Below are 57,329 nucleotides of genomic sequence, written 5' to 3'. Positions count from 1 at the left end.
AACATAACATGATATTTTCTATCAGTAATGAATTTTATTTTCTTGTCTTCCTAGCTTGCAGTGCTATGTCTGCAAGTGTGTGTGCCAAGCTAGGAAAGGGTGCATGACGACGAGACGAGAATGTGCCTGAGAGTGCGAGTGTGCAGGCCAGTGTGCTTGTGTGTGGCATGGGAGGCACCAGGAGAGTGCTAGGTCTCAGACACACATTGGGAATGAATGCCTTGGGGCCCACTGAGGTCCACCAAAAAGTCCCCAAAATGGCTTCCAGCTCTGGCCCTGGTAGAGAGAAGTGAAATGCTTTAGTGGGAAGAAAAGTCCTGGGGGTAGAGGTGAAGTGCTTCTTCTGGGCACTGTGAGCAGCTGACCTAGCAGCACCAGGTATCCCTGGGCACTGGAGGCTCCCAGTACCCTGCTGTGAGAGAAGAAGCTCCAGATAGGTGGGCCTGTGATAGCTAGCTAGCAGAGGCACCTAGGAATCTCCAGGAACAAACATGACCAGCAGTGTCTGAGTGCTAAACTCCATTTTAGACAATAAAAAGAAAGCAAACAAAGCCTTCAGTGTAAAACCCTAATACCCTTCCTGTTTCCTGCTGGTGCCCTTTGCCCTTTGGGGGCCTTGCCCCTTTCTAGAGACATCCTGCTGATCCAGCCATTAGTCATTCACTGACATAAAGATGGTGCCCAGAAGGAGGGAACATCTTTGCGGGCAGAGAGAGGTGTAGATCTCCCTTTAGCCATTTTTGGGCGCAAACGCAATTCACTTTATCCTCATTACCCCCTGAGTTAAGATTTAGGGTTCAAAGGCTATCTGAAACAGTGTGCTTTCTCTCTGACCTGCCAAACCAAACACTGTCTCCTTTTCATAGTACCCCTGTACAAAATGATTTAGTGCCTGGGCCCAGAGATCGTGCCTCAAGACACTCCTAAATGCAGGTGATTGCCAGGTTCTCCTTCCAACCCCAGGGAAATCTGACTTCCACTAGCAGAACAGCTTGTTTCTGACTCTTCCAGGGAAGATAAATGGCATTCAAAAGGGGCCACAGGCCCCTTCATTATTATCCCAGGAAGGATAATAAACCCCATATCCTGGCTCTGAGACTTCATTGGACTTACTTTTTTTGAAGTCAGAAATCTACATGACTTGAAATTATGTCAAAGTGATGTTTAAATCTAATTGAGAAATACATTAAAGGGCAAACTCGGACTTCTTGTGCCACTCTGAAGAAAAGTGAGATTGATGCAGACAGGTTTTCATTTGCATGAATCTCATGTCATGTTTATATTGAAGTCTGTGCACCTAATCTATTTTGTACTAACAGGGATGGCCTATAAGAATAAGCATCTCTGATTTCACTTTATTCCTTTTTATATAGTAATTTCTTATGGTTTCTCTCCTCTTGTGAGTGACATCAAACAGCTACAAAGGTAAATCTTTGACACAGATCTGGTTGCTAACTCACGTGGGCTTAGAGGGTCACTCCTGAGACATTCTGATCATTCCAGAATGGACACTATTAGTAAGTCCTGACAGCTGAACCAGCTAGCATGTCTACAGCTCCCCAAAAGTTTGGTTTCAGATGTTTGCTTTGGGGAGGTTGTAGCTTAATCAGATGTCCTCTATTTTTATGTTTACAGTCTGAAAATCTTAATGTTAGTAACGAGGAGGATTGCCCTATTGGAAGAGTTTGATTTTGTGTTCACTCTTCACTCTATCTCAGGAATAAGTACCTGTGCTCAGAGGAGGACCAGTATTTTCCTCAGCAAGAAACAATGTGCCACTGGAAGGTCACAAGTTTGTTTTTTGTTTTTTTTTTTTCCTTTTGCCAGTCCTGGGGATTGGACTCAGAGCCTGAGCACTGTCCCTGGCTTCTTTTTGCTCAAGGTTAACACTCTGGCACTTGAGCCACAGCGCCACTTCTGGCCTTTTCTACATATATGGTGCTGAGGAGTCGAACCCAGGCTTTATGTGCACAAGGCAAGCGCTCTTGCCACTAGGCCATATTCCCAGCCCCAAGTCACAACTTTTGCAGGTTTATACCTGTAATCCCAGTTACTCAGGGAGGCTATGACCTGAGGATCACAGTTCTAGTCAGCCTTTGCAGGCTACCCGAAGACTGGAAGTGGAACTGTGGCTCAAGTGGTAAAACAGAATATTTTGCTGATGTTGTTAAGCCAAAGAGCAAGGAAAAATTTTAAGAAGATCCGCAGAAATGTACAATATGTGTTAAAATCACACCCTGAGACCATTTGAGGAAGGTGATGCTTAATATGGCTTTTCTAAAGTTTGCAACCAGATTGTAGAGGTGCCTGCATTTTCTGCTAAATTCTGAGGCGCACAAACTCTCTCTTGAGGCAAGGCCAGTTTTTGACTCAGCATCTTGAGCCCAATTTATGCAGGAATCCAGAGGCCAAGAGGGTTGGGAATCTGCCTTGGCCCTACCACATCTCTGGGATTAGGTAAGCCAAGCCAAGGAACCAGTTTGAAAGATGCACTTTTGGAGAGCATGTAGATCTGACCTGGAGCCCTGTCACTACTAGACAAGATTAGAAATGGAAAGTGACAGAAAGGAGGACCCTGACCTTTCCTGTTCTTTTACCCTTAGTGACTGCTGGAGGAAGGGGAGAGGCCAATTGTAAGTATTAATAATCTTTGTTGCTGCCCTTGGCCACAAATCAAGCCCAGAATCTGGGCTTCAGAAGCAGCATCCTTCTTCCCCAGGGCAGCCCTTTTTTGCTGACTCCCTGTGGACACCTGACTGGAACTAGAGATGAAGGGTGGGAGGCTAGGCAGCAGTGATCTCTTGCCAGCAGATATAAACAACTGCACACTGCATTCTGGGCCTCTGCCAGGGTGAATTTAGGCAGGGTTGTATCTACCATGTAGGTTTTATAGATAGTCCTTCTCACAACATTTCCTTAGGGATAAGCCTGGGTAAGCACATGGCTGGAGAATCAGTGCTAGGCTCAAGCCTGGAGTGTTCTGGAACTCAAGGGTGTCCCAACTGGTTCTCCTTTCAGCTCCCTCCCTCCAGCAGACCCATAGCTCCAAGGACAGTGAGCAGTTGCCCCTCCAGCTTCCAGTCTTCCCCCCTTTAGTCTTTCATCCCCTTGTCTTCTCTTGCATTTATAAACCTGATAGCAACAGCTGACACTTGAATACTCCACCAGGAATCCAACTACAGAATTTAACAAGATCTGTGTTCAATTATCACTTCTATACAGTATCAGCATTAGCCTAATTAATAACTATGTTGTCCGATATAGTGATTAAATCATTAGCTCTGCTGTAGGGAAGCAATATCTGGTTTCCCCTCCAATTAGAAGCTAATTGAGCTTTGCAAAACAGGTGAGCTGGGCTGGGAATGTGGCCTCGTGGCAAGAGTGCTTGCCTCCTATACATGAAGCCCTGAGTTTGATTCCCCAGCACCACATATATAGAAAACGGCCAGAAGTGGTGCTGTGGCTCAAGTGGCAGAGTGCTAGCCTTGAGCAAAAAGAAGCCAGGGGACAGTGCTCAGGCCCTGAGTCCAGTGCTCAGGCCCTGAGTCCAAGCCCAGGACTGGCAAAAGAAAAACAAAAACAAACAAACAAACAAACAAAAAACCAAGTGAGCTGTGAAATTTGAATTATATGTGTGAGTACTGCTCACTGGATGAGCCCCTAATAGAACATTTCCACCCAGAGACTCAGGAGGCATGAGTGTACATGATGTGCTATCTTCTCCATGGTTCAAACAAATCCCAGAATAGATCTCAGGAAAGAATGCCTACTAAGAGGACATCACCTTTCTCACAGATGCTGGGGAGCAATCCCCAACTGTTGTCCAAGGAGAGAACATTGCACTTTGGAGTTGACAGCAGCTGGTAACTGATTGAACTGAGCTCTGGGCCTGCTCCAGGAGTCCCTGGAAGCTCTGATTTTCAAATGTTCTCTTGTCTTCCTTTTCCTACACTTTCTATTTCAGAAACAAACCCGCAATAACAAAAAGTTTTATTACCCGCTTCCCTTAAGCTTTGTTTGGGGACAAACAATTCAGAGACAATTAGCCCCAGATGAGACACTGAAGAGAAGCCAAGAGAACCAGGGATCTGGGGAAACACCAGGACTTAGAGAAACTCCCCTGGGCAAAGGCACATACATGAGTGCTGAAATGCAAACTCCAATCAGGGTGGGCATTGGAGTTGGGGAATGAATGCAATGAACCAATGAATGCAGGTGGCAGCCAGCAGACAGAAATCACCACCCTGCTGTGACTGTTCTAGTTCCATCACAGGCCCAGTGGCCCAGGGTTTATACATGTTGTGCCCCCTCAACCTTCACCACCCCTGACTCCTCCCCCCCCTCCTCCAACCTGCAGCAGCTCTGCTGTCACTGGGGAAGAAAGGGAAGTCTAAATGTCCCATTCTGCTTCCTCTGGGCCCCTCTCTGAGCCCTCCTCCCACCTCTGCCTAGATCTGTGCCTCTTGTTGCCAAGGCTTCCAACCACTTGACTGTTCTCTCTGTAAAGAGCTTTCTTTTCCTCCTCCTCCTCATCCTCCTTGTCCTCCTAGTCCTCCTCATCCTCCTCGTCCTGCTTGTCCTCGTCCTCCTGGTCCTCCTCTTCCTCCTTCTCTACTTCTTCCTCCCTCTTTTCTCTCTAAACTCCAATCTAGAAACAAAGTTGGTTTCTGCTCTGCCTCCTTTGAATTGTGGTCTCAGCCCCTGGGGGGTGATAGTAGAGCCAGACAGGCTGAATCCTTGGGAGATCAATAGAAGTACCTTCAACAAACTTCAGTACACCAAAGACCTGAGGGATTTAACTCTAGGGCTGAATCATCAGGAGTCATGGAACCTAGGTCAGGGTTCACTGGAAAACTCACCAGAGCAAGCCAGACAGACCCAGGAGTGGAAAACAGATAATTTGGAGTTCTGGCTTGGAATTTGAGACTGATGATACAGAAAACCCACCTCCTGAAACCTAAAAGCTAACTTTTGGTGACAGACTGCTAGAGAGCAAAGGGTTTTGTCCTCAGGGACTATCCTTCACTCCTAGACTCTTCTTTTATTTATTTTTTTAATTTAAATTTTATTGTAAAGGTGAGGGGTTACTGTTACATAAGTAAGATAATGAGTACATTCCTTTTTGAACAGTGTCACCACTCCCTCATTTTCTCCCAATTCCCCCACATACAAACTCCCTTCCATTCAAGTTGTAGAGTTTGTTTCCAACATAGTGTCCAGTGAGTATTGCCGAAGCCTTTGTTCCAACATTTCTGCAATTCCTTTCCCTTCCCCAAATCAGATAAACTTACATGCACCACAGGACAAAGGGCACATAAATTAAAACAACAACAACAACAAACCAACCATACTGAAAACAGGAAATAAACCAAAAGAGGACAAAGAAATTTAAGAAAAACCCTGCAATTAGTTTAATTAAAAAACCCTCTTGGCGGGGCTGGGGATATAGCCTAGTGGCAAGAGTGCCTGCCTCGGATACACGAGGCCCTAGGTTCGATTCCCCAGCACCACATATACAGAAAACGGCCAGAAGCGGCGCAGTGGCTCAAGTGGCAGAGTGCTAGCCTTGAGCGGGAAGAAGCCAGGGACAGTGCTCAGGCCCTGAGTCCAAGGCCCAGGACTGGCCAAAAAAAAAAAAAAAACCCTCTTGGCTGGCATAAAAACAGACCCAAAGATCAATGGAATAGGATAGAAGACCAGAAACAAAGCTGCATACTTTCAGTCAGCTGATATTTGACAAAAGAGCTAAAGACATACAATAGCCTCTTCGACTACTGGTGCTGGGAAAACTAGGCAGCCACATGTAGAAAACTCAACGTGGACCCTAGCCTATCACCATGCACCAAGATCAACTCAGAATGGATTAAGGACCTCAATATCATACCTGGAACCCCAAAACTACTGATGTACAGGATAGTAGGCAGGCACTTCCTTAACAGAGTCCCAAGGGCACAGCAGATAGGTGAGAGACTCGACAAATGGGACTACTACAAAATAAAAAGTCTGTGCACAGCTAAAGACATAGCCACTAAACTAGAAAGACAACCAACCATATGGGAAAGGATCATTACCAGCACAGCAACAGACAAAGGCCTATTAGTCGTCATCTACAGAGAACTCAAAAAACTAACCCCCTTTAAGTCCAGTAAACCAATTAGGAAATGGGCAAAGGAGCTAAGGACAGACTTCACAGGAGAAGAAATAAAAATGGCAAAGAAACATATGAGGAAATGTTCAACATCCCTGGCAGTAAAGGAAACGTAAATAAAAACAACCCTGAGATCCCACCTCACTCCAGTTAGAATAGCCTATACACTGAACTGAGGCAACAACAAATGTTGGAGGGGATGCAGGGACAGAGGTACCCTTCTCCACTGCTGGTGGGAGAGCAAACTAGTACAACCACTTTGGAAAACAGTATGGAGGTTCCTCAGAAAGCTCAGCACAGACATACCCTATGACCCAGCAATATAACTCCTAGGCATCTATCATGAACAACAGGTCCCTGTTTACCATAAAGACATCTGCACATCCGTGTTTATTGCTGCACAAATCACAATAGCCAAAATATGGAAACAACCCAGATGACCCACTACAGATGAATGGATCCAAAAATGCAGTACCTGTACACAATGGGATACTACATAGCAATTAGAAATGATAAAATATTGGTATTTGCAGGAAAATTGTCAGAGCTTGAACAAATAATGTTGAGCGAGACAAGCCAGGAACACGGAGAAAAACGGCGCATGATCTCCTTGATATATGATTGTTTGTGCAGGGGGGGTGGGGAGGTTGGGGAGGAAGGGGGAGAGCAGCAGAGACCAGGTCTGCAAAATAACAAACTTCTTTTCAAATCGTATTTCCACATGTTTGGGTCAGCCACTTTACATTATGTATCTAAATCTAAACAACTACTAAACAAACATAAAACAGTCTAGGATAGACCTATCAGAGGATCACAATAGCTCAACAGCAATGTACATAGGATTATATAAAGATGAGGGTAAGCAAAATGAGCTCCAAGAGAAGGAAACAGGAGGATTTCATCACCACATAAATCGAAAAAGCCAAAAGTGGTACTGTGGCTCAAGAGGTAGAGTGTTTGCCTTGAGCAGAAAGAAGCCAGGGACAGTGCTCCAGCCCTGAGTCCAAGCCCAAGGAATGACAAAAACAAACAAACAAACAAAAAACTCTTAAACATACCAAATTCTTGCATACCCCAATATACTCTATGTTGTGTGTGTGTGTGTGTGTGTAATTTTCTGTACTGAACCTAGATCTGAACTTTCTTTGAGGATTATGATCAGGGGTAAAACAACAACAAAACCATTTCTGTGTTGAGCTCCTGGATTTTGAGCATAAACTGTAAAATTTCTGAGTTGTCAAGAGAGAAAATTTGGTCCATCAACAGTGAAACTAATCCTCTGCCTTGGATTCTGGACTGTCTTTGACATTACCTAGAAATACTATAATCAGTCTCCAGAGCCTCCATAATCTGGTTTTTAGGAAGATATTGAATGGAAAAAAGGTCCCAGACAAAGGTAGAAGTAGAGTACAACTATTTGTCATACTGGTTTTGGGTCCTCCTCCCATTTCTCCCCATGTCTCTTTCAAAGGGAAGCAGACAGAGAAGGCACAAGGAATGGGAACTTGAAGACAACAATGGCAGAAATTAATGTAATGCTTCTCAAACTTCATGCTAGGATAGAAGGCATTAGGGATCTGGCATGCCAGTATACTGACACTGCATAGTTGGCACAGGCCACCAACACCAAAATTTGGCAACAAGTTACACCTACTTGTCTCCCCCACCCCTTTATTGTCAAAGTGAAGTCAGAGGGGTTGCAATTTCATATGTAAGGCAGTGAGTATAGTTCTTGTTCAACTTGTTACCTCCTCCCTCATTTTGCCCCCTCCTCCACCCTCGCCCTTTCTCTCTACCTACTTGTCTTAATATTTATGCAGGTGGGCATTCACAGGGCTGCACCAGTTTTATTCTGAGAAGCATTTCATCACTAAACAGGGGTTTTGTAGAACATCCTGAATAATCAACATCAGCATAATCTCAGGCAGTGGCAGAACCATTAACTCCTACTTAGATGCTCTGGAAAACAAGAATATGGCCATATTTGGAAATAAATGTCAAGGCTATGGTAGAAGGAACTAAGACCATTTCATAATCAGCTATGGAAGTCCCCCAAAGCATATAGCATTCCTGCAAAAGAGTGCAGTGTGTCAGTTATTTATAAAATAAACTACTCCGTTGATATGGAAAATAATGTGCCAGGCCTGATTTATAGAAAGTATATCTTAGTGCTATTTAGTTTGAATCTAAATGAAGCTGTGTACTGGTACCAGACACCGTCTGTAATCCTAGCCACTCAAGAGACTGAGATCCTAGGACTGCTGCTCAAAGCCAGTCCAGGCAGGAAAGTCCATGAGACTCATAGCTCCAGTTAACCACCAAACAACCAGAAGTAAAGCTGTGGCTCAAGTAGTAGAGCAAAAACACTCAAGGGCAGCACCCAGTCCCTGAGCACAAGCCCCATGACCCGCACAATTACCAAACAAACAAACAAACAAATAAATCTAAATTGAAAAGCCTACAAAAGAAATCATTCACTGTCTAAGTGGACAATACCATTTTTAATTTGTAAGCCATTTCCTTTATTTCAGTCTTGCTAACTTCCCTTACTCAATGGCTTTCACTGCATATCCATAGATTCCTAAATGGGAAAAATGGGTCCAGAACATCATTAAACAATGTTCTTGTTCCCTTCCCCCGCCCCACTCACAATGTAACTGATATTTATAGATAGCTCAAGAAACAAATTGAGGGATTTAACAATCTTGATTGCTGGATTCAGGCAGTTGAGAATGGAATTTGTAATGCATATTTAGCAAAAAAGTACGTGAGAAATGATGTTGGCTTTCTTATAAACCTATTATTTTTTTGATAGCCATCAATTATTTTAAAGATTTTTATTTTATCACATTCAAAGGAGATTCTATGCCCAGTAAGCAGTTACTGTCCATTTCTCTTTGCCTGAGCCCCCAGGAAACCATTAATCTGATTTCTATCTCTATTAATTTACATATCTTGGATATTTCTTTTAGCTGAAATTGTACAATATGTGACTTCAAATTCACTCAGCCTAACAGTTACAAGGTTCATCCATGGTACAGCAGGTAACAGGATTTTATTTGCTTTCTACATCTTAATAATCATTATATATGTACCATAATTTATTTATTCATTCGTCAATTGTAAAACATGCATTTGAGCATTGTGAGCAGGGCTGCTATGAATGTTTATGGCCAGTATTTGTTTAAATACCTATTTCTAGTTCTTGGGGTCTATACCTATGCCTGGAATTACTGAACCATATGGTAATTTTTTGTTTAAATTTTTTCAGGAATTGTTAAACTACTAAGTGACCTACAATGCACAGAGCTTCCAGTTTCCTAATATTCTTGTCAACACTTATTTTCCATTACATTTATACAAATTTCCTAGTGTGTAAGAAGTAATTTTTCAGATATGGTTTCATTCTCCTAAACAAATTATGATAGTAGACCTTTAACAGATATGTTTCTGTCATTCTGGACATTGCCTTTAATTTCTTTTTTTTTTTTCCAAATTTTTGTTATCAAACTGATGTACAGAGAGGTTACAGTTTCATACATAAGGCATTGGATACATTTCTTGTACTGTTTGTTACCTTACCCTTTCCTCCCCTGAGGTGTTCAGTTCATTTACACCAAACAGTTTTGCAAATATTGATTTTTTTTAGTTGTTTGTCTTTTTTTACCCAGTGTCTCTCAATTTTGGTATTCCCTTTCAATTTCATAGTTCCAATACCAGTATACACGGTTTCCAATATATTCAGATGAGATTACAGAGATAGTGTAGGTACAACCACAGGAAGGTGATACAAGAATATCATCAATAATAGAAGCTACAGATACACATAGAACGTTGAAAGTAGTTACAACTGTGATATAACAATTTTCTCTATAACATGGAGTTCATTTCACTTAGCATCATCTTAGGTGTTCATAAGGGTATAGCTATTGGGCCTTGTGATGCTCTGCTATGACTTGCCTAAACCTGTACTAATTATTCCCTATAGACCATAGAGTCCATGTTTCTTTGGGTCTGGCTCCCTTCACTTAGTATAAACATTTCCAAGTCCTTCCATTTCCTTAAAAATGGGACAAAGGAGCTAAAACAATAGTATGGAAGAAAGATAGCCTCTTTAACAAATGCTGCTGGCAAAACTGGCTCAACACATGCAACAAACTAAAACTAGATCCTTATATATCACCCTGCACCAAAATCATTTCCAAATGGATTAAAGACCTCAAAATCAAAACAGAAACACTGAAAACACTAAAGGAAGAAGTAGGAGAAACACTTGGGCTCTTTGGCACAAACAGAACTTCCTTAACAAAGACCCAGAAAGGCTACAAATCAAAGAAAGGTTAGACAAATGGGACTGCATCAAACTGCAGAGCTTGTGCATGGCAAAGGACTTAGCTCCCAAGATAAAGAGAAAGCCCACACACTGGGAGAAGATCTTTATGGGCCATTCAATGGACCAAGGCCTCATATCTAAAATATATGCAGAACTAAAAAAATTACATTCTTCCAAAACAAAACCACAAAGAACCAATAGCCCCCTCATCAAGTGGGCTAAAGACTTACAAAGAGACTTCTCTGATGAGGAAATGAGAATGGCCAGGAGACATACGAAAAAATGCTCTACATCACTGGCCATAAAAGAAATGCAAATCAAAACAAACCTGAGATTCCATCTCACCCCAGTAAGAATGTCATATATCAAGAAAACTAACAATAACAATTGTTGGAGGGGATGTGGCCAAAAAGGAACCCTACTTCATTGTTGGTGGGAATGTAAACTGGTTCAGCCACTCTGGCAAGCAGTATGGAGATTCCTCAGAAGGCTAACTATAGAACTCCCCTATGACCCAGCAGCCCCACTTTTGGGTAACTATCCGAAAGACCACAAAAAAAAATTACAGTAATGCCACCAGCACAACAATGTTCATCGCAGCACAATTTGTCATAGCGAGAATCTGGAACCAGCCCAGATGGCCCTCAGTAGACAAATGGATCAGGAAAATGTGGTACATATACACAATGGAATTTTATGCCTCTATCAGAAAGAATGACATTGTCCCTCTTCTAGTTTTCAGCAGGCTGTTTTTGAACTGTGATCCTCACATCTCAGCCTCCAGAGTAGCTAGGATTACAGTCATAAGCCACAGGTGCCCAACAATTCTGTACTTTTCAAGGCAACTTACTTTTATTTAAGTGTCCCAAACTACTCTACTTTTCATAGGGAAATATCAGTGTTTTACACTTCCACTTCTGTGGTTTTTTGGCGTTTAGTTACATCACAATGTACAATTGCAATTGAAGGAAGAAGGTGTTAGAGGAATAGAAACACATTTAGTAGGGCCAAGTGGATCTGTGTTCTTCACAGGAGGAGGATGCTGGCAGGCTGTTTGGGAAGCTCCTGTTGGTTGTGTAGCCTGGCTGTTCCTTCTGTGTACATTCTGTCCCATGCTCCTGCCTCCTCTCCACAATCCTACTCAGGGAGAGGCAGCAGGTTAGTCTGCCTTCTCCTCAGAGGCAGTAAAAAATGAAGATGTCAGGCTAGGAATGTGGCCCAGTGGAAGAGACCTTGCCTAGCCTGATGAAGGCCTGGGCTCGATTCCTTGGCACCACATGTAACATAAAATGCTGGAAGTGGTTCTGTGGCTCAAGAGGTAAAGTGCTAGCCGTGACCCAAAAGAAGCCAGGAGCAGTGCTCAGGCCCTGAGCCCAAGCCCCAGGACTGGCCAAAAAGAAATACACAATGAAAGTGTCATCAAAATATGTGAAGTGTTTGTTGATTTGTTGTTGTTGTTGTTTTGGGCTTCCTCACTCCTCCCTCATCCATCCCTTCACTGAACAATTTCAATGTGAGATGCAAATGATGCCACCAAGGAAGCCTGACAAAGGTATAGCAGGACCACAGTCATGGGTCACTAAGAGTAAAATGAGTTGTTCTCCCTTGAGTTGTTGCTCTATATGATTGGGTGGCAAGTACTCTGCCCGCAACCCACCCCCTTTACATTTTTTGGTGGTAAAAATATACATAAATCACAAAATTTGCCACTTGAACCATCTTAAAGTATACAGTTTGGTGCATTATGCACAGTCAAAATGTGCAAATATCACCACTACTCATTGTCAGAACTTTGCACTGCCCCAGAGGATAACCCACCAAGCCATTAGTCCAGGGTCTGGCTCTTCTAGCAAACCAGGGCCCAGAGGACCTAGCTGAACTGTCACCTAGGTGGCACAGCCACTCACTGAGGGCCCAGCAACTTCCTGGGCTAGCCACCTTCCTGCTTTGGGGACTGCCCTTGGGAGACTCAGCCTGCTCTGCCAGTGTAGCACAATCCAGAGCTCATATCTTGATAGCTCAATGTGGAGCAGCTGATTGACAAATCATGAACGTGCCAGACAGACCATTCACTTGGAAGAGTCAATGCTCATGACTGCTCATGAGATACTTTCTCTGTTTTTCTTCTTCCTTCTTTATTATTCCCACAATCCCACACATGTTCCTCATCTTTGCCACCTGGCCTCCCAAACAGGAACACAGCCACACATTCCCAAATCATTAGCTCCCATCCAGTTTCCCCTTGCTGTAGAGACACTTTGGTCCTGGCAGGGGACAAACACAGGTGTTGAGCACTGCCCTCTCTGTACAGATGTTCACAGGTATCAGGTTATTTGCAAACTAGGACACACACCCAATCTGGGCAAACAGGACAACTCAAGGTATTGAAGCTGTGGGTGGACTTGATGGAAGTTCATGATGCCACAGGCTTTGACACGGCATGCTAGCAATACTGATGTATGGACATGTGCTAATTACCATACACACACAAAGCCACACATATCCAGAATGCACATGTGTATACACATGCAAGAGTTACACCCCATATACATGCGAATGCCCCATGTACTTGGACACACAGCATACACACATGTGCACATACCTGTCACACTTACAGTATGCATAACCACATTCTCTACAACCTGGATGCACCCTTGCACTCACACTTCACAGCAATGGTTCTCTTCAAACCAGTCTTGGTCAATTTACCTTTGCTTGTGGTGCCTTCTGACACAGGCAAGAAATGCCTCTGTTGGAACACAGAGCCCCTCTCTGGCCTTGGCTGTCTGCAATTTATTGGAGGCCATCTTGGCTGCTGGTGGAGTCTTCAAAGCCACAGTAACTGGTACTCACTGCAGCATTGCTTTTACAAGTAACTCACAGACCTAGGGTCCCTGAGAAGACACTCATCACAATCCCAATTGTTTTGTTCAGAGTGGATGGCAGAGAGGGGCAAGGCCATGGTAGGTTCCTGTGTGGGCCTGGGAATATCAATATTTTTAAATCAAATTCTTAAATAAAAGCAAGGTCGTTGTTTGAGGAATCCCTTCATCTCACTAATTTATTAGCAACTACAAGGTGAGACTTGTAGCAAATAACTCAAGAACAATTCCTATTGCTGCTGCTGCTCCTTCTTCTTCTTCTTCTTCTTCTTCTTCTTCTTCTTCTTCTTCTTCTTCTTCTTCTTCTTCTTCTTCTTCTTCTCCTTCTTCTTTCCTTCTTTTCCTTCTCCTCCTACCTCCTCTTTTTCCTTCTTCCCCTTCTTCATCATAATCAGTAACTACATTTAAAAAATGCCATCGTTGTTGAACACAAACTTCTTTTGCCTCCTCAACAATTAAAAATGTTTTAAGGTTAGATACCAGGAGCATTTATGAAGTCTAATACCTCTGAGGGACTGAAAACAAGGTCATATGCAAAGTTCTGTCTGCCTTTCCATCCACCCTCTTGCATCCCCTACTACCTAGACTTTCAAAAGTATGTTAGGTTGCACAAAAACATTTCAAAAACTACAAGCCAACTTAAGCATTCTGTGTGTGGAAGAAGCAGAGGAGAAGAGTGGTGATAGAGTGAGAAAAATAACATCCTGCTCCTGAGGCCAACCTCTCTTTGGAAACAAAAACATGTTAACATCAGATACAAGAGAGACTTGAAAAGTGGAACTACATCAAAATTAAAAGTTTCTGCACAGCTAAGGTAGACAACATACGGGGAGAAGATCTTCACCAGCAGTATGTCAAACAAAGGCCTATATCCAATATATACAAGGAGTTGAAGAAACGAACCTGTCCCAAAACCTAATAAACCAACCACTAAGTGAGCAACAGAGCCAAAGAAAGACTTCAGAAGAAGAGGTAGGAATGACAAGAAAACACATGCGAAAATGCTCATCATCCCTGGCCAGAAAGACAACGTAATCAAAACAACTCAGATCCCATCTCGCACCAGTTAGATTGGCAAATATTGTGAATTCAAACAACAAATGTTGGAAAAGGGAACCATACTACAGTATTGGTAGAAAAGGATGGTGGCCGGGAGGTTCTTCAGAAAACAAAACCAAAAAAATACAACAACCATGACTTCCCTAGGACCCTACTGTACCACTCTGGGGCATCTACCCCGGCATACCACAAGCCAGGATATGATAAAGACACCGGAATATCCATGTTCATTGCTCTACCATTCACAACAGCTAAGACATAGAAACAGCCCACGTGCCCTACCACAGACGAGTGGATCAAAACATGTTGGTACTTATACACAATAGACTTTTATGCAGCCACTAGAAAGAATAAAATAATGTCATTTGCAGCGAAATGAAACCAGAAGAAGCCATGTAAAGTGAGGCAAGCCTAGCTCAGAGCTACAAATAGTGCATGTTCTCTCTGACATGTGAAAATTGTATCTAAAACACATTAGGATATGGTAAACTATACAGGATCCTAGATACTCGCACAGTGAGACTACTGTGTTTCTCTCTTGGAAACACAAAGGTGCAATGTCTGTGTGCCTCTTCATATTAACATAAACTTTTGTATCTATCTATCTACCTCAAAACATATTCCAGGATATAGAAGCAAGAGACCTTCCTCCTCTTTCTTTCTTTTAATTTTTATATCTTTATTTTGATGATTCTGTCTTCTTTTCCTTATGCATGGTATTCAAGTGAATGTCTTAGGGAGGGGATGGGTGAGGGCACAGAACCTGAGGGTAAAAGTGTGAAAAAGTACATCTGTGAAACTCACTGGACACTGATGATATGTGAGCTATGCAACTTGTGGGTGAAGACGGGAGGGAGGGAGGGAGTGTGGAAGAAGGAGGGAATAGAAGACACTGTATGAAAGTAAATGTACTAATGACCTGACTCACATGAATGTAATCCCTCTGCATATCACCTCTATAGTACCAGTAAAGTAAATTAATTTTAAAATGTAAAGTAAGAAATGTGCTTTCTAAAGCAACCAACTAAGTGTAAGAGGCCTAAGACTCTAAAAATCTAAAAGAAAAGAAGTGAGCCTCTTTGAAAGGTGGAGAAAGTCAAGGTGAGTACAAGGAGAAAGGCTTTGGACTTTCCTGCCCAGCCTGCCACTCTGCTTTGGGACATGGGCATCTACCACCTGTCCTGGCTGAGCCGATGGTCTTCTGCTCCAGAGGCTCCTGTGACTCACCCATTTAGATTTCCAGAACCACTCAGCAGGAAGGAACTTTCAACACTTCTGGGAGCTGCAGCTCACAGGTATGTGGTCAGGTCAGTACCTGGTGCCAAGGCCAGCTTCTTAGGGATGCTGTCCACAGATGGAATCAAGTTCTAGCCACTATTCTCAAACCCCCATTAGCTGAAATGGCTAGCAGAAGCCACCTCAATATGTTGCTGTGGAGCACAATTGTACCTCCCCTAGTCCTTCTGCAATGGTGTGGTTTTATTTAACTTGCCAGAATAATGGGAGAGACTGAATGAGAGACAGATAGTACAGAGTGGTATAAAAAATAAACCGACTTAAATGTACCACTAGTTCGATTCCCTTTTTTAAGTTACCTCCAGAGTGTTGTTATCTATCATGAAGAATACTGCTGAATAAAGCACAAGGCCTTGGCAATATTCACAGAGAGACCACAGTCAGGCACAGCCAATGTCACTGTACATCCAAAAGTAGAATGCACTTATAAATGGTGTATTGGAAGTTCCCATTATGCTCTCAGTGTAAACCAAAAGGCAGTCCACACTGATTGGCCTATGGAGTGAGGCCACACTGAATCCAACCATCTCCCATTCACAGCGAGAACTTGGAAATCCACACAACTCACAGGACAGACTGGCCATGGTTAGGCATGAGCCCCAACACCTTCCTCTCAACTGACCAACTCCATGTGACCACAGGCAGAGGCATGTTTCTGACACCTTCCAGAATTTTCCAGGATGCTCCTCTTGGAGGACAACTCCTTTGGCAACAGTTTCCACATCAGCAAACATAATGGCAGTTATGGTATACCCTGTGTAGCAGCCAGCCTCTCTCCACTGAAAGCCATCCATGGTTGTCCAGCCCTCTTCTATGGGCCTACCCTTCCCTGGGTGGATGCTCCTCTTTGGGGAGAATCCAAGAGCAGGTACAGGGGCAGCCTGACCTCATCACTCCCCCCAGAGGACTTCATTGTCTAACATTCTAGCAGCTAGACCCCATAACAGCTGTGAAAAAGAGGCCAGTTTCCTGTGTCACCTGAAGACTTTTGCTTCCCTTGTGGATTTAAGGGAAAGCTCATTGGAATATTGTCTTCTTCTAGTAGAAGGTTTTGGGACACTTAGGACAACAAGAAAATCATTTGGTCATTTTCCTGTGATCTATATCCAGTGATAAAATCTGAGTGTGACAAGCCATGCAAAAATTCTGGTCACAAATGCTTCAGATGCTTCCCCAACCCCATCTGCCTGATATGAGACTGTGCCTGCTGAGTGAGCATTGCGCTACATAGTGGTCATGTCAAAGGAGCACTACATTGTAAGGTGTATTGTTGTTTCCTGAACAGTGTGTTTCATGCCACAGAACACAAACACAGTGCTCAAGGGCCTGCCTTGTAGGACAAGGACAAGCCCTGCCCCCTAGAGGGACCAGCAGCACTGAAGAGGCTGAAGATGCACCTCTGAGCACAACCACACTCCTGAGCACTGGTGACACAGAAGTCTGCAAGACCCCTTCTGCCACACTAGGACAGGAACCAAGCTTTCCACACCTTTAGTTTTTGCTAAAATCATGCTAACCTGCTATGACTAAAAAATACAACAAAAACCCAGTAGATCAAATCCATGGTATTGTCTGTTTTGGAGTGAATGGGGAAAGCCAGAGATCTCAGGGGCTGAGGTCATCTGAAGGAACTGATTCTTGGAGGTAGGAGAAACAGAAACAAAATAATAGAAATATAGAGAAATAGATAATGTGCTAAATGGATGTACCTATGTATACATGTATCTATCTACCTATGTAGATCTCATATGGGAATGTGCCTGAGCCTACTCAGCTCTATCTATCTATCTATCTATCTATCTATCTATCTATCTATCTATCTATCTATCTATCTCTTTCTGCCTGTCTGTCATCTGACTCTGTTAATATATACATATCTAAACTTACAATTCTCTATAGAGAGATGTTTATCTATATATGTATGTACATAAATAGTCAAGCATGTATATGTATGTATATGTCTGCACATATACATTTACACACATATGTGTGTACAGATATGTGTATATACATATGTGTATATGTGTATATGTGTATATACATATGTGTGTACATACAGAGAGAGAGAGAGAGAGAAGAGAGAGAGAGAGAGAGAGTGAGAGGATAAAATCAAACCAGAATTGTCAGGCATATGAGAAATTTAAAAGGAAAAGGTAGAGCTGAAAACAAAACTATCAAAGATGGATAACTGCTTCTTTGTTCTTTAATCCTGTGAAGCAAAGATAAATGAGCAAAATTCAGAATGACTCTTCGAAATTAAGGGGTTGGAGATAAGTCTCAGTAGTAGATGCTGAGCAATAAGCAAAACTATCTCAGTCTTGAACCTTAAAAACGAAAAAGAAAGAAATTAATTGGTCAAGTATTTACATAGAGAAAAAATTGAAAGTCAAATCCTAAATTGCTCAGTATTGGTTATTTGTTAAACGAGGTTTACATCTTGGATCCCTTAAACCACCAATATTTGAAAATATTCAAAACTATAGTTAGCCCTTTTTATCCATGGCCTTCTTATTAAAAGATTCAGCCAATCTTGGATCAAAAAATATATGAAAATAATTTCAGCAGCCGTTTACAGTGCATTTTTTCTTTAGAATGGGCATCACTTGTATTCTGGAGATGGTTTACAACACACAGGAAGGTGCATCCAGGACTGCCATATAACACGTGACACATAACATATAAGATATAATACATGATACATATATTCCCAAGTAAGGAGTCTTTTTACATAAGATACTTGAGGATGTGAAGATTTGGTCATGCGAGAGCAGTCCTGGACACTGTTCTGTTGGACACTAAGTGATACGATTTTTGGGTGGCCAGTGAAAACCAGTAATAAAAGATACTAGTGTTATTGCATCTGCCTACAAAGGACTTGTGTCACAAGAGTCTCAGACCCTAAGTACCATAGCTGGCTATCAGTGGGGTTGCTGAGGGGACCAAAGACTTTGCTAGATTTCAACCTCCATTTTCCCTGTAGCTGCTCACAGAGTATAACCAGTTTCATTTGGTAAATGACTGGCTGTCAGGGTGCTGCTGGTGGCAAATTTCGGTGCAGGCAAACAAGGGCACTCACTTCCATTCTAGGACATTGTAGATATAACTGATATACAGCTGTTAGCAGTAACTCTTGATTTGTGTAAGTGGCAGATAGGACAGATGCAGCTGTGGTGCATTGGTGATGGGGGCTAGGGCTCCAGCCCAGCTCTTGCTTGCTTCAGGTTTCGGGGGCTTGAAAGACATATTTTACCTCTTTTCCCACACAAATTTGCATTTTGAGAATGGAAGGCTACCTATGTTCATACACAACACATTTGACTTTCACCTATTTCTAGATAATGTCTCAATGAGATACTTATTCAGTAGAGGCCCAAGTGACAATCCATTAGAAACCCCTTCATTGCAGCTCCCAGGAAGCAAAGTTGCATGGGTTTGCTATAATTCCTCCCAGTCTGTATTGGAAAGGCACCATCAGAAGCTGGACACCTGTTGGGACTGTTCCCTCACTTCCCCAAATCTTCCTAAACAATTCTGGCCCCTTATCTACGTTTCCATGTGCTATAGAAGGACTTGAATTTTTTACAGTTAAGCCATGGGAAGAATTTCTTTGGTAGTTATGATCTTGAAAGTCCTTCACGAGCTTAGTAAACAGCACAATTCTCTCATGGTATGTATTTTTAAATATTTCATTTCTTGGCAGGGTATGGGTGGCTCACACCTGTAATAGTAGTTACTCAGTGGGAAGAGATCTGAGGATCACAGATTGAAGTCGTCCTGGGAAGGATAGTCTAAGGGACTCTTATCTCCATCTCCTCCTCAAAAAAGCCAAAATATGAGCTGGTGTCTCAAGTGCAAGAGCACTAGTCTTGAGCAAAACTGCTCAGGGCCAGTACTCAAGGACTGACTTAAAGCTCCACCCATGTACACATATAAGTTGCCAATTTCATTAATTTTTCGGTCCTGGTATGTTTAGATTCTCAAGTAAGGAATTCTATTTCCCTAGAAAGAGACACCAAAGGACAGGGAGAAATTTTCATTACAGGATTAAAGAGCAGAGTCCGTTATCCAGTATTTGATTTTTTTTTTCAGCGTTTGTTTTTTCTTTTCATCTTTCTCATATGCCTGAAAACTCTTTGTGGTCTTCCTTCTTCAAGAGCTTTCTTCAAAAGCCTTTTGTTGCAATCTTCTCCTGAGCTGCCTCCATTAATCACTTCCTTGTTACAGAACTTGGCATCTTGGCCTCTTGCCCATCTGCAAGAACCCACTTTCTTTCTACACCCTGTCAAGGTGTATCCTTTCTCCTTTAGGTGTAGGCCATTTTCTGTATTTGTTAAAAATAAAAACCCCAAATCTCCATTTGTGTTTAATTTTTTTCTCTCAACTGTCCAAGCATCAGCTCGCTCTATCACGAGCTCAATATGTATTATTGCAAACTAGTTTTGCCTTCAGGGGCCACCCTGGTCTGAAATCCTCGTGACTCACTATAGATACCATGACTGTGAGCACTTGTTGAGCACCAGTACCGGGTGTGGTATCCTCTGTGAATTGTCTATGGAAGCTTCCAGTAGTCTGCACTCTTTTCTTATTCGCTGTATTTGCTGTGTTTTTGATGTTTCTTTTTTAACCAGAAAAGCTTTGAAAATTTTATTTTGCCTCATGTATATCTTCCTTGGTTATGGATTTTTTTCTTATCCAAGTAGCACTTCCTAAGTTTTATAAGAATATGAATAATTTCAAGGCAGTTAGACCCCAATGTTGGCCAAGAATTATAGCCACTCAAGTGGCTTCCCCACCTTCCTTCTTTTTTTTATTTTCAGCTGCTTTTGTATAGGCTTGCTTACCAGCCACTAGGCTAGGACTAGACCCCCAGGACATCTAACATTAGGGACTTTACCCATCCTTTGTCCAGTCTTGATCATCCCTGGGATCTGAGTCTATAAACTTCAACCATTTTCAAGATAGCTCCACTGAGACCTCACCCTGGGCCTAACACTACTTGTTTCTGCTGTTCACAGCTTAGTGCTTGGTCACTTGGAATGTTTCAGGATCTGTTGGCTGTTGCCCCAATGAAAGGACTTCTTACCAGGGGCCTTAGTGGGTCTGTCTCAGGACGCTTGGCTGTTACTTGTTTCTTCCATAGGACAGTTGCTTTGGTGTTTTGTTAGGCTTACTGTTCAGTAACTTGCACAGTCTGAGTGGAGTGGCTGATAGTTAAAATTACCATCAAAGGTCTTTAGCTTTACACTCCTTGGGTTCTCTTTTAAGATTTTACAAAAGCAAAATAAGAATATTCCTCTGAAACCCTATATATTTCAATTCCCTTAAAATATGAGGCTTTCTGAAACAATAGTTTTTGTTTAGTTCTGTGGCTGTGTATGTACCAAGTGTGTGTCCAGTACTCCTGCTCCAGAAAAACCCAAGACAAACGTGGAATGGGAGAAACTCAAAGCAACAGTGAGCAGGGAATACCTGAGTGTAGCTTTCCCCCTCCCCAGCTGAGGCCAGGAAAGTGGAGAGAGAATGCTGAAGACATTTCCCAAACTGAGCACAGAGTATGATCCTATGAGCCTATGAGTATACATTGGAAGGTGTACGGGCTGGCAGTGGGGCAGCAGCTCCTTTGTGCATGTCTCACAGAAGCTACTCCAGTTCTGTACCTACAGATACCTGGCCATCAATGATAACAGGCAGCCATGGTCGTCACTGGCAAGAGGAGATAGTTAAATCCAGGTGTAGAAGGAGAGAACAGGAAAGAGTATGTCAGGAAGACAGGCAAAAATTAATGGAGACACACACAGTGGCACCTTGGTGGGGGAACACAAAGTATGCCAGGGAAATGAACAGTGCAGAGGTGGAGTGAAGGGTATTTTCAAGAGGAGGATGGAAGAATGTCATCTGAGCATGTCTAGAAAATGCAAACGTAACAGAAAAAGTGAAGAGGCATTGGAGGGGAGAAAGGGCTAAGCTGGTAGAGTGCACTAGCCAATGAGCAAAACCTGTGGGTCCAGAGTTCTCATAAGGTCCCCAACCTGAAAGGAAGGAAGAAAGGAAGGTAAGGCTGGAAGAAGGGAGGGAGGGAGGGAGGGAGGGAGGGAGGGAGGGAAGGAGGGAGGAGGAAGAGAGGAAAAATGGAAGGGAGGGGGGGAAAAAATGAGAGAGAGACAGAGAGGGAGGGAGAAAGGGAGGGAGAGAGGGAGGGAGGAAGGGAGGGAGAGAAGGAGGGAGGAAGGAAGGGAAGAGGAGAGAGAGAGAGAGAGAGAGAGAGAGAGGAAGAAGCATAGCTGAACTAGTATCCCCAAGCTCTATAGTGCTTAACTTTTAGAAGGCAAATCTTCATATTCTTTTTTGTTTTGCAGGGTGTTGGTACTAGGGATTGAACTCAGGGCCCATGCTCACCAACTTGAACCATGGCCCTAATCATTTTGCTTTTAGTTTAGCTTTATTTTTTTCTTTCAGTCACCTAGGCCCTTTGTACTTCCTTGGGATTCACTCATAGGACACAATATCAGAGCATCTGAGTTTTGCCTCATGTTCTACTTGTACCTTTTGTTTTTCATTTATGCCAGTACTGGGGCTTGAACTCTGGTCTCAGGTACTGACATTTATCTTTTCCACTCAAGGCTAACTAACACAGCTAAAATGCAAAAATCTTTTAGGTTGTTGCATGCAAATTGATGATCAGGTATTCTGTTGCTTGGTTGTACAGTTTCTAAGCTGTTACTCGATTACATCATGTACAATCTGGTTCATGTTCACAAACAACTGCTTGTAAGCCTCTCCAGGAATTATCTAATTATTGAGGGTGAGGGGGAAAGGACAGCTTCTTGAGAGACACAGTACATTTTTCTTTCCTTTGCTTATCACTTTGAACTTTCAAAATGTAGGAAATTGCCTGTAAAGTCACGACTTTAATGTGAGGAAGAATTTTGGCATTTCCTAATAGCAGTTAAAGCCACAGCCCAGGCCTGAGATTCATAAACGTAAAGCTGACTTCACATGTAATCCTTTTTCCGGTTTTGAAACAAACATATATCCTCACTCCTTTCCTTTCATGTCTGAAACATCTAGCTCACAGTGTGAGCAGTTCTTTTTACTTTGCTAATCATTTCAGATACTACTCATTTTATCTTGCTTCTTTCAGTAAGACAAAGATTGCTTTGATCTTTTCCAGACGCTTCCCTATATTCCCACTTGTGCAAGGTCAACTATACTCCTCCTTCTATTAGAGAACCTGCAGCTGTTTGGCCAATGCCTATTTGTTTATTTGTTTTGTTTTTGTTGCCAATCCTGGAGCCTGAACTCAGGGCCTGAGCACTGGCCCTGGCTTCTTTTGGCTCAGGGCTTCATGTATACGAGGTAAGCACTCTACCACTAGGCCATATTCCCAGCCCAGCAAATGGCCTATTTGAAAAACAGCTTCTACAAATATACAGAGGATGCACTCTGTTGTACTCTGCTGTGCATAATCTTCATTCACTTTATTGCATTAGATTTTATTGTCAATCAATTTCCATTACTATCACTTGTTATAAAAGAATTAATTCTTTTACCCCTCCCCCAATCCTAAATATAGAAAAAATTTAACTTTATTTCTTTACTTTCTTCCACCCCTCACCTTAAGTTAGACAAGTCAGGAGGCTGGGGATTGAAGGTAGTTAATATAAGGTTTTTCAAATATATTAGTTTTTAAAGTCCTTTTTGTAATTTTTCTCTCTTCCTTGTCTTTTTTTGTCGTGCATTATTGGCATTATTTGCTATTCAGTATAATTACATGCCCCCTTCTCTTTATGTGTAGCTTCATTGGATTTCTTTGTTTTCTGAGGGAAGATGTTTATCAATCCATCTTTGATACGCTCACATAGCTGTAAGTGGTGGTGGTGGTAGAAAGTTTGTAGAGAAGGCCTTGGATGATTTGAAATGACTATCATAAAGTGCTATTACTCAGACTTCATGAACAAACAAGGGAGGAGAAAAAGACCATCCACAAATGGAAAATAGCCTGTTCCAGACCCAAGTTTAAGCCCCAGGATGATAAGACACCACTCATGTACACACCCCATTCCAATAAAAAACTTACACTAAGAATGTCATGAGGCAGTTACTAATGGGATCCTATGTGTAATCCTAGCTAGTTGGTAGCCACCTGAGACTGAAGATTGAGGGGTGAAGCCACCTGTGACAGACAAATCTGTGAGACACTTAGCTCTGATTTAATGAGCAAAATAGCTAGAAATGGCAGTTTTTCTTTCCCCATGTTGAACACCACAAACAATATCAAAAAAATGGAAAGAAAGACACAAAGAGGAGAAGAAGGAGGAGGAGGTAGAGGAGGAGGGGAGGAGGAGGAGGAGGAGGGGCTAGAAGTGGAAGATGGAGAGGAAGAGGAATAGGACAAGGAAGAGGACAAGGAGGACAAGAAGAAGAAGAGGAAGGAAGAAAACGAAGGAAGAAATGAAGAAGAAGAAGAAGAAGAAGAAGAAGAAGAAGAAGAAGAAGAAGAAGAAGAAGAAGAAGAAGGAGAAGAAGAAGAAGAAGAGGAGGAGGAGGAGAAGGAGGAGGAGGAGGAGGAGGAGGAAGAGGAGGAGGAGGAGGAGGAGGAGGAGGAGGGAAGGAAAGAGGAAGAAAAAAAGGGAAAGAAAGGAAGAGAGAAAGATGGAAGGGAAGGAAGCAAACAAAGAAGGAAAAAGGAAGAGAAGAAAAATGCAGAGAAAAGTTTTATTAAGAATTATGGAGACATAGTTGTCTCCATAAATGTGAATTAAGAATGAGCTTGTCTGTTTTTGAGACAGTTGTTGGTTGAGATAGAGACACTCTAATTTGTACATGGTCCAGCCTCAAATCATGAACACATCTGATCTCTTTAAATGCTTCATATGTGGAAATGCACGTGTGAGCCATCACCCTCTGACCCTCTCAAATATATAGTATTCTTATTCTGCAATGTTCTGTGTTTAACTATTATCTCGAATCTCTGCCACCTTCTCCCTTTTCGGTTGTTTTTTTTTTTTAAGATTCTTTTTTGTTAAACTATTATTAATTCTGGGGAGGGGGGAGGGTTGTGTAAATGTGTGTATGTCCTTGCACTTAAACTTAAGTCTTAGGCAACTTCACTCAGTGATTTTGCTCAAGGCTAGTACTTGAACCAGAGCTTCATTTCTGGGTTGTTTCGATGGTTGGAAATAGGAATCTCACAGGCTTTCCTATGTGTATGAGCCACCAGCGCCCAGCCTGCTTTTCTTTCTTTTTAATTGGAAGATTGGTTTGTTTTGTTGCCAGTCCTTGGGCTTGAACTCAGGGCCTGAGCACTGTCCCTGGCTTCTTTTTGCTCAAGGCTATCACTACTGCTTGAGCTACAGCGCCACTTCTGGCTTTTTCTGTTCATGTGGTGCTGAGGAATCCAACCCAGGGCTTCATCCATGATAGGCAAGCACTGAACCGCGAAGCCACATTCCCAGCCCCATCGTTTCCATACACACCAACCATGTTCCCCAATCAAACTCACCTTCTCCATCTCGTTCCCTCCTCCTCTATGCCCTCTTTCATTCCTCAGTACCAGTGCTTGAATTTAGGCCCTTGAACTCTTGCTTGGCTTTCTTGCTCACAGCTGGCTCACAGCCCCTTGAGCCATGCCTCAGTCCAATTTTGCTGTTGAATTGGTGATGCAGTCTTTCTGTCTTTTCTGTCTGGGTCAGCCTAGAACCTGAATCCACATCCCAGTTACCTGAGAAGCTATGATTACAGGCTTAATCACCAGTGCCCTGCAACCCACCCCTTCTTTAAAACAGTTTCAAGCAGGAAGAATTCAGAGGAAATGCCCTAAATTCAATCCACAGGACTGGGGAAAAAAGTAAAAAGACAAAAATTAAGTCCACGTGCTAGTGGCTTATGCCAATAATCCTTGCTAGTAAGAGACCTAGATCTGGAGGAGTTCAATGTCAATCTAGGGGAGAAAAGTCAATGAGACTACATAAAAAGGAACCAGTGAAAGGCTATGCTAAAAGCATAGGAGGACTGCAAGTTGATTCCTCAGAAGGCTAAACATAGAGCTACCCTATGACCCAGCAGCCCCACTTTTGGGCCTCTACCCAAAAGACCACAAACAAGAACACACTAAAACCACCAGCACAGCAATGTTCATCGCAGTGCAATTTGTCATAGCTAAAATATGGAACCAACCCAGATGCCCCTCAGTAGACGAATGGATCAGGAAAATGTGGGTACATATACACAATGGAATTTTATGCCTCTATCAGAAAGAATGACATTCCCCCAATCATAAGGAAATGGAAGGACTTGGAAAAAATTATGCTAAGAGAAGTGAGCCAGACCCAAAGAAACATGGACTCTATGGTCTCCCTCATAGGGAGTAATTAGCACAGGTTTAGGCTAGTCACAGTAGAGGATCACAAGAGCCCAATAGCTATGCCCTTATGAACACATAAGATGATGCTAAGTGAAATGAACTGCATGTTCTGGACACGACTGTTATATCACTGTTGTAATTACTTTCAACATGCCATGTAAACCGTAGCTTCTATTGTTGATGACCCTCTTGTATCCCCTTCCTGTGGTTGTACCTGCACAATCACTCTATCTTGAGTACATTGGAAACCATGTATACTGATATTAGAACTAGGAAAGTGAAAGGAAATACCAAAATTGAGAGACACAGGATAAAAAGACAAATGACTACAAAAGCAATACCTGCAAAACTGTTTGGTGTAAACCAACTGAACAACTCATGGGGGGCAAAGGAAAAAGAGGGAGGAGGGCTGAGGGAGGAGGTAACAAACAGTACAAGAAATGTATCCAATGCCTCACTATGAAACTGTAACCTCTCTGTACATCAGTTTGACAATACTAATTAAAAAAAAAAAAGAAAGAAAGAAATGATCAAATGCTGTACTAGATATGGGATGGTTTCCCCCCACCCTCACCCCGGGTCCTGGGGCTTGCTGCTGCTGGGACTAGGTGTAGTCCCCGAGCTTCCTTTTGCTCAAGGCTAGCTCTCTACCACTTGAGCAACTGTACCATTTCTGAATACTTTATTGGAGATATGACTCTTGTGGACTTTCCTACTGGGCTGTCTTCAAATAGAGATCCTTAGATCTCAGCCTCCTGAGTAACTAAGGGTTACAGGTGTGAGCCACTAGTACCTGGATTGATTTTGTATTTTTAAAGAATGTACAAATTCTAATTTCTAGCTAGAAACTGAAAGGTATGAGGCTGTAGGTAGCTGTGTACAAAGGTTGCAACTGTAGGAGTCAGGTTATGAGAACAAAAACTTATGATCAGTGTCACACCTTTCATCATTCCTCACCATCTTTCCCTAGCCCATTTGTACTCTCAAGTTACATAGTTCAACTTTTACAGGCAGGAGGCATGTTTTATCTTCATGGAACTCTATAAGATTGAGTTAAAAGCTCACCATTGGCAAAATATTCTGGAAGTTCACAATCTCCTAGTGCCTCCGTTTGAATTATGATAAAATAGTGTCATTCTTCCTATTGAATAGCCATTTTCTGTTTCCACTTTTGCTACAAGTAAAGCAAGAATATGGTTGGGGGGCAAGAATATGGTAGGTCTAGTTCCCACAGCATCTGTCAAGAGTACTGACTTCAAAGATTCAGATATACTTTTAAGTTCCCAGTTATCTTTAAGTAAATTAGGGCAGGGGAAAAAAAATGAACACTGACTTATTTTCCCATGTCAGTGGCTTTGAATCTATACTGAAGATGCTGATTCTTCCTTGTATCCTTTCATGAGAAGGCATCTATTGACATTTTTTTTTTCCCCTAGCAAAGCTGGATATGTAATCAACACCTTAGGAATGAGTATTTCTTATTACCAATAGGGACGATACAGGCCACCTGAGGCCCAAAGCACTGCTGGATCCAGCGCAATCTGCCAGCAGAACCAAAACACAGCAACTAAAACTTATTGACCACTATAAATATACAATGCATTCTGGTTTTGATAATGGTAAGTACAATCAGTCTTATTGATACCAAAATGTCAATGGGAATGGGAAAATTATATTCCTAGTCAAGAGAAAGAATCATCAATGGACTTCATTCATGAGATGACCTAGACATTGCATGTCACAAAGATTCTAAACCATATGTAAAGAACATATTTAAACAACTGAAGAAAAGTATAGCCTTAATAAAATGAAATTTAAAATTGTAACTTGGTTCTTACTAAGAACCAAATTAGTTGATTGTAATAACAAGGATCCTTGGAGGCTCTAATACCCAGAGGAATAAGAGCAGCTAATTGAGGAGAGAGGCACATCTAGGGTGGTATAGTCCTTGCCCCAAAGCCTGAGACCCTGAGTTCAATAAAAAAAAATCAATACAATACAAAAAAGTAATTAACCAATAATATATCAATCAATACAAAAGCAATTAGTTTGAGAATATCAACACAAATAACCTAATCTGAAGAGGAACCATATTTGAAGGCAAACTCAATAGAGCATTAGGGATTTATGGCTTGATATTCGACACCTTTTAAGTTTATTAGGGATTCAGTTGGCTTAGTCACTTGCATCCTAGATTACACAGGAAGATGGTGGCCAATTTGTGTGTGTGTCAAAACCAGTACAATTATTTTTCCATTTCCCAAGAAGGAAGATAGGGAGAGAGGGACTGGGGATGTGTATGGAAGAGTGTTTAGTAGCTAAGCCCTTTGGTTCAGAGACTGTTTTCTTAAATCGAGAAAAATTCTGTTTGTAATCCTAATCGCAGGAGAATTGGAGGAGCCATGAACAGAAGATGGTTTTCATACTGTCTTCAGCATGGTCTCTCCACTAGGCTTTACAAGTCCCACTGGAAGACCAAGATACCTTGAAGACAAGCGACTGGCAAGGTGGAAGACCTAACCATAGTAAGGAATGGACAAACTTGCCATATGCACGGCATTAAAGAGCTATACTGAGCAGAGATTACTTTTAATTCTTTTTCATTGTGTATTAACACTCAGTGCTACAAAACAATTGTGGATTTTAACTTTCTTTCCTTCCTTTGAATAAAGCTCAGGAAAAGCCTGACACTGCTAGTCCCTGAAATCTAGGTCTGGCTGATTGGTTCTCATCTAGAAGATTTCTAGTTGTATTTTGAATTCATAAAACATGCATATAAGATAAGCGTGTTTCAATCTTATGAGTAAACAAGCTTTCTTCCTCTCTTAAATGTATTGCACGATACACATTTTTAGGGGAAATATTTTAATTTTTAGAGGAAAGGCTTCCAAGAAACTATGTACACAATCTGACTCCTTCTCCAAAAGCTACAATACCTCAAATAAAAATTTCACAATAAAATTACAAGAAATAATACAAAAAAAAAGTGAATGGGAATGCTCAGACACAGAAAGTTGTGCAAAACTGAAAATGTAACTGTCGGAAGCAGGAATGGGGTGGGTGATTCCTGTTTGAATAAATTAACAAATGAATTCAAAATAGTAATGATTACAGGAATCTTGTGAATTTCTGGACTTGCACTACCACATTTATAACAAGTGCTAACAAGCCTCAGCAGCAGGCGGGCTTTTGCCAAAGCCTTTGAAAAAGGTGAAGGTAGGGAAGTTCCACATGGACCTTGATGTACAACCCCTCTGTATCACACTTAGACAATAAAGAAAAAAAAAAAAGAAATTATTCTTTCTGAAAAAAAAAAAGTTGCCGTTGTCTCGCATGGTTTTGCCTTTTTGTCCTCACAAGCAGAGAAAGTTTGCCCTGCGTTCTCCGTGGGTGATAAATACTTTAGAAAAACGTCCCAAGGAAACGCTGAAGTTAGTCTGCACCCACGGCTTGTGTGAGCTACTGTTGTTGCTAGGAGCTCCCCAGTAAGTGGCTGCACGTGCCTCGTGGTTTTCTTCGTACTTTCATTTTGACTAGAAAGTGGAACTGTCTGTACAAAAAGCCAAGGGCATATTGGGCCAAGTCGGTCTTCCCTGTCCGTCGCTACTGTGAGCAGGAGCCCAGCATCCCAGGAGCCCTAGATGTGCATCAAGGATATTATGCCATTCACGATAGCACCCGAGTCCCGTCCCGGTAGTGCCAGGGCTGAGAGTGCAGCTGGCTCCGAGTCACAGCCATCACGGCAGTCGCCGGGTCTCCACCCTCACTCACTGGCAAATACATGCTGATCATCTCACGCAGGTCTCCGGGGCACGGCGCCCAAGAGTGCGCTGAAAAGGGAGAGCTGCCTTTAGGCTCCGCCTTCACCAGTGAGCCAAGCGCTTTTGGGGCTTCCCAGGACGTGGCCGCCACGACCGATTTCTGGTGCGTGCCGCCCGCGTCCGAGGCGGGTCGTTGCAATGTCCCGGGCACTGTGTGGAAGGTTGCCATAACCCGGGCGTGGGGAGCTCACGTGGTCGTGCATAGGGCTGTATTGCAGAGCGCCCCAGGTCGAAAAGATGCGCCAGTGGCGGGTTGGGCGCACGTGTATGCGGATAGTATGAGTGCAGGTGCTCGCAGCCCGCGCCTGGATGCTGCCCGTAGGCCACCTGCGCCTCTTGCCTCATCGCAGCGGCCTTCGCCACTGTTGCACCGAGCTTGAGTGGGTGACTTTGGCCCTGACATTGGAGCGTGCATAGCCGCTGTCTGTTGCGAAGCCGGGGCTCTCCAGGTGCTGGCCCACTGCCGCGGAAGCCACACCCACACCTAAGGCGCCAGTCGTTGGGCAGCTGCCGGCGCCGCCTGAGCGAGCGGACAGTAGCCCTCGGGCTGCAGAGTGCTTTTCCTTCTTGAGGACCGTCGTGATCTTAAAACGCGGCTGGTACTTGTAATCCGGATGCTCCTTCATGTGCTGCCAGAGTAGCCGCTTTGCCTCGTCGACGAAAGGCTGCTTCTTGGCTTCGGACATGGCCTTCCACTCGGCCCCCAGGCGCTTGCTGATCTTGAGTTGTGCATCTTGGGGTTCTCCTGGGCCATCTTGCGCCGCTGCCCGCGCGACCACACCATGAAGGAATTCATGGGCCGTTTGACCCGGTCCTGGTTGGCCGTTGCTCCTCCACCACAGCTCGCTTGGGCCGATCCCAAGCGGTTAGTGATGGCTTGGGCGCCATTGGGAGAGTAGAGTACAGATCGGTGTCCATTATCATGCTGTGAATCCGGCCGGCTCATGGATTCGCCGGCGCAGCGTACAGAGAGCCTGGAGCATAGAAGACCAGCTGAAATGGAGATGGAGTGGGGCTCAAACTGAGCGCGACTAGGGGTTTGGGCTGAGAGGTTCAGGGTAGAGAGGGAAGAATGAATGGAGTCAGGGTGAGAGCAACAACTACAAGAGGAGGCAAAGGCGTGTGCACTCAGCGCCAGTTCATTTCACAGATGCAAAGTTTTTCTTTGTGCACTAACTACTTGCCAAAAGGGTTCGTTGTCCAGGGTCGCCGCTGACTCCCAGTAGCTCTCTGTTGAACGGCGCAAATCGATGTGGTCGTGCCTAACTTGTTCCACTTCCTGGGCCAGGTGTGGCTCTCGCTCGGGAATGGATCTGGGGCTCGCCGCCTGATCGTCACCTGCAGCCGAAGCTCGCTGCCTTCTCCCTTCAGTAGTGCTTCCTCAGCGATATCCAACTCGAAGAACCACAACCGGCTACCAGGGCAGGACACCGCGCGCGTGTTGTGAGGGTCCCAGTTGCTCCCACAGTGTAGGGGAGCCAGAGTAGCCCGGAGGAGGCAATCGCAGTGCCGTCCAGGGAGTATCAGAAAAGCCTAGGGAATGAGAGGTGGCTAAGAGCGCCAGTGAACCCAGCCACGGTGTCTAGATCAGGCTGTCCGCTCCTGAACCTGAAGGTCAGGTTGGGGACAGAGGCACACGCAGCGCCGGGACGCGCGGGGACCAGCAACCGGACTAGTCTGCCGTTAAATGAGCACGCCTTGGTCAAATGTGAGCTGGCAGTCGATGGTGTTCTGAGGCGCCCTGGGCGAGTGACCAGAAAAGAGAGTACATACAGTAGGCAGAGGGGGAGGGGGAAGGGGACAGTAAGGACAAATAGGAAGGGGAAAAAGAGGCTCCCAAAGGCGTCACACCCGCGCTGAGTCTTAAGCATGCACACGCAGCAGCGACCGACCAACCGGAAATTTGCCTTACCCCTTCCATCTCTCCTCCCTGCTTGAGTTCTTTGAATGACGAACAAAATGGTTTTAAACCAAGAAGGAGAAGATGGTCTTCTTAATGCCGGCAGGATTGTCAGAGACGCCTCTGGACACACAGACACTAATGAACTACTTTTTGTGCTGGTCTTAGGCTTGAACTCAGGGTCTGGGCACTGTCCCTGAGCTAATTTTTAGCTCAAGGCTAGTACTCTAGCATTGTGGACAGTTTGAACATAAAATGATTGAAAGTTAAGTTGGTGAGCAAGTTTTTATAAATCCCTATTGTTTCATAATCTTGGTCAATATTTTTAGCTTTCTTAAAGTATTTATGCATATTGGTTGTTACTACAAGTAGCGGGGAGGTTATTCCATTTTTGTGTAAGTACACTTTTTTTTTAAATGAACTCACTCTTTTTTTACTCTAATATCTCCTTCTGTAATGTTTATTTTTTCAAATTTTTATTATCAAAGTGATGTACAGAGAGGTTACAGTTTCATACGTTAGGCATTGGATACATTTCTTGTACTGTTTGTTACCTTGTCCCTCATAATCCCCCCCTCTTCCTCCTTTCCCTTTCCCCCCCCCCATGAGGTGTTCAGTTCACTTAAACAGTTTTGCAAGTATTGCTTTTGTAGTTGTTTGTCTTTTTTTACCCTGTGTCTCTCAATTTTGGTATTCCCTTTCAATTCCTAGTTCTAATACCAGTATAAATGAACTCACTCTTGAAGTTCCTAATAAGCAGACTGTGGAAGAGCTTATAATTCAAGTGGCAGATCAACCTTTGTCCCTGGGGCTCTGTGTGTGTGTGTGTGTGTGTGTGTGTGCGTGCGCGCGCACGCGCGCGCGAGCTCCCTGTTGACCAGGCTCCTTCTATGACTTATGGAGGTAGGTGTGAACAGAAAGTCCCCACAAGCAATCAGCACTGAAGATATTTGAAGGATTCATCTCTAAGTCTTAATGTTTCTGTGAGGTTTGTGCATTCCTATACCCATTTCACAGAGGAAGCAGTTTAAACCATGACACAATATTCCATCATTGAATTCTAAACTCCTAAAGCATTGGACATGAAAAGGGATCCAGAAACTATTGAACGATGCTATTTTGTTTTTGAGTTTGGAACACTGAGGTCCTGGCAAGGTGTTGATGGTGAACTCCATTTAAAAAAAAAAAAAAAAGGAATTTAGCTGAAGTTCAGGCTGAATTATTTAGAAGCTTTAGCATCATGTAGACTCACTGCCAGGAGAAAAATTAATGCTGTCTCAAGGAACTGGAGAGAAAGGGAAGGGAGAGGAGAGGAGGAGAGAGGAGAGAAAGAAAGGGGGAAGGAAAGGCAAGGGGTGGGAAAGGAAAGGTGGGAAGGGGAGGGAAGAGGAGGAGGAAAACAAAGGAGAAGGGATTAGAGGGGAGAGAAGAGTGAAGAAGCCACTGTTCAATGTTACTTTAGGTATTTTCTCTGAAACCTCATATGAGGAAAGACTAAATTAGCCCTTTCTATCTGAACCTGTAGCTTGCAAGCCCCTGTGCTCTGAGGGATAAACTGGTAGAATTGCTCAGCCTGCACCTGGCAGTATAACAACTGGGGAACCCTGTTACCACTGAACCACATCATCATGGCACATCTGGGACACTGAGCAGGTGTTTCATGCCCCTCTCTCAAAAGACTTAAGTGCTTTACACTCTAATTAGTTTACCTAATGTGACCTGTTTCAGGTCCTGTTGTGCCTGCCTTCAAGCACAAAGTCAGACGTTCTGGTTCTGGTGGCACTGATGTTTGCTGAGCTGACATCTGTTCTGTGGTAACCCCACCTGCCCAAAAAGCAGATGAACTTTAGATGGGATACTTTGATGAGATGAAATGACATTTCATCTGGGTATACTTGCTACAACCCTGAAGGAACTGCTTTTAAAACTTGAAAGCATTTGCTTTCCTATTAAAGCCTAGTTAAAACCAGAGCTTTGGTTACTTTTCTTTACCCTGGTGGACTCCTTGTTCTATATACCATAAGAGACATTAACCTATGATTTGACTGCATTCCACCCAAGAAAATACAAGACACAAGTAGGCTTTTGATTCAACTGTGTGTGCCTTCACTAAGCACAAGACTGGGTCTTGAACTGATCTGATAGTAAAAAAGAATTAGAATTGCCATGTTTTGACCTTTCTTTACTAGAGGGTAGATGCCAGCCATAAGATCCATAGTTGTGCTTTAAATACCTATTAAGAAGCCATGCACAACACAATATGAACTCTTTTTCCTTAGGACTGAAAAAAGAAAAATCACAAGAGGACATTTTTGCTCACCCTCTCATTTTGCATCATGATTGGTTTTGTGTGTGTGTGTGTTTGTGTGTGTGTGTGTGTGTGTGTGTGTGTGTGTTTTCCAGTCCTGGGCCTTGGACTCAGGGCCTGAGCACTGTCCCTGGCTTCTTTTTGCTCAAGGCTAGCACTCTGCCACTTGAGTCACAGTGCTACTTCTGGCCATTTTCCGTATATGTGGTGCTGGGGAACCGAACCCAGGGCTTCAAGTATACGAGGCAAGCGCTCTTGCCACTAGGCCATATCCCCATCCCCATGATTGTTTGGGGGGGGGGAAAACAAACCATCTTTTATTTTATTTTAATCACACACTCCCCATTTTTATTTTTATTTATCCGTTGTGGAGCTTGAACTGAGGGCCTGAGCATCGTCCCGTCCCTGAGCTCTTTTGCTCAAGGCTAGAGCTCTACCACTTTGAGCCACAGTTCTACTTCTGGTTTTTGTGTTTTTAATTGGAGATAAGAATCTCACACAGACAAAAAGAGTCTCATGGCCTTTCCTGCCTGAGCTAGCTTTGATTTTTTTTTTGGCATTGCAGCTTATAGTTCCAAAAATGAAGAGTTGGCAGGGTGGTAGTACAAAAGAAAGAGGAAGTGTCCATTAGACATTAATTCAAATGCAATGCAGACTGTAAGAAATGAACGATTAGTTACCTGTCATGGAATAAGGTGATGGGGTGTGGAGTGTGATAGGTAAATGCTGTCATTTGTCTGGTACAAGTCAGGCTTCACCAATTTGGGAAGACAATTCAAGGATAAGCAAATACTGTCTTTCCTGCAGAACAATCCATTCTTTACCATAATTTCTGGAGAGGAGAAAGTGTGGAAAAAACGCCAACTGCAGGGAAAACAAATGATCACATGTCTGTCCAAGAGAGACCCTCGAACATGGAGTGGTCCTGATGCATGCTGTCGTGATGCTTAACTTATTTGTTTACTTATTTATAGCTATCCTTAGGATGTGAGGAGATAATAAATCCTTTGGGCACAGTGTGGGGTTCGCTTATAAAACAAAAAAGCCAACAAAAGCACTTTGAAATATTTCCAACTCAGAGGGTCCTAAGTGCTGATGTCTACACACAGTTTGGGAAGGAGTGAGAGGCAGAGAAAGTGAAGAGTAAGAAGCAACCAAACACTTGTGGCTCCAGCCCGGGACCTTTTCAAGTAGCACTTCCCAGCTCCAGTTTCTTGCCAGGATCCCCACCCTGCATTCTGGGGGCGGGGGCGGAAGCCATAGTTCTAGTTCTCAGTGAGTCAGGAGGGAACCACCGGGGCTCAGAGGGAAGGGTCCATACTCGGGGCTCTTTGGCCCATAAACTCAAACTCTTCCGGGCTCCCAACCCGAAATGAGCTTTTGAACTGGATAGGGCTAATTTTACTTGGAGAGTTTGTGTCCAAACACTAAGGGCACTCGGGGGCGGGGTGAATTGAGTACTTGGTTATCACGGAGAGAAAAAGAAAAAGGAGAAAAAAGGCAAGCCCGATCTCCCGATCTCCCGGGGAGCCCTGGATCAGGGCCCAGAGCCAAAGTGTCCCTTCCTTGGGTCAACTAAGGTTAAGCCTGCTCTGGAGCAGACGCTATGGGGGGGTGGGTGGGGGCGCTACCGGAGGGCGGGGAGAGGAACGACTATTGGTTTAAATCCTCGGAAATGACTGAGCTGACTCAGGATTGTAGGCAAGCGAGGGGAAGGAGGTAACTCCTCCCACTCAGCTTTACTGGAAGAGCCACTGGAGGTGAAAATTGTGATACGATTTGTGTGCAGTACACACAGCTGGGTTTGGTGAGGGAGAGGGAGAGGGGAAAGCATGAGTATCAGGTCACTGTCATTTTGGGGGCCCTGCTTCCCTCAGTCCAGGCCGAGCAAGGAGGGCCGAGTCAAGCCTGCTTGCTGGGTGTGCAAGCCCGGCAGAGACAAGAGGAAGGCTCTACCTCCCTGCTCAAAACTGCCACCAGTTGCTTGCAAACCAATTGTTCGATTCTATGCAATGTCCAGCAGGGACAAAAACAAATGTTTGCGCCACATAAAAGGTGAAGGGATCTCCTTTGTCCAGAGAGAAACAGTAACATGATATTTTCTATCAGTAATGAATTTTATTTTCTTGTCTTCCTAGCTTGCAGTGCTATGTCTGCAAGTGTGTGTGCCAAGCTAGGAAAGGGTGCATGACGACGAGACGAGAATGTGCCTGAGAGGTGCGAGTGTGCAGGCCAGTGTGCTTGTGTGTGGCATGGGAGGCACCAGGAGAGTGCTAGGTCTCAGACACACATTGGGAATGAATGCCTTGGGGCCCACTGAGGTCCACCAAAAAGTCCCCAAAATGGCTTCCAGCTCTGGCCCTGGTAGAGAGAAGTGAAATGCTTTAGTGGGAAGAAAAGTCCTGGGGGTAGAGGTGAAGTGCTTCTTCTGGGCACTGTGAGCAGCTGACCTAGCAGCACCAGGTATCCCTGGGCACTGGAGGCTCCCAGTACCCTGCTGTGAGAGAAGAAGCTCCAGATAGGTGGGCCTGTGATAGCTAGCTAGCAGAGGCACCTAGGAATCTCCAGGAACAAACATGACCAGCAGTGTCTGAGTGCTAAACTCCATTTTAGACAATAAAAAGAAAGCAAACAAAGCCTTCAGTGTAAAACCCTAATACCCTTCCTGTTTCCTGCTGGTGCCCTTTGCCCTTTGGGGGCCTTGCCCCTTTCTAGAGACATCCTGCTGATCCAGCCATTAGTCATTCACTGACATAAAGATGGTGCCCAGAAGGAGGGAACATCTTTGCGGGCAGAGAGAGGTGTAGATCTCCCTTTAGCCATTTTTGGGCGCAAACGCAATTCACTTTATCCTCATTACCCCCTGAGTTAAGATTTAGGGTTCAAAGGCTATCTGAAACAGTGTGCTTTCTCTCTGACCTGCCAAACCAAACACTGTCTCCTTTTCATAGTACCCCTGTACAAAATGATTTAGTGCCTGGGCCCAGAGATCGTGCCTCAAGACACTCCTAAATGCAGGTGATTGCCAGGTTCTCCTTCCAACCCCAGGGAAATCTGACTTCCACTAGCAGAACAGCTTGTTTCTGACTCTTCCAGGGAAGATAAATGGCATTCAAAAGGGGCCACAGGCCCCTTCATTATTATCCCAGGAAGGATAATAAACCCCATATCCTGGCTCTGAGACTTCATTGGACTTACTTTTTTTGAAGTCAGAAATCTACATGACTTGAAATTATGTCAAAGTGATGTTTAAATCTAATTGAGAAATACATTAAAGGGCAAACTCGGACTTCTTGTGCCACTCTGAAGAAAAGTGAGATTGATGCAGACAGGTTTTCATTTGCATGAATCTCATGTCATGTTTATATTGAAGTCTGTGCACCTAATCTATTTTGTACTAACAGGGATGGCCTATAAGAATAAGCATCTCTGATTTCACTTTATTCCTTTTTATATAGTAATTTCTTATGGTTTCTCTCCTCTTGTGAGTGACATCAAACAGCTACAAAGGTAAATCTTTGACACAGATCTGGTTGCTAACTCACGTGGGCTTAGAGGGTCACTCCTGAGACATTCTGATCATTCCAGAATGGACACTATTAGTAAGTCCTGACAGCTGAACCAGCTAGCATGTCTACAGCTCCCCAAAAGTTTGGTTTCAGATGTTTGCTTTGGGGAGGTTGTAGCTTAATCAGATGTCCTCTATTTTTATGTTTACAGTCTGAAAATCTTAATGTTAGTAACGAGGAGGATTGCCCTATTGGAAGAGTTTGATTTTGTGTTCACTCTTCACTCTATCTCAGGAATAAGTACCTGTGCTCAGAGGAGGACCAGTATTTTCCTCAGCAAGAAACAATGTGCCACTGGAAGGTCACAAGTTTGTTTTTTGTTTTTTTTTTTTCCTTTTGCCAGTCCTGGGGATTGGACTCAGAGCCTGAGCACTGTCCCTGGCTTCTTTTTGCTCAAGGTTAACACTCTGGCACTTGAGCCACAGCGCCACTTCTGGCCTTTTCTACATATATGGTGCTGAGGAGTCGAACCCAGGCTTTATGTGCACAAGGCAAGCGCTCTTGCCACTAGGCCATATTCCCAGCCCCAAGTCACAACTTTTGCAGGTTTATACCTGTAATCCCAGTTACTCAGGGAGGCTATGACCTGAGGATCACAGTTCTAGTCAGCCTTTGCAGGCTACCCGAAGACTGGAAGTGGAACTGTGGCTCAAGTGGTAAAACAGAATATTTTGCTGATGTTGTTAAGCCAAAGAGCAAGGAAAAATTTTAAGAAGATCCGCAGAAATGTACAATATGTGTTAAAATCACACCCTGAGACCATTTGAGGAAGGTGATGCTTAATATGGCTTTTCTAAAGTTTGCAACCAGATTGTAGAGGTGCCTGCATTTTCTGCTAAATTCTGAGGCGCACAAACTCTCTCTTGAGGCAAGGCCAGTTTTTGACTCAGCATCTTGAGCCCAATTTATGCAGGAATCCAGAGGCCAAGAGGGTTGGGAATCTGCCTTGGCCCTACCACATCTCTGGGATTAGGTAAGCCAAGCCAAGGAACCAGTTTGAAAGATGCACTTTTGGAGAGCATGTAGATCTGACCTGGAGCCCTGTCACTACTAGACAAGATTAGAAATGGAAAGTGACAGAAAGGAGGACCCTGACCTTTCCTGTTCTTTTACCCTTAGTGACTGCTGGAGGAAGGGGAGAGGCCAATTGTAAGTATTAATAATCTTTGTTGCTGCCCTTGGCCACAAATCAAGCCCAGAATCTGGGCTTCAGAAGCAGCATCCTTCTTCCCCAGGGCAGCCCTTTTTTGCTGACTCCCTGTGGACACCTGACTGGAACTAGAGATGAAGGGTGGGAGGCTAGGCAGCAGTGATCTCTTGCCAGCAGATATAAACAACTGCACACTGCATTCTGGGCCTCTGCCAGGGTGAATTTAGGCAGGGTTGTATCTACCATGTAGGTTTTATAGATAGTCCTTCTCACAACATTTCCTTAGGGATAAGCCTGGGTAAGCACATGGCTGGAGAATCAGTGCTAGGCTCAAGCCTGGAGTGTTCTGGAACTCAAGGGTGTCCCAACTGGTTCTCCTTTCAGCTCCCTCCCTCCAGCAGACCCATAGCTCCAAGGACAGTGAGCAGTTGCCCCTCCAGCTTCCAGTCTTCCCCCCTTTAGTCTTTCATCCCCTTGTCTTCTCTTGCATTTATAAACCTGATAGCAACAGCTGACACTTGAATACTCCACCAGGAATCCAACTACAGAATTTAACAAGATCTGTGTTCAATTATCACTTCTATACAGTATCAGCATTAGCCTAATTAATAACTATGTTGTCCGATATAGTGATTAAATCATTAGCTCTGCTGTAGGGAAGCAATATCTGGTTTCCCCTCCAATTAGAAGCTAATTGAGCTTTGCAAAACAGGTGAGCTGGGCTGGGAATGTGGCCTCGTGGCAAGAGTGCTTGCCTCCTATACATGAAGCCCTGAGTTTGATTCCCCAGCACCACATATATAGAAAACGGCCAGAAGTGGTGCTGTGGCTCAAGTGGCAGAGTGCTAGCCTTGAGCAAAAAGAAGCCAGGGGACAGTGCTCAGGCCCTGAGTCCAGTGCTCAGGCCCTGAGTCCAAGCCCAGGACTGGCAAAAGAAAAACAAAAACAAACAAACAAACAAACAAAAAACCAAGTGAGCTGTGAAATTTGAATTATATGTGTGAGTACTGCTCACTGGATGAGCCCCTAATAGAACATTTCCACCCAGAGACTCAGGAGGCATGAGTGTACATGATGTGCTATCTTCTCCATGGTTCAAACAAATCCCAGAATAGATCTCAGGAAAGAATGCCTACTAAGAGGACATCACCTTTCTCACAGATGCTGGGGAGCAATCCCCAACTGTTGTCCAAGGAGAGAACATTGCACTTTGGAGTTGACAGCAGCTGGTAACTGATTGAACTGAGCTCTGGGCCTGCTCCAGGAGTCCCTGGAAGCTCTGATTTTCAAATGTTCTCTTGTCTTCCTTTTCCTACACTTTCTATTTCAGAAACAAACCCGCAATAACAAAAAGTTTTATTACCCGCTTCCCTTAAGCTTTGTTTGGGGACAAACAATTCAGAGACAATTAGCCCCAGATGAGACACTGAAGAGAAGCCAAGAGAACCAGGGATCTGGGGAAACACCAGGACTTAGAGAAACTCCCCTGGGCAAAGGCACATACATGAGTGCTGAAATGCAAACTCCAATCAGGGTGGGCATTGGAGTTGGGGAATGAATGCAATGAACCAATGAATGCAGGTGGCAGCCAGCAGACAGAAATCACCACCCTGCTGTGACTGTTCTAGTTCCATCACAGGCCCAGTGGCCCAGGGTTTATACATGTTGTGCCCCCTCAACCTTCACCACCCCTGACTCCTCCCCCCCCTCCTCCAACCTGCAGCAGCTCTGCTGTCACTGGGGAAGAAAGGGAAGTCTAAATGTCCCATTCTGCTTCCTCTGGGCCCCTCTCTGAGCCCTCCTCCCACCTCTGCCTAGATCTGTGCCTCTTGTTGCCAAGGCTTCCAACCACTTGACTGTTCTCTCTGTAAAGAGCTTTCTTTTCCTCCTCCTCCTCATCCTCCTTGTCCTCCTAGTCCTCCTCATCCTCCTCGTCCTGCTTGTCCTCGTCCTCCTGGTCCTCCTCTTCCTCCTTCTCTACTTCTTCCTCCCTCTTTTCTCTCTAAACTCCAATCTAGAAACAAAGTTGGTTTCTGCTCTGCCTCCTTTGAATTGTGGTCTCAGCCCCTGGGGGGTGATAGTAGAGCCAGACAGGCTGAATCCTTGGGAGATCAATAGAAGTACCTTCAACAAACTTCAGTACACCAAAGACCTGAGGGATTTAACTCTAGGGCTGAATCATCAGGAGTCATGGAACCTAGGTCAGGGTTCACTGGAAAACTCACCAGAGCAAGCCAGACAGACCCAGGAGTGGAAAACAGATAATTTGGAGTTCTGGCTTGGAATTTGAGACTGATGATACAGAAAACCCACCTCCTGAAACCTAAAAGCTAACTTTTGGTGACAGACTGCTAGAGAGCAAAGGGTTTTGTCCTCAGGGACTATCCTTCACTCCTAGACTCTTCTTTTATTTATTTTTTTAATTTAAATTTTATTGTAAAGGTGAGGGGTTACTGTTACATAAGTAAGATAATGAGTACATTCCTTTTTGAACAGTGTCACCACTCCCTCATTTTCTCCCAATTCCCCCACATACAAACTCCCTTCCATTCAAGTTGTAGAGTTTGTTTCCAACATAGTGTCCAGTGAGTATTGCCGAAGCCTTTGTTCCAACATTTCTGCAATTCCTTTCCCTTCCCCAAATCAGATAAACTTACATGCACCACAGGACAAAGGGCACATAAATTAAAACAACAACAACAACAAACCAACCATACTGAAAACAGGAAATAAACCAAAAGAGGACAAAGAAATTTAAGAAAAACCCTGCAATTAGTTTAATTAAAAAACCCTCTTGGCGGGGCTGGGGATATAGCCTAGTGGCAAGAGTGCCTGCCTCGGATACACGAGGCCCTAGGTTCGATTCCCCAGCACCACATATACAGAAAACGGCCAGAAGCGGCGCAGTGGCTCAAGTGGCAGAGTGCTAGCCTTGAGCGGGAAGAAGCCAGGGACAGTGCTCAGGCCCTGAGTCCAAGGCCCAGGACTGGCCAAAAAAAAAAAAAAAACCCTCTTGGCTGGCATAAAAACAGACCCAAAGATCAATGGAATAGGATAGAAGACCAGAAACAAAGCTGCATACTTTCAGTCAGCTGATATTTGACAAAAGAGCTAAAGACATACAATAGCCTCTTCGACTACTGGTGCTGGGAAAACTAGGCAGCCACATGTAGAAAACTCAACGTGGACCCTAGCCTATCACCATGCACCAAGATCAACTCAGAATGGATTAAGGACCTCAATATCATACCTGGAACCCCAAAACTACTGATGTACAGGATAGTAGGCAGGCACTTCCTTAACAGAGTCCCAAGGGCACAGCAGATAGGTGAGAGACTCGACAAATGGGACTACTACAAAATAAAAAGTCTGTGCACAGCTAAAGACATAGCCACTAAACTAGAAAGACAACCAACCATATGGGAAAGGATCATTACCAGCACAGCAACAGACAAAGGCCTATTAGTCGTCATCTACAGAGAACTCAAAAAACTAACCCCCTTTAAGTCCAGTAAACCAATTAGGAAATGGGCAAAGGAGCTAAGGACAGACTTCACAGGAGAAGAAATAAAAATGGCAAAGAAACATATGAGGAAATGTTCAACATCCCTGGCAGTAAAGGAAACGTAAATAAAAACAACCCTGAGATCCCACCTCACTCCAGTTAGAATAGCCTATACACTGAACTGAGGCAACAACAAATGTTGGAGGGGATGCAGGGACAGAGGTACCCTTCTCCACTGCTGGTGGGAGAGCAAACTAGTACAACCACTTTGGAAAACAGTATGGAGGTTCCTCAGAAAGCTCAGCACAGACATACCCTATGACCCAGCAATATAACTCCTAGGCATCTATCATGAACAACAGGTCCCTGTTTACCATAAAGACATCTGCACATCCGTGTTTATTGCTGCACAAATCACAATAGCCAAAATATGGAAACAACCCAGATGACCCACTACAGATGAATGGATCCAAAAATGCAGTACCTGTACACAATGGGATACTACATAGCAATTAGAAATGATAAAATATTGGTATTTGCAGGAAAATTGTCAGAGCTTGAACAAATAATGTTGAGCGAGACAAGCCAGGAACACGGAGAAAAACGGCGCATGATCTCCTTGATATATGATTGTTTGTGCAGGGGGGGTGGGGAGGTTGGGGAGGAAGGGGGAGAGCAGCAGAGACCAGGTCTGCAAAATAACAAACTTCTTTTCAAATCGTATTTCCACATGTTTGGGTCAGCCACTTTACATTATGTATCTAAATCTAAACAACTACTAAACAAACATAAAACAGTCTAGGATAGACCTATCAGAGGATCACAATAGCTCAACAGCAATGTACATAGGATTATATAAAGATGAGGGTAAGCAAAATGAGCTCCAAGAGAAGGAAACAGGAGGATTTCATCACCACATAAATCGAAAAAGCCAAAAGTGGTACTGTGGCTCAAGAGGTAGAGTGTTTGCCTTGAGCAGAAAGAAGCCAGGGACAGTGCTCCAGCCCTGAGTCCAAGCCCAAGGAATGACAAAAACAAACAAACAAACAAAAAACTCTTAAACATACCAAATTCTTGCATACCCCAATATACTCTATGTTGTGTGTGTGTGTGTGTGTGTAATTTTCTGTACTGAACCTAGATCTGAACTTTCTTTGAGGATTATGATCAGGGGTAAAACAACAACAAAACCATTTCTGTGTTGAGCTCCTGGATTTTGAGCATAAACTGTAAAATTTCTGAGTTGTCAAGAGAGAAAATTTGGTCCATCAACAGTGAAACTAATCCTCTGCCTTGGATTCTGGACTGTCTTTGACATTACCTAGAAATACTATAATCAGTCTCCAGAGCCTCCATAATCTGGTTTTTAGGAAGATATTGAATGGAAAAAAGGTCCCAGACAAAGGTAGAAGTAGAGTACAACTATTTGTCATACTGGTTTTGGGTCCTCCTCCCATTTCTCCCCATGTCTCTTTCAAAGGGAAGCAGACAGAGAAGGCACAAGGAATGGGAACTTGAAGACAACAATGGCAGAAATTAATGTAATGCTTCTCAAACTTCATGCTAGGATAGAAGGCATTAGGGATCTGGCATGCCAGTATACTGACACTGCATAGTTGGCACAGGCCACCAACACCAAAATTTGGCAACAAGTTACACCTACTTGTCTCCCCCACCCCTTTATTGTCAAAGTGAAGTCAGAGGGGTTGCAATTTCATATGTAAGGCAGTGAGTATAGTTCTTGTTCAACTTGTTACCTCCTCCCTCATTTTGCCCCCTCCTCCACCCTCGCCCTTTCTCTCTACCTACTTGTCTTAATATTTATGCAGGTGGGCATTCACAGGGCTGCACCAGTTTTATTCTGAGAAGCATTTCATCACTAAACAGGGGTTTTGTAGAACATCCTGAATAATCAACATCAGCATAATCTCAGGCAGTGGCAGAACCATTAACTCCTACTTAGATGCTCTGGAAAACAAGAATATGGCCATATTTGGAAATAAATGTCAAGGCTATGGTAGAAGGAACTAAGACCATTTCATAATCAGCTATGGAAGTCCCCCAAAGCATATAGCATTCCTGCAAAAGAGTGCAGTGTGTCAGTTATTTATAAAATAAACTACTCCGTTGATATGGAAAATAATGTGCCAGGCCTGATTTATAGAAAGTATATCTTAGTGCTATTTAGTTTGAATCTAAATGAAGCTGTGTACTGGTACCAGACACCGTCTGTAATCCTAGCCACTCAAGAGACTGAGATCCTAGGACTGCTGCTCAAAGCCAGTCCAGGCAGGAAAGTCCATGAGACTCATAGCTCCAGTTAACCACCAAACAACCAGAAGTAAAGCTGTGGCTCAAGTAGTAGAGCAAAAACACTCAAGGGCAGCACCCAGTCCCTGAGCACAAGCCCCATGACCCGCACAATTACCAAACAAACAAACAAACAAATAAATCTAAATTGAAAAGCCTACAAAAGAAATCATTCACTGTCTAAGTGGACAATACCATTTTTAATTTGTAAGCCATTTCCTTTATTTCAGTCTTGCTAACTTCCCTTACTCAATGGCTTTCACTGCATATCCATAGATTCCTAAATGGGAAAAATGGGTCCAGAACATCATTAAACAATGTTCTTGTTCCCTTCCCCCGCCCCACTCACAATGTAACTGATATTTATAGATAGCTCAAGAAACAAATTGAGGGATTTAACAATCTTGATTGCTGGATTCAGGCAGTTGAGAATGGAATTTGTAATGCATATTTAGCAAAAAAGTACGTGAGAAATGATGTTGGCTTTCTTATAAACCTATTATTTTTTTGATAGCCATCAATTATTTTAAAGATTTTTATTTTATCACATTCAAAGGAGATTCTATGCCCAGTAAGCAGTTACTGTCCATTTCTCTTTGCCTGAGCCCCCAGGAAACCATTAATCTGATTTCTATCTCTATTAATTTACATATCTTGGATATTTCTTTTAGCTGAAATTGTACAATATGTGACTTCAAATTCACTCAGCCTAACAGTTACAAGGTTCATCCATGGTACAGCAGGTAACAGGATTTTATTTGCTTTCTACATCTTAATAATCATTATATATGTACCATAATTTATTTATTCATTCGTCAATTGTAAAACATGCATTTGAGCATTGTGAGCAGGGCTGCTATGAATGTTTATGGCCAGTATTTGTTTAAATACCTATTTCTAGTTCTTGGGGTCTATACCTATGCCTGGAATTACTGAACCATATGGTAATTTTTTGTTTAAATTTTTTCAGGAATTGTTAAACTACTAAGTGACCTACAATGCACAGAGCTTCCAGTTTCCTAATATTCTTGTCAACACTTATTTTCCATTACATTTATACAAATTTCCTAGTGTGTAAGAAGTAATTTTTCAGATATGGTTTCATTCTCCTAAACAAATTATGATAGTAGACCTTTAACAGATATGTTTCTGTCATTCTGGACATTGCCTTTAATTTCTTTTTTTTTTTTCCAAATTTTTGTTATCAAACTGATGTACAGAGAGGTTACAGTTTCATACATAAGGCATTGGATACATTTCTTGTACTGTTTGTTACCTTACCCTTTCCTCCCCTGAGGTGTTCAGTTCATTTACACCAAACAGTTTTGCAAATATTGATTTTTTTTAGTTGTTTGTCTTTTTTTACCCAGTGTCTCTCAATTTTGGTATTCCCTTTCAATTTCATAGTTCCAATACCAGTATACACGGTTTCCAATATATTCAGATGAGATTACAGAGATAGTGTAGGTACAACCACAGGAAGGTGATACAAGAATATCATCAATAATAGAAGCTACAGATACACATAGAACGTTGAAAGTAGTTACAACTGTGATATAACAATTTTCTCTATAACATGGAGTTCATTTCACTTAGCATCATCTTAGGTGTTCATAAGGGTATAGCTATTGGGCCTTGTGATGCTCTGCTATGACTTGCCTAAACCTGTACTAATTATTCCCTATAGACCATAGAGTCCATGTTTCTTTGGGTCTGGCTCCCTTCACTTAGTATAAACATTTCCAAGTCCTTCCATTTCCTTAAAAATGGGACAAAGGAGCTAAAACAATAGTATGGAAGAAAGATAGCCTCTTTAACAAATGCTGCTGGCAAAACTGGCTCAACACATGCAACAAACTAAAACTAGATCCTTATATATCACCCTGCACCAAAATCATTTCCAAATGGATTAAAGACCTCAAAATCAAAACAGAAACACTGAAAACACTAAAGGAAGAAGTAGGAGAAACACTTGGGCTCTTTGGCACAAACAGAACTTCCTTAACAAAGACCCAGAAAGGCTACAAATCAAAGAAAGGTTAGACAAATGGGACTGCATCAAACTGCAGAGCTTGTGCATGGCAAAGGACTTAGCTCCCAAGATAAAGAGAAAGCCCACACACTGGGAGAAGATCTTTATGGGCCATTCAATGGACCAAGGCCTCATATCTAAAATATATGCAGAACTAAAAAAATTACATTCTTCCAAAACAAAACCACAAAGAACCAATAGCCCCCTCATCAAGTGGGCTAAAGACTTACAAAGAGACTTCTCTGATGAGGAAATGAGAATGGCCAGGAGACATACGAAAAAATGCTCTACATCACTGGCCATAAAAGAAATGCAAATCAAAACAAACCTGAGATTCCATCTCACCCCAGTAAGAATGTCATATATCAAGAAAACTAACAATAACAATTGTTGGAGGGGATGTGGCCAAAAAGGAACCCTACTTCATTGTTGGTGGGAATGTAAACTGGTTCAGCCACTCTGGCAAGCAGTATGGAGATTCCTCAGAAGGCTAACTATAGAACTCCCCTATGACCCAGCAGCCCCACTTTTGGGTAACTATCCGAAAGACCACAAAAAAAAATTACAGTAATGCCACCAGCACAACAATGTTCATCGCAGCACAATTTGTCATAGCGAGAATCTGGAACCAGCCCAGATGGCCCTCAGTAGACAAATGGATCAGGAAAATGTGGTACATATACACAATGGAATTTTATGCCTCTATCAGAAAGAATGACATTGTCCCTCTTCTAGTTTTCAGCAGGCTGTTTTTGAACTGTGATCCTCACATCTCAGCCTCCAGAGTAGCTAGGATTACAGTCATAAGCCACAGGTGCCCAACAATTCTGTACTTTTCAAGGCAACTTACTTTTATTTAAGTGTCCCAAACTACTCTACTTTTCATAGGGAAATATCAGTGTTTTACACTTCCACTTCTGTGGTTTTTTGGCGTTTAGTTACATCACAATGTACAATTGCAATTGAAGGAAGAAGGTGTTAGAGGAATAGAAACACATTTAGTAGGGCCAAGTGGATCTGTGTTCTTCACAGGAGGAGGATGCTGGCAGGCTGTTTGGGAAGCTCCTGTTGGTTGTGTAGCCTGGCTGTTCCTTCTGTGTACATTCTGTCCCATGCTCCTGCCTCCTCTCCACAATCCTACTCAGGGAGAGGCAGCAGGTTAGTCTGCCTTCTCCTCAGAGGCAGTAAAAAATGAAGATGTCAGGCTAGGAATGTGGCCCAGTGGAAGAGACCTTGCCTAGCCTGATGAAGGCCTGGGCTCGATTCCTTGGCACCACATGTAACATAAAATGCTGGAAGTGGTTCTGTGGCTCAAGAGGTAAAGTGCTAGCCGTGACCCAAAAGAAGCCAGGAGCAGTGCTCAGGCCCTGAGCCCAAGCCCCAGGACTGGCCAAAAAGAAATACACAATGAAAGTGTCATCAAAATATGTGAAGTGTTTGTTGATTTGTTGTTGTTGTTGTTTTGGGCTTCCTCACTCCTCCCTCATCCATCCCTTCACTGAACAATTTCAATGTGAGATGCAAATGATGCCACCAAGGAAGCCTGACAAAGGTATAGCAGGACCACAGTCATGGGTCACTAAGAGTAAAATGAGTTGTTCTCCCTTGAGTTGTTGCTCTATATGATTGGGTGGCAAGTACTCTGCCCGCAACCCACCCCCTTTACATTTTTTGGTGGTAAAAATATACATAAATCACAAAATTTGCCACTTGAACCATCTTAAAGTATACAGTTTGGTGCATTATGCACAGTCAAAATGTGCAAATATCACCACTACTCATTGTCAGAACTTTGCACTGCCCCAGAGGATAACCCACCAAGCCATTAGTCCAGGGTCTGGCTCTTCTAGCAAACCAGGGCCCAGAGGACCTAGCTGAACTGTCACCTAGGTGGCACAGCCACTCACTGAGGGCCCAGCAACTTCCTGGGCTAGCCACCTTCCTGCTTTGGGGACTGCCCTTGGGAGACTCAGCCTGCTCTGCCAGTGTAGCACAATCCAGAGCTCATATCTTGATAGCTCAATGTGGAGCAGCTGATTGACAAATCATGAACGTGCCAGACAGACCATTCACTTGGAAGAGTCAATGCTCATGACTGCTCATGAGATACTTTCTCTGTTTTTCTTCTTCCTTCTTTATTATTCCCACAATCCCACACATGTTCCTCATCTTTGCCACCTGGCCTCCCAAACAGGAACACAGCCACACATTCCCAAATCATTAGCTCCCATCCAGTTTCCCCTTGCTGTAGAGACACTTTGGTCCTGGCAGGGGACAAACACAGGTGTTGAGCACTGCCCTCTCTGTACAGATGTTCACAGGTATCAGGTTATTTGCAAACTAGGACACACACCCAATCTGGGCAAACAGGACAACTCAAGGTATTGAAGCTGTGGGTGGACTTGATGGAAGTTCATGATGCCACAGGCTTTGACACGGCATGCTAGCAATACTGATGTATGGACATGTGCTAATTACCATACACACACAAAGCCACACATATCCAGAATGCACATGTGTATACACATGCAAGAGTTACACCCCATATACATGCGAATGCCCCATGTACTTGGACACACAGCATACACACATGTGCACATACCTGTCACACTTACAGTATGCATAACCACATTCTCTACAACCTGGATGCACCCTTGCACTCACACTTCACAGCAATGGTTCTCTTCAAACCAGTCTTGGTCAATTTACCTTTGCTTGTGGTGCCTTCTGACACAGGCAAGAAATGCCTCTGTTGGAACACAGAGCCCCTCTCTGGCCTTGGCTGTCTGCAATTTATTGGAGGCCATCTTGGCTGCTGGTGGAGTCTTCAAAGCCACAGTAACTGGTACTCACTGCAGCATTGCTTTTACAAGTAACTCACAGACCTAGGGTCCCTGAGAAGACACTCATCACAATCCCAATTGTTTTGTTCAGAGTGGATGGCAGAGAGGGGCAAGGCCATGGTAGGTTCCTGTGTGGGCCTGGGAATATCAATATTTTTAAATCAAATTCTTAAATAAAAGCAAGGTCGTTGTTTGAGGAATCCCTTCATCTCACTAATTTATTAGCAACTACAAGGTGAGACTTGTAGCAAATAACTCAAGAACAATTCCTATTGCTGCTGCTGCTCCTTCTTCTTCTTCTTCTTCTTCTTCTTCTTCTTCTTCTTCTTCTTCTTCTTCTTCTTCTTCTTCTTCTTCTTCTCCTTCTTCTTTCCTTCTTTTCCTTCTCCTCCTACCTCCTCTTTTTCCTTCTTCCCCTTCTTCATCATAATCAGTAACTACATTTAAAAAATGCCATCGTTGTTGAACACAAACTTCTTTTGCCTCCTCAACAATTAAAAATGTTTTAAGGTTAGATACCAGGAGCATTTATGAAGTCTAATACCTCTGAGGGACTGAAAACAAGGTCATATGCAAAGTTCTGTCTGCCTTTCCATCCACCCTCTTGCATCCCCTACTACCTAGACTTTCAAAAGTATGTTAGGTTGCACAAAAACATTTCAAAAACTACAAGCCAACTTAAGCATTCTGTGTGTGGAAGAAGCAGAGGAGAAGAGTGGTGATAGAGTGAGAAAAATAACATCCTGCTCCTGAGGCCAACCTCTCTTTGGAAACAAAAACATGTTAACAATCAGATACAAGAGAGACTTGAAAATTGGAACTACATCAAAATTAAAAGTTTCTGCACAGCTAAGGTAGACAACAGATGGGGAGAAGATCTTCACCAGCAATATGTCAAACAAAGGCCTATATCCAATATATACAAGGAGTTGAAGAAATGAACCTGTTCCAAACCTAATAAACGAACCACTAAATGAGCGACAGAGCCAAAGAAAGACTTCAGAAGAAGAGGTAGGAATGACAAGAAAACACATGCGGAAATGCTTATCATCCCTGGCCAGAAAGACAACGTAAATCAAAACAACTCTGAGATCCCATCTCGCACCAGTTTGATTGGCAAATATTGTGAATTCAAACAACAAATATTGGAAAAGGGAACCATACTACAGTATTGGTAGAAAAGGATGGTGGCCGGGAGGTTCTTCAAAAAACGAAACCAAAAAAACAACAACCATGGACGTTCCCTAGGACCCCACTATACCACTCTGGGGCATCTACCCGGCATACCACAAGCCATGATATGATGAAGACACCGGAATATCCATGTTCATTGCTCTACCATTCACAACAGCTAAGACATAGAAACAGCCCACGTGCCCTACAACAGACGAGTGGATCAAAACATGTGGTACTTATACACAATAGAGTTTTATACATCCACTAGAAGGAATAAAATAATGTCATTTGCAGCGAAATGAAACCAGAAGAAGCCATGTAAAGTGAGGCAAGCCTAGCTCAGAGCTACAAATGGTGCATGTTCTCTCTGACATGTGAAAATTGTATCTAAAACACACTAGGATATGGTAAATTATACAGGATCTTAGATACTCGCACAGTGAGACTACTGTGTTTCTCTCTTGGAAACACAAAGGTGCAATGTCTGTGTGCCTCTTCATAGTAACAGAAACTTTTGTATCTATCTATCTACCTCAAAACATATTCCAGGATATAGAAGCAAGAGACCTTCCTCCTCTTTCTTTCTTTTAATTTTTATATCTTTATTTTGATGATTCTGTCTTCTATTCCTTATGCATGGTGTTCAAGTGAATGTCTTAGGGAGGGGGATGGGTGAGGGCACAGAACCTGAGGGTAAAAGTGTGAAAAAGTACATCTGTGAAACTCACTGGACACTGATGATATGTGAGCTATGCAACTTGTGGGTGAAGACGGGAGGGAGGGAGGGAGTGTGGAAGAAGGAGGAATAGAAGACACTGTATGAAAGTAAATGTACTAATGACCTGACTCACATGACTGTAATCCCTCTGCATATCACCTCTATAGTACCAGTAAAGTAAATTAATTTTAAAATGTAAAGTAAGAAATGTGCTTTCTAAAGCATCCAACTAAGTGTAAGAGGCCTAAGACTCTTAAAAATCTAAAAGAAAAGAAGTGAGCCTCTTTGAAAGGTGGAGAAAGTCAAGGTGAGTACAAGGAGAAAGGCTTTGGACTTTCCTGCCCAGCCTGCCACTCTGCTTTGGGACATGGGCATCTACCACCTGTCCTGGCTGAGCTGATGGTCTTCTGCTCCAGAGGCTCCTGTGACTCACCATTTAGATTTCCAGAACCACTCAGCAAGAAGGAACTTTCAACACTTCTGGGAGCTGCAGCTCACAGGTATTGTGGTCAGGTCAGTACCTGGTGCCAAGGCCAGCTTCTTAGGGATGCTGTCCACAGATGGAATCAAGTTCTAGCCACTATTCTCAAACCCCCATTAGCTGAAATGGCTAGCAGAAGCCACCTCAATATGTTGCTGTGGAGCACAATTGTACCTCCCCTAGTCCTTCTGCAATGGTGTGGTTTATTTAACTTGCCAGAATAATGGGAGAGACTGAATGAGAGACAGATAGTACAGAGTGGTATAAAAAATAAACCGACTTAAGTGTACCACTAGTTCGATTCCCTTTTTTAAGTTACCTCCAGAGTGTTGTTATCTATCATGAAGAATACTGCTGAATAAAGCACAAGGCCTTGGCAATATTCACAGAGAGACCACAGTCAGGCACAGCCAATGTCACTGTATACCCAAAAGTAGAATGCACTTATAAATGGTGTATTGGAAGCTCTCATTATGCTCTCAGTGTAAACCAAAAGGCAGTCCACACTGATTGGCTATGGAGTGAGACCACACTGAATCCAACCATCTCCCATTCACAGCGAGAACTTGGAAATCCACACAACTCACAGGACAGACTGGCCATGGTTAGGCATGAGCCCCAACACCTTCCTCTCAACTGACCAACTCCCATGTGGACCACAGGCAGAGGCATGTTTCTGACACCTTCCAGAATTTTCCAGGATGCTCCTCTTGGAGGACAACTCCTTTGGCAACAGTTTCCACAAATTCAGCAAACATAATGGCAGTTATGGTATACCCTGTGTAGCAGCCAGCCTCTCTCCACTGAAAGCCATCCATGGTTGTCCATTTCTCTGCTGTGGGCCTACCCTTCCCTTGGTGGATGCTCTCTTTGGGGAGAATCCAAGAGCAGGTACAGGGGCAGCCTGACCTCATCACTCCCCCCAGAGGACTTCATTGTCTAACATTCTAGCAGCTAGACCCCATAACAGCTGTGAAAAAGAGGCCAGTTTCCTGTGTCACCTGAAGACTTTTGCTTCCCTTGTGGATTTGAGGGAAAGCTCATTGGAATATTGTCTTCTTCTAGTAGAAGGTTTTGGGACACTTAGGACAACAAGAAAATCATTTGGTCATTTTCCTGTGATCTATATCCAGTGATAAAATCTGAGTGAGACATGCCATGCAAAAATTCTGGTCACAGATGCTTCAGATGCTTCCCCAACCCCCATCTGCCTGATATGAGACTGTGCCTGCTGAGTGAGCATTGCGCTACATAGTGGTCATGTCAAAGGAGCACTACATTGTAAGGTGTATTGTTGTTTCCTGAACAGTGTGCTTCATGCCACAGAACACAAACACAGTGCTCAAGGGCCTGCCTTGTAGGACAAGGACAAGCCCTGCCCCCTAGAGGGACCAGCAGCACTGAAGAGCTGAGGAGGCACCTCTGAGCACAACCACACTCCTGAGCACTGGTGACACAGAAGTCTGCAAGACCCCTTCTGCCACACTAGGACAGGAACCAAGCTTTCCACACCTTTAGTTTTTGCTAAAATCATGCTAACCTGCCTATGACTAAAAAATACAACAAAAACCCAGTAGATCAAATCCATGGTATTGTCTGTTTTGGAGTGAATGGGGAAAGCCAGAGATCTCAGGGGCTGAGGTCATCTGGAAGGAAACTGATTCTTGGAGGTAGGAGAAACAGAAACAAAATAATAGAAATATAGAGAAATAGATAATGTGCTAATGGATGTACCTATGTATACATGTATCTATCTACCTATGTAGATCTCATATGGGAATGTGCCTGAGCCTACTCAGCTCTATCTATCTATCTATCTATCTATCTATCTATCTATCTATCTATCTCTTTCTGCCTGTCTGTCATCTGACTCTGTTAATATATACATATCTAAACTTACAATTCTCTATAGAGAGATGTTTATCTATATATGTATGTACATAAATAGTCAAGCATGTATATGTATGTATATGTCTGCACATATACATTTACACACATATGTGTGTACAGATATGTGTATATACATATGTGTATATGTGTATATGTGTATATACATATGTGTGTACATACAGAGAGAGAGAGAGAGAGAGAGAGAGAGAGAGAGAGAGAGAGAGAGAGTGAGAGAATAAAATCAACCAGAATTGTTCAGGCATATGAGAAAATTAAAAGGAAAAGGTAGAGCTGAAAACAAAACTATCAAAGATGGATAACTGCTTCTTTGTTCTTTAATCCTGTGAAGCAAAGATAAATGAGCAAAAATTCAGAATGACTCTTCGAAATTAAGGGGTTGGAGATAAGTCTCAGTTAGTAGATGCTGAGCAATAAGCAAAACTATCTCAGTCTTGAACCTTAAAAACGAAAAAGAAAGAAATTAATTGGTCAAGTATTTACATAGAGAAAAATTGAAAGTCAAATCCTAAATTGCTCAGTATTGGTTATTTGTTAAACTGAGGTTTACATCTTGGATCCCTTAAACCACCAATATTTGAAAATATTCAAAACTATAGTTAGCCCTTTTTATCCATGGCCTTCTTATTAAAAGATTCAGCCAATCTTGGATCAAAAAATATATGAAAATAATTTCAGCAGCCGTTTACAGTGCATTTTTCTTTAGAATGGGCATCACTTGTATTCTGGAGATGGTTTACAACACACAGGAAGGTGCATCCAGGACTGCCATATAACACGTGACACATAACATATAAGATATAATACATGATACATATATTCCCAAGTAAGGAGTCTTTTTACATAAGATACTTGAGGATGTGAAGATTTGGTCATGCGAGAGCAGTCCTGGACACTGTTCTGTTGGACACTAAGTGATACGATTTTTGGGTGGCCAGTGAAAACCAGTAATAAAAGATACTAGTGTTATTGCATCTGCCTACAAAGACTTGTGTTCACAAGAGTCTCAGACCCTAAGTACCATAGCTGGCTATCAGTGGGGTTGCTGAGGGACCAAAGACTTTGCTAGATTTCAACCTCCATTTTCCCTGTAGCTGCTCACAGAGTATAACCAGTTTCATTTGGTAAATGACTGGCTGTCAGGGTGCTGCTGGTGGCAAATTTCGGTGCAGGCAAACAAGGGCACTCACTTCCATTCTAGGACATTGTAGATATAACTGTTATACAGCTGTTAGCAGTAACTCTTGATTTGTCTAAGTGGCAGATAAGACAGATGCAGCTGTGGTGTATTGGTGATGGGGGCTAGGGATCCAGCCCAGCTCTTGCTTGCTTCAGGTTTCGGGGGCTGAAAGACATATTTTACCTCTTTCCCACACAAATTTGCATTTTGAGAATGGAAGGCTACCTATGTTCATACACAACACATTTGACTTTCACCTATTTCCTAGATAATGTCTCAATGAGATACTTATTCAGTAGAGGCCCAAGTGACAATCCATTAGAAACCCCTTCATTGCAGCTCCAGGAAGCAAAGTTGCATGGGTTTGCTATAATTCCTCCCAGTCTGTATTGGAAAGGCAACCATCAGAAGCTGGACACCTGTTGGGACTGATCCCTCACTTCCCCAAATCTTCCTAAACAATTCTGGCCCCTTATCTACGTTTCCATGTGCTATAGAAGGACTTGAATTTTTTACAGTTAGCCATGGGAAGAATTTCTTTGGTAGTTATGATCTTGAAAGTCCTTCACGAGCTTATGTAAACAGCACAATTCTCTCATGGTATGTATTTTTAAATATTTCATTTCTTGGCAGGGTATGGGTGGCTCACACCTGTAATAGTAGTTACTCAGTGGGAAGAGATCTGAGGATCACAGATTGAAGTCGTCCTGGGAAAGGATAGTCTAAGGGACTCTTATCTCCATCTCCTCCTCAAAAAGCCAAAATATGAGCTGTGTCTCAAGTGCAAGAGCACTAGTCTTGAGCAAAACTGCTCAGGGCCAGTACTCAAGGACTGACTTAAAGCTCCACCCATGTACACATATAAGTTGCCAATTTCATTAATTTTTCGGTCCTGGTATGTTTAGATTCTCAAGTAAGGAATTCTATTTCCCTAGAAAGAGACACCAAAGGACAGGGAGAAATTTTCATTACAGGATTAAAGAGCAGAGTCCGTTATCCAGTATTTGATTTTTTTTTTCAGCGTTTGTTTTTTCTTTTCTTCTTTCTCATATGCCTGAAAACTCTTTGTGGTCTTCCTTCTTCAAGAGCTTTCTTCAAAAGCCTTCTGTTGCAATCTTCTCCTGAGCTGCCTCCATTAATCACTTCCTTGTTACAGAACTTGGCATCTTGGCCTCTTGCCCATCTGCAAGAACCCACTTTCTTTCTACACCCTGTCAAGGTGTATCCTTTTCTCCTTTAGGTGTAGGCCATTTTCTGTATTTGTTAAAAATAAAACCCCAAATCTCCATTTGTGTTTAATTTTTTTCTCTCAACTGTCCAAGCATCAGCTCGCTCTATCACGAGCTCAATATGTATTATTGCAAACTAGTTTTGCCTTCAGGGGGCCACCCTGGTCTGAAATCCTCGTGACTCACTATAGATACCCATGACTGTGAGCACTTGTTGAGCACCCAGTACCGGGTGTGGTATCCTCTGTGAATTGTCTATGGAAGCTTCCAGTAGTCTGCACTCTTTCTTATTCGCTGTATTTGCTGTGTTTTTGATGTTTCTTTTTTAACCAGAAAAGCTTTGAAAATTTTATTTTGCCTCATGTATATCTTCCTTGGTTATGGATTTTTTTCTTATCCAAGTAGCACTTCCTAAGTTTTATAAGAATATGAATAATTTCAAGGCAGTTAGACCCCAATGTTGGCCAAGAATTATAGCCACTCAAGTGGCTTCCCCACCTTCCTTCTTTTTTTTATTTTCAGCTGCTTTTGTATAGGCTTGCTTACCAGCCACTAGGCTAGACTAGACCCCCAGGACATCTAACATTAGGGACTTTACCCATCCTTTGTCCAGTCTTGATCATCCCTGGGATCTGAGTCTATAAACTTCAACCATTTTCAAGATAGCTCCACTGAGACCTCACCCTGGGGCCTAACACTACTTGTTTCTGCTGTTCACAGCTTAGTGCTTGGTCACTTGGAATGTTTCAGGATCTGTTGGCTGTTGCCCCAATGAAAGGACTTCTACCAGGGGCCTTAGTGGGTCTGTCTCAGGACGCTGTGGCTGTTACTTGTTTCTTCCATAGGACAGTTGCTTTGGTGTTTTGTTAGGCTTACTGTTCAGTAACTTGCACAGTCTGAGTGGAGTGGCTGATAGTTAAAATTACCATCAAAGGTCTTTAGCTTTACACTCCTTGGGTTCTCTTTTAAGATTTTACAAAAGCAAAATAAGAATATTCCTCTGAAACCCTATATATTTCAATTCCCTTAAAATATGAGGCTTTCTGAAACAATAGTTTTTGTTTAGTTCTGTGGCTGTGTATGTACCAAGTGTGTGTCCAGTACTCCTGCTCCAGAAA

At 43.1% G+C, this 57,329-nt stretch overlaps 1 pseudogene; it reads right to left on the bottom strand.

Moving 5' to 3' along the window:
- Window positions 1-29,718: 29,718 nt before the first annotated feature.
- LOC125344555 lies at window positions 29,719-52,712 on the bottom strand (annotated as a pseudogene).
- Window positions 52,713-57,329: the final 4,617 nt, after the last annotated feature.

This window comes from Perognathus longimembris, unplaced genomic scaffold, assembly GCF_023159225.1.
Source record: "Perognathus longimembris pacificus isolate PPM17 unplaced genomic scaffold, ASM2315922v1 HiC_scaffold_154, whole genome shotgun sequence".
NCBI lineage: Eukaryota > Metazoa > Chordata > Mammalia > Rodentia > Heteromyidae > Perognathus > Perognathus longimembris.
Note: the sequence above shows the minus strand (reverse complement) of the source record. Positions and strands in the feature narration are given on the sequence as shown.